Source organism: Vicia villosa, linkage group LG3, assembly GCF_029867415.1.
Source record: "Vicia villosa cultivar HV-30 ecotype Madison, WI linkage group LG3, Vvil1.0, whole genome shotgun sequence".
Taxonomy (NCBI): Eukaryota; Viridiplantae; Streptophyta; class Magnoliopsida; order Fabales; family Fabaceae; genus Vicia; species Vicia villosa.
The window spans coordinates 18,033,987-18,106,075 of NC_081182.1; the positions used below are offsets into that span (position 1 = coordinate 18,033,987).

The 72,089-nt window shown below is 32.6% G+C and overlaps 7 protein-coding genes and 2 long non-coding RNA genes across 14 annotated transcripts; 5 read left to right on the forward strand and 4 right to left on the reverse strand.

Annotated features, from left to right (window-relative positions):
• The first annotated feature begins 2,532 nt into the window (after nucleotides 1-2,532).
• LOC131655035 (endochitinase A2-like) lies at nucleotides 2,533-3,811 on the forward strand. Its single transcript, XM_058924945.1, has one exon. It carries the CDS (start codon nucleotides 2,569-2,571, stop codon nucleotides 3,658-3,660), a length of 1,092 nt encoding a protein of 363 aa, XP_058780928.1. The 5' UTR covers nucleotides 2,533-2,568; the 3' UTR covers nucleotides 3,661-3,811.
• A 5,821-nt stretch (nucleotides 3,812-9,632) lies between these two features.
• LOC131655036 (uncharacterized) lies at nucleotides 9,633-12,080 on the forward strand. 3 transcript variants are annotated; one of them, XR_009299632.1, is made up of 7 exons: nucleotides 9,633-9,789; nucleotides 10,057-10,093; nucleotides 10,406-10,581; nucleotides 10,735-10,985; nucleotides 11,093-11,231; nucleotides 11,337-11,497; nucleotides 11,636-12,080. It is a non-coding gene; the product is annotated as an uncharacterized LOC131655036 (long non-coding RNA). The 3 variants fall into 3 exon arrangements; XR_009299630.1 differs by having other exon boundaries at nucleotides 11,337-12,080; XR_009299631.1 differs by having other exon boundaries at nucleotides 11,093-11,226; nucleotides 11,337-12,080.
• A 1,311-nt stretch (nucleotides 12,081-13,391) lies between these two features.
• On the reverse strand, nucleotides 13,392-14,411 carry LOC131657653 (uncharacterized). Its single transcript, XM_058927024.1, has one exon. The coding sequence runs from the start codon at nucleotides 14,409-14,411 to the stop codon at nucleotides 13,392-13,394; it is 1,020 nt and encodes a 339-aa protein (XP_058783007.1).
• Nucleotides 14,412-16,508: 2,097 nt separating this feature from the next.
• On the reverse strand, nucleotides 16,509-17,276 carry LOC131655037 (mulatexin-like). The gene has a single exon (XM_058924946.1). The coding sequence runs from the start codon at nucleotides 17,247-17,249 to the stop codon at nucleotides 16,659-16,661; it is 591 nt and encodes a 196-aa protein (XP_058780929.1). The 5' UTR covers nucleotides 17,250-17,276; the 3' UTR covers nucleotides 16,509-16,658.
• A 1,431-nt stretch (nucleotides 17,277-18,707) lies between these two features.
• LOC131657654 (uncharacterized) lies at nucleotides 18,708-19,937 on the forward strand. Its single transcript, XM_058927025.1, has one exon. The coding sequence runs from the start codon at nucleotides 18,708-18,710 to the stop codon at nucleotides 19,935-19,937; it is 1,230 nt and encodes a 409-aa protein (XP_058783008.1).
• Nucleotides 19,938-24,717: 4,780 nt separating this feature from the next.
• On the forward strand, nucleotides 24,718-27,241 carry LOC131655038 (uncharacterized). 4 transcript variants are annotated; one of them, XR_009299635.1, is made up of 5 exons: nucleotides 24,718-25,184; nucleotides 25,602-25,675; nucleotides 25,880-25,971; nucleotides 26,124-26,197; nucleotides 26,691-27,240. It is a non-coding gene; the product is annotated as an uncharacterized LOC131655038 (long non-coding RNA). The 4 variants fall into 4 exon arrangements; XR_009299634.1 differs by having other exon boundaries at nucleotides 25,602-25,793; nucleotides 26,124-27,241; XR_009299633.1 differs by having other exon boundaries at nucleotides 26,124-27,240.
• Nucleotides 27,242-31,707: 4,466 nt separating this feature from the next.
• On the reverse strand, nucleotides 31,708-33,064 carry LOC131655039 (endochitinase-like). Its single transcript, XM_058924948.1, has one exon. It carries the CDS (start codon nucleotides 33,033-33,035, stop codon nucleotides 31,911-31,913), a length of 1,125 nt encoding a protein of 374 aa, XP_058780931.1. The 5' UTR covers nucleotides 33,036-33,064; the 3' UTR covers nucleotides 31,708-31,910.
• Nucleotides 33,065-47,144: 14,080 nt separating this feature from the next.
• Nucleotides 47,145-47,666, forward strand: LOC131657655 (uncharacterized). The gene has a single exon (XM_058927027.1). It carries the CDS (start codon nucleotides 47,145-47,147, stop codon nucleotides 47,664-47,666), a length of 522 nt encoding a protein of 173 aa, XP_058783010.1.
• A 15,307-nt stretch (nucleotides 47,667-62,973) lies between these two features.
• Nucleotides 62,974-66,885, reverse strand: LOC131655040 (beta-galactosidase 13-like). The gene is made up of 12 exons (XM_058924949.1): nucleotides 66,525-66,885; nucleotides 66,343-66,438; nucleotides 66,149-66,261; nucleotides 65,764-66,067; nucleotides 65,322-65,522; nucleotides 65,034-65,237; nucleotides 64,791-64,958; nucleotides 64,508-64,686; nucleotides 64,307-64,416; nucleotides 64,108-64,217; nucleotides 63,923-64,027; nucleotides 62,974-63,840 (listed from the first exon to the last, which is right to left on the reverse strand). Exons 1-12 carry the CDS (start codon nucleotides 66,741-66,743, stop codon nucleotides 63,121-63,123), a joined length of 2,529 nt encoding a protein of 842 aa, XP_058780932.1. The 5' UTR covers nucleotides 66,744-66,885; the 3' UTR covers nucleotides 62,974-63,120.
• Between the last annotated feature and the right edge of the window lie 5,204 nt (nucleotides 66,886-72,089).

The window sequence follows — 72,089 nt, forward strand, 5'->3', positions numbered from 1 at the left end:
ACAACTATATTTTTTTTCTTAAATTTAGTTCGAAAATGCATCTCCAAATTCATCCTAGAGTAAATGCGCAGATAGATCTCTGAATTCACCCTAGGGTAAATTCGCAGACAGATCTTCGAACTATGTGTGGAGTTAATTCGGAGATGCATCTTTGAATTATTGTGTGTTTTTTAGAACCAGTTTACTAAGATTGTGGTGTTTTCAATCCAAATTAATTTTGATTCGATTAAAATTGTCGTTATTTGTTTCAACAGTTAATAAAAATGTATTATAGAATTGAGTAATGCTTTAACACAATCGGATAATATAGAAACCAAATATAACAGTACAACAAGTATTCTCCGTGTTGATGAAAAATAAATAAAATACAATCAAAAGTATAGTCTATTGAGTATGGTTAATCCTAACATCCCGACTTCTCATCTGCCTACTATAACCTAAAGCATTTTGTGTCTCAGTAAGAATGGAACGTGTTAGGGCAACCGCTTCATTGACATCTCTCAAATAGCCCCAACGCTATGCCCTCACGTATAATCCGCATAATGTTCTGACAAATTTGCAAAACATTAGTGACATGATTATCTCCGCCTTACTTATTCTCTAGGACCTCCTCATGAGCAGGCCTAGGTGGACGTCCAGGAGCGTCTTGTGTCGAGTAAGGGTGTGACATGTTATAGAATTAAGTCATGTAACTCTCAACATAACTCCACTGAGATGTGACTTCATGACTCCGATACTCCAACGGTACTAGAGGACTCTCAAAATCTGCCAGAATGTCATCTAGCTCTCTACAGACAATATTGATAGGAGCAGCCTAGAGCGGAAACCTCAAAATGATCTGCGTGTACTCAAACTGCGACATGTTCCAGGTCAACTTAGAAAGAAATTAGATAAAAAGAAGAATTGATTATACATCTAGGTATCACTTCATTGGTGGTTACAAGCTGTATGATGCAACAAATAAAAGGACCGTGATTAGCCAAAACGTCGTTTTTAACGAAATTAAAGAGCTGCAGCATCCTATAACCGGTTACTAGAAAGATGATCCTTATGGTCACGCCAAAGGTCTTTAAATACAGAAAATAAAGAAACCCTAAGGAGCCTTATGCACCTTTAATCCAAAATAAAAATAAATAAATAAAACATAAATTGTTGAAATTGTGAAAAATAGTAAAATGTTATTTTCGGGCCTGGAACGAACTTGAATGGTTTAAAAGCCCATAGGTCACAAAAATGGATGTTGGACTCGCGGACCAATTCTCTTTTTGAAAAGTTATAATACGAGTCATTCAAACATTGGACACTAAACCTTAATTAATCTTGTTGAACCATTCCGACGTGCGGGTTCTTCTTTAATACACAAAGTCAGTCTTACATCAAAAAATTGTATTCATCAAACATTCGCAAGAAAATCCAATCTATAATTTACAACAACATCTACAAGTAAATCTGCTTCTATATCCGCAGGTATTCTGCATATTTAACAAAAGATAGCTCCATTATTAATTGAACTAAGTGGAGAAGTATTTTTTTGTCGAACTTTCCGCCCTATATCCGCAAGTATTGCCCGATATTATTATTTACTTTGAAAAACTTGCAGGAATATTAAAAAAATCTAGAACACTATTCTCTTGAATAAAAAATTCTATAACACTATTCAATACAAAAACAAAAAGTGTAGCAATAGCATATGTAAAAAGTCCGACAATAGCCATAGAAAATCCATAACCACAGCACTAAAAAGTCTAAAAATAGCTGTTAAAAGTTAATTTTCTAATTATTTTTACTTAGTTAAACTTATAATTTTTTAATAACATTATATAATAATTAACTGAGGTTAAAAGTAGTGCACTATTGAAATAGATTAATTTTATACTATAATCTAATAAAATTATAACATTTTATCATGACATATTAGTACTTTTAAATTAAATTAGTCGGAAATACAGCTATGATAGATTGACATTTGTACACGGTATGTGTATACACTTTTTTTCTCTAATTATAATATAATTTATCTTATATTTTTTAATAATTATTATAATATATAATTGGTTCAGTTTGGATTCCATGTTCACCGTAACCGAGTCACGTTAATATTTTAAAACTGAAACAAATAAATTAAATTAAAAAAAATGTTAAACAGATAAAAAATATATAATCAAAAAACACGAGAAGCACGAGGAGCAAGTCATTCCGGAGGTTCAAGTATTCAAAATGCATACATGTTTTATGGGGCGAATAGTTACATAAAACAAAATATTTTTGTTTAAACAGGAAACAAATTAATATTTAATAAACAGGATAAATCACGCAAATCTTCGGAACCAAATGGACAATATCAATAATAACAGTATTATTTTATAATAGTATTATTATTATTATCACGATGCATGCATGATAATAAACTATACATATATGTCTTTATCTCAGCATGGGCACTAGCTGCTGTTGGGATTTTGAAAATCTTTTCTTACATGACCTCACCTTATTATAATATAGTATTACTCCATCAGTCTGTATTTATAAGATTGAGAGGAGGGAGTTTGTATATGCAGTTTCACAAATATGAAGAGATTGGCAATCAATCAATTGTCAGCATTAGTAGTAGTGATACTAGTTGTGATAGGATCATCAAGATGGTGCTTAGCGGATAAAGCGCAATGCGGAACACAAGCTGGTGGTGCATTGTGTCCTAATCAGTTATGTTGCAGTGCATGGGGTTTTTGTGGATCAACCCCAATCTACTGCGGCGATGGTTGCCAGAGTCAATGTCCCGGAACCAGCCCTTCTCCACCTCCTCTACCTCCATCTCCTCCTCCACCTTCTCCTTCTCCTCCACCACCTCCTCCTCGTCCTCCTCTTCCAGAAGAGTATCTCATCTCTAGAAAAGATTTCAACGAGATGCTCAAGAATCGAGACGATAATAGATGTGAAGGAAGAGGATTTTACACATATGAAGCTTTTATTGAAGCTGCCATCTCTTTCCCCAAGTTCGGCAATGAAGGATATAGGGAAGATAGTAAAAAAAGAGAGATTGCTGCTTTCTTTGGTCAAACTTCATTTGAAACAATTGCTGATGTTGATCTAGACGACGAGACATACCCAGTCGAATGGGGATATTGTTTTGTGAGGCAAAAGAATCCCAGCAAGAACTATTGTGAATCAAGCTCTGAATTCCCATGTGCTTCTGGAAAGGACTACTACGGTAGAGGTCCTTTCCAGATACGTGGGAATGAAATATACGGAAAGTGTGGAAAAGAAATCGGTGTTGATTTGCTGAATAATCCAGATCTTGTAGCCAGTGAGGCTGTTATATCATTCAAGACCGCTATATGGTTTTGGATGACACCTCCTCTGCCATTGTATGGCCAATATTTACCATCTAGCCACGATGTTATGGCCATTATATGGACCCCTTCTAGTCTTGATCTTTCGCTAGGGAGGTTTCCAGGATATGGGATGACGACGTTTGTGGTGACTCATGCCCAACAAAGTTATGACGAATGCGGACTTGGGTACATCACTGTACCTGAGTATTGTCGGATTCTATTTTTTGGAAGATATTGTGACATACTTGGAGTTGATTATGGAGTTAGTCATGGAGATGAAGTTTCATGTATGACTTCCAAAACACAATCCCTCATTGGCTCCACCTAGCTTATCATGTTTTCAAGTACATCTCTTTCTTTACACATTTATTAATAATGTGGATCGTTTTCCTTAGTGTTATTTGGGTGTAGTACGTTTGTATTATCACATTTGTCTTAATTACTATCATCAATAAAAGTTACTCTCTTCATTTTCCTTCTATTTCTATCCTTTGTTGTCTTTGTTTTTTCTACTTATTTATTTAATATCTCTTCTCATCTAGTCTATTTTCCTTTTTAGGATAAATAATTAAAAATATTATGAACAATAAAACATAAAATAAAACAAGAAGAGAAATCCCAAAGAACAACAAAATGCACTAACAAGTCCAACAAACACAAAAATCAAAACAATAAATAAATTCTCCACCAACTAGGAACCTTATCATGAAGGGAAAGAAAGGTCACTAGGAAGAGCATCAAGAATAATCCAGAAAAAAATTAGACCTTCAGTCAGTCAACAGTAGAAAAGTACCAGAGTTACTTGTGAACCTTTCAAAGATACAATTATCGTTTAAATATAATTTATTGTTTTTGGTATCTTACTTGATAAACAAGTAAGAACTTGTTAGTGTAAAGTTATATTTCAATAAAATTTGTTTGGTTTAGTTACACCAAGAATTCTTTAAGTTATTTTATTGTAATAGATTGGTCCTTTAAATTTTTTTCGTAACAACATGGTCCTTTAAGTTACCAAACATGTGCGCCATTAACCTTTTTTTTAAAATTTTGTTTAAAAAATGAATATGCGGCATTAACGCGAGGGAGGTGTAAGTAACTCTGATGACATGGAATTTTATATTAAATTAGTAATAATAAACCTTTTGCAGAAATACCAACATCCCAAACTGAGAAGTGGTGAGTAAGGACGCATAAAATCCTAAACAAGGACAACCGCATAAGGAAGGAAAGGAACTTAGGAACGAAGGAGGATCGGTATGCAAGTATGAACAAATAAGGGAGAAGAAGGATTCACATATATATATTTAGGATTCAAACGATTGAATAACGAAGAATAACAAACCAGCGAAGGACTCGAACAATTGAGGTATGTTTTGTTTTCCCTAATTTTATGGTTCTCATTTTAGGAATTGAAGGCAAGTGTTCAGATTGTATGTGATGGAAGTTTCAAATTGGAAGTGTGATGTTGATAGATGGAGTTATTTTGAAATTTTAGTTGTTGTTAAAGAAATGGGGTATTCGGGGGTACTTGAGATGTGGTACGATTTTGCTGGTACATTAAAGTCGCTAGAAAATAATGGTGCAATAGAAATTTTAAATTAGCCCAAGACTAATGGAAGGTATATTTATACATAGTCCACCCTATTTCCCAACCTGATGTAATAGAAGTAGTTGAAATCCAACCAAATGAAATCCAACCAACTGAACAACAAATTGAGTCCCTTCTTGAGATACTTGAACAAAATGCCAAAACTGTCCAAGATGCCTAAATATTAACAAAAACCCAAACTGACCATAATGAACAAAGTGATGACAATGCATTAGGGTGCCAATTTGACGACTCAAATGATGAGGTATTAAATGATGGAATTGACGGGGTGTTTGTAGGAGTATGAGGGTTTGTTGTTGGCTAAAGTGATTAACCTAGGGATGAATTAGAAGTGGATGAAACACATAAAGACAAAAAAAAGGAAGGATGGTAGACTAAAGAAAAAGAAGGCAAAATGAAGTTCCAAGAAGAAAAAAGGAAGACCCAAAAAAGAAAGGATGGATGAAGGAATTTATGTAGATAAAGAACCATCAAGTGAGGAAGATACACTTGATTTTGGATTTGTGGAAAGGAATAAAGGTAAAATGATAGATACAGTTTGTCAGTTTTAGATTATAATTTTGAAGATATAGAAACTGGTGAGGATATGAATGATGATTATTCTGATAAGGGTACAAAGGTAAAATACCCATCATTTATAATGCCTAAGAAGTCTTTTGACTATAAATTAGAATTGGATATTATGTTCTCAATAAGAGAGGAGTTCAAAGAAGCAATTACAAATTATGTTGTTTATAATGGTAGATATTTACGCTTTGTAAAGAATGATAAGAGAAAGGTTAGAATGTATTGAAAGGAAGGGTATAGATGAGCTTCATTATGTTCCAAATTGCTAAGTGAGGACACATGGCAACTGATAAAATTAAATGACAATCACACATGCAATATGTAGTTTCATTTTAGGATGTTTAACACTAAGTGACTTGGGAAGAGGTTTTACTCAACGGTTAGAGTTAATCCAATTGTAAAACTTACTGCAATATGTGAGAAAGTGCACGAGGAATACAATACTGGCATGAGTAGGATGAAAACTTATAGGGCACGGAAGGCATCACTTAATTTTATTGAAGGGTCATTCAAGCATCAATATCTTAGATTGTATGACAACACACATGAGTTACTGAGATCAAATCCAAACAACACAATTAAGTTAAAAGTCCAACCAACTAAACAACAACCTGGGGAAAATGAACAACAACATGAAGACTATGTTACTAGACCATTATTGTTAAGTTTTCAGCAACTTTATATGTGCCTTGATAGTTGTAAGAGAAGTTTTTAAGTAAGTAGACCAATTATTGGACTTGATGAATGTTTTCTCAAGGGTCGTTATGGAGGGCAGATTCTTGCAGTAGTAGGTAGAGAACCTAATGATCAAATGATGACCATTGCATTGGTTGTGGTTGAAATTGAGACTAAAGACTCACGGGCTAGGTTCCTTGATATTCTAGTTCAAGATTTAAGGTCCCGGAGTTTCAAACAATTCACTTTCATATCATATTAGCAAAAGGTATTTTTCTCTTTATCATTTTTTGAGCCACTAGCATGAACTTTATATTTAACTTTATTTCTATGTCCAGGGGCTATTACCTGCAATGAAAAAGGTGTTACTTATAGTTGACCATAGATTATGTGTAAGACACTTGTACAACAACTTCAGAAAGAGGTTTGCTGGAAAGTTGTTAAAGGACGTTGAAGTAAGTGAGGTGGCCTACAAATACTTGTTGAAGATTCTCCTAGATTTTGAAGAAAGTCTATGTTCAAGTATAATACTAAATGTGATGTGTTGGTGAATAATATGTTAGAAACATTTAATAGTGTAATATTTGGACCATGACAAAAGCCAATTGTAACAATGTTAGAGGAGATAAGAGGGTACCTCATGGATAGATGAGAAACTAATAGAATCAAGACCGGAGATTATAGTTGTTCTGTACTTCCAAGAATTGAAAAGTGCTTGAAAGACAACAAGAAACCTCAATGTTCTTTATGGCTAGGTAATTCAATACCCGTTCCATTTAATTAACTCATAATTCTACTTTATTTCATTTATTATTATCAACTAAACCATTGCATTTTATTATTAGAAACTAACTCATTGCATTTTATTTGCTATCAAGGTTATCTGGTGAGATGATTTATGAAGTAAGGCACATAAATGTGACTAGAGATAAATACACAATTAATCTCAACCAGATGCAGTGCTCTTGTAGGAGTTGAATACTTATTTGAATTCTATGCTACCATACAATTACATGCATTCAAAGTAGAGTTGAAGACTCATCATATTACAGTCCTCCCTTCTATATGAAGGAGACTTACCAAGCTTACTATAGACCATTCATCTATCAAATCAATGGTGAAAACTTATGGGAAAAGACCATGTACCCCGACATATTGCCACCTCCTTCAAGAAGAGCACCAGAGAGGCCAAAAAGAAGAAGAAATAAAGATGTTGATGAAAAGAGAAAGGTTACAGTAATTGTAAGTAGGAAAACGCTGCCAAATAAATACTCAGTTTGTGGTAAATTTGACCACAACAGATGCTCATGTATGCCTAACTGCACCAAGACAACCTCACACACAATTTGAACAGGCCAAACACAACCAACACCGTCAACACAATCCCAAACACAACCAACCCAATCAACACGACCACAAATACAACCAACCCAAGAGTACATTCAAGGCAATCACAAACAAACCAAAACCAAATTGTACAAGCCCAAACACAATAAATCCCAAGAGTCAAAACATGGAAATCATGAAGAAGAACTCAAAACTAAATTGCTCAAGCCCAAACATAACCAGCCACAAGAGTCTAGACAAGGAAAACACCAAGAATAACCTAAAACAAAATTGCACAAGCCCAAACACAATCAACCCCAAGAGTCCAAACAAGGCTATCACCAAGAAGAACCAACTACAATAGTTCAATGACCAAGAAGAACTACACCTAAGCTACCCATAAGGATAAAATACTATTAGGATGTTGTTTGGTGTATTTTGCTGTATTAAGATTATGTATTTTGTATGGTGTTTATGTATTTAGGATGCTATGTTGCTAAATTAGGATTATGTATATTGAATGGTGTTTATGTATTTTGCTGAATTAGGATTATGTATTTTGGATGAATACTTAATACATTTTGACGCTATTTTATATATTTTGGGTGTTTGATTTAATGAAAGATGTTATGGCCTTATCATTGTTTTGGTTAATTTATGGCTTTTTATGTTTAATCGATGAATCTTATGATATTCTAGGCAATTTTCTGATAAATTGTTTTTACAGTTAACGTGTTTTAGTTACATCAGTATTCCACTTGTCATTTTAAAGTCTACCATATTGTAACACACATGTACTTTATGTTTTCTTTGGTGTAACAAACATATCCTTTATGTTTTCTTTAGTGTGATAAATATGTCCTCAAAGCAACATAAAATTGGACAAAATTTCACATTAACAAAGTCATTACCGCATAACAAAAACCTCATCATTATAAGGTGTAGGTGTCCATTTTAATGTTCAAATAACATTTTGATAATATTATTATAAAATTATACTGCTATAATTGATATTAGGTTTTTTCTTTACCCACCTCCCTATGGGGGTCACCTCCAGCGAAAACCCCACTTTACCCCTGCTTTGGAAATGCATTTCTGAAATATTTTTTTTTTCTAAATTTTTCCAGATTTCGGAAATGCACTTCCGAAAAAAATCCCAAAAATTGGGATTTTGATTAATTGGGAGATGCATCTCCGAAAAAACAAAAAAATTTAAAAATCCCAAAAATTAAAAATTTTAGGATATTAATTAATTCACATATCATAAATTTGATATAATTTATGAGTAATGAATAATAATAATTATATATTTTGATATAATTTATGAGTTATGAATAATAATTATTATATATTTCTATTCTGATTCATATTTTAAAATTTAAAATAATTTTAATTAAAAAAATTAAAATAATTTCACATACAAAATGAGTTATAATTTTTTATTTATATATTTATATATTTATATATTTATAATAATTATTATATATTTATATATTTACAAAAAAAATTTAAAAAATGAGTGTTTTAATTTATATATTTATATATTTATATAATAATTATAATAATTATTATATATTTATAAAAATTATTATATATTTATATATTTATATAATAATTATTATATATTAATTATAAATATATTTATATATTTATATAATAATTATAAAAACTAAAAAAATGAGTGTTTTAATTTATAATAATTATTATATATTTATATATTTATATAATAATTATTATATATTTATATATTATATATTTATATATTTCACTTACAAAATTAATAATTATTATTATATATTTATATATTTCTATTCTGATTCATAATTAAAAATGAGTTATAATTTTTTATTTAGTTTAAAAAAATTAAAAGAAAGATTTTGTCGAATAAATTTTTATATTTAATTATATATAATTCAAAATTTACTTATGAAATTACAATGTTTTTGATTTATATAAGTTAGTAAAATAATTTTTAACTTTAAAATTGTTTAGGAAATTTTGATTCACCTTGATTTTATTGATTCAACTTCATTTTATTGATTCACCTTGATTTTATACTTATTAATTGTATTGATTCACCTTGATTTTAATTTTTTAATAATTATTGAATTGTTTCGTCTTCTCTTCTTCTCCCATCCTCTCTCTCTTCCTTCTGTTTTCTCTTCTTCTCCTTTAACTTAATTCTATTGTTTTAATTTGTTGGAAATTTTGTATTACCAGTGTGCACGTCATGGATTCATAGGAGGAAATCTCACGCTCCATATCGAACAACACATCGAGGTATTATCCAATTTTCATTCGAATTAGTTATTGATATCAATTTCTAAATATTTAACCAACAAATTCTAGGATGATCTTGCAAATTTCCACTCAAATACCTAAATCTGTCATACACATACTTTATGGTTTGTATATTTGTTGTAAATCAATTATAAGTTGCCCAAGCAGTAGCACTTTTAGGTTTTAGTTTTCCTGAATAGTTTATTTTATCTTCATGAAATTAGTTTGTTTTTCTGAATGTTTCTGATTAATTGAAGTTTATTGCAGGATACCTATAATAGCTTGAAACATACAAGAAATACAGGTATTGTTCTTTTGGAACAGATTATTCATATTATTAGTGCCTCCGTTTAAATTAGCATGAGTGTAGATAACACTAATAATGAACTTGTGCATTGATAGGACCAAAACATAACTCACTGAGAATTGGATACTTCAACTTCATAAGTGATTTATCGTGTCTTCTATTTTTCCTATTACTTTAGAGCATGATTCAAATACTATTCCCTATTCGAGAACCTCTGATTGTGTAGTCTTATGCATAATTTTTCAACAATTTCTGTCAGCTGGTTTTATTGTTTTAATGAAACACTAATTTCTTTGTTTCTGAATGCAGTGAGAATATGCTTTCCATGGCTGATATTGTTACTCCAAATGTTAAAGAGGCGGTAGCTTTACTTGGTGATGGACCAATGAAGTCAGTTTCTGACTTGCGTACTACTGCATAATTGTTACATGACTTGGGCGCTAGGTTTGTTGCTACTCTGGAAACATAAATGGAGTCCCTTAAAGGTAAGTAACAATTAAGAAAATTGTCATGGTTTTATAATAAACTGAATATTTGGCTCTGTTTAACTTTTGTTATAAATGCACAAATTAGCAAAACACTTTTCATATTTTTTTTGTATTTCACGTGCATACAATGTTCTTCTGTTTCTGTTGTAGCTGGGAATCTTTGAAGGATATATTGGTTGGTGATTGGACAAATGGCATAGTGTGTAGTATTGAAATGCATGTTATCAAAGGTTTTGAGAGATACAATTCTCAGGTTTTGTATTTCAACAAAAAGATTATTATGATAAGACCCAACAGATGGATGTGCCAATGTTGTGGTAAATGGTGATGTTGTTACCCAGGGTTCCCAATTTTCTTTAAATGATGTTGAGGTTGTGGTTGCTCAGATGGATCTTGATATGGTATGCTCTATTTCCATATTTAAATGTATGCAATGAAATTTCAAGAACATTTTTCGGTTATACAATTAATTTATGATTCGTTCTTCAACTCATTTGACTACTGGCAGGTAACAAGCTTTAGAGGATCTCTAAGCAGCTTCTAGGAGCAAGCAAGTTGTTAAGTCAAGGTTCCTTCTATAGTTGTACCATACAGTCTATGTCTTCTTTTGATCTCAAAATACGCCTTTCGGTCCCACTTAAGGTTAGGTAAAAAATAATTAGCTTTAAAGATTCTATATTTATACCTTAATGTTTCTGCTAAAATTAATCAAACAGCCAAGTTTCTAAATTGAACATGTTTATATATTGCAGCTCAGCAAATATAAATCCTATTGGCAGCTTATGTAAGTAGGACATTCGAGCATTCCTGCAATGGGCAGCCATCCATCTTGGTCACTCATCTTTGGCAGATATAGAACAGCTCCAGCCACTACTGAACTTGAGCCTATATGTTCTGACTACATTCAGATAGTGTTATGTTATGTTACATTTTTCACTATTGAAGTATCTTCATTTTCTTATATCCGAGAACTAATTGTGTTTATATAAGTTGGGTTTTGAGATATTTATTTTCATTTTTCTTAAGTTTTGCTGAGTTGGTTTTGATACAGGTTGTATCATTGTCTAAATCGTAAGGCCGAGTAATACCATGAGCTTCTACTTGAGAAGATTGATAAGAACTTTTGTAAGAGGTTAGAACCGTGTTCAAGCATAACAGTGATTGGCCTCTATGTTTGATATGCACTACCTATCTTCTTTAGAGTGATATTGGCGCAAAAGCAATTTATTGCAGGGCCTTTCAACTTGGGTCGTTACAGAGTCTTCGTTGGTTGGATTGTTGTTATTTGGGTGTGGCAACAATCTCTATACTATTCTCATTATCTGTTTCATATCCAATAACCATTGAGACACTAAGCCTTACACCTGTTGTTGTTGGATGTTTGCTAATTATTGTACTTATTGGTTAATCAGTGGTAGGCATTGGCTTAAAGGCCCTATAACTAAAATACAAAATTGAACTTGAGTGTACAATTTAATCCATTGAATTATAACCATTGTTGGGAACTTACTTCCTCCATTTTTTAGAAGTCACTTTGGCATGCATGTTTTGCTTGGCTCTCAAGGTATATGGGAGATTAATGAGTCATGTTAAACATCATTAACTAATTCTGTTTATTAGCTTAGTTATAATTTATTGTTAGTTTAAATACGTGGTTAGTTATTTGTTTTAACTACCTTTATTTTTATGGATTTGTTATGATATTACCTATATAAATATAAGATCAAACTGGTGTAGTTTTAAAGTTGATTAATATTTTATTTTCATCTTCATTTTTATTCTATTCTTTCTTTTTGCATTATTAGCTTACATTAGTTTTATAATATTTTTTCAATGTAGTAATTAATAAATATATTTTTAATCATGTAAAAAGTATTGAATGAGTGATAATTTGTATTTAAAAATATTATATCATAGATTATAATAAAGTCAAAGAAGTTCTTTGGCAAGTTTGTCATTTGTCCCAATTTTAGAGTCTAAGCTATTTTAAAAATGTAAAATTTTATTAAATTATGATAATTAATTTTTTGTTTTGTTTTAAACATTGTGATATAAACTACATTATTTTAAATAAAATAATAAATATTTCAGAATTAACACAAATATATTGAAAAATCACTATAATTGAAAAAAATTAATAGAAAAAAATTAAATTATAAATAAATAAATATTAAATAAATCTTTTTTTTTTGCAATACACTTTATTTTTTATTTTTAAAATTTTGGAAGCTTGGAAGGATACACAAAATATCCAATGCGGTAATAACAATTGATTATCAAAATATAATAATAATTGACTACTAATGGCGTGCATTTAATAAAATTTTATAATAGAAGGAAAATAAATAAATATTAAACAATGAAGCATTAACTTAATGGTCATATAATAAAATTTTATCGATATCATTTTATTGAAAATGAACAAATCAATAATGATAATTTTTTTTTTTTTGATAATTAAATATAATAAACTAATATTGATAATTAAATTTAATCAATATTCGCTTTATTGAAAATGTTCAAATCAATAATGATATTAATAACAATTAACTACTAATAAAATAACACACCAATAATAATAAGAATAATGGTAATTGAATGTTAATTATTTTGTTATGTATATATTTTTATACGGAACAAATAATTGTGTTTTAAGTATGATAGTGTTTATAGTATTAAGATTTTTTTTTTTTTTTACTTTTTTTTTGAAAGCAAGAGATATATTGAAAGGAGAACAAAGGGTTCCCAACCCAATTACAAAACACACCATTCAAAGGTTACAAAAACAATATTACAACCAATTACACTTACGACATAAAATACAAAGGATCTTTGTAAAAATCGTAAAAACAACAATTGGAATATGTAATATTGTCATATGAAGACCACCTCCAAACCAAGAACTTGATACTCCAAACCATATTATTTATGTTCCACACTTCCTCCCTAAAACAAAAAGCATTCCTAGTTAACCAAACAATCCAAGCTGTGGCTAACCAAAGCACCCCCAATTTGCCGCTATTAAGCTTTTTACCACGACTCAAGGAATGCCAATCCACAAAAAAAGAGGTGTAATCTTCCTCCCTCCAACCCGCAAAACCCACCCACGAAGCAATTTCATTCCAAACCAAATTAATCACAATGCATTTAGAAAATAGATGATCCACCTCTTCCACATGAGCTTCACAAAAAATACAATTTAAATTATTATTTGTGAAAGCTAAACCTCTATGCGCCAATGAATCTTTGGTAGGTAACCTATTCAAAAAGAGCCTCCAACCAAACGCTTTAATCTTATACGGAACTTCCGTTTTCCACAATAAATTAAAGGCCTCCTCACCCTTAGTCGGAGGTCCATAAGGGATACGCCTAGAAGCATACAAACCATAACAAGAAGCAACCGTGTATCCTTTTTCCAAATCCAAAGACCAAACCACACAATCTTTGGAAGTATTTAAACTACCAAAAGAGTCCAATAAATTCTTCAACACCGAAAGAGAATCTAAAAAGACCGCGTCCCTACCCACCATCGAAATACCAAGATCCCCCCAATTCCAACTACCATTATTCCACCCACCCATAACCGCTACCGAAACTTTTTTCAAAGAAGAAGTCAAAAAAAGATCCGGAAAAGTCTCCTTTAAAGAGCAATTATTCAACCAACAAGATTCCCAAAAGGGGGTATTATAACCATTTCCAACAATGAAATTACAAGTCGAAACTATGGGATCAATATCTAAAGGATTAGAGGAAATACAACTAACCTTTAAAATATCTCTCCACCAAAAAGAAGAGGAAGCGAGTTTGAAAGCATCTCCATCGCACATAATTTGCAAGCACAAATCACCATACCGAGCCTTTAGCACATCTAACCATAATGACTTATGGCCTTGCACTATCCTCCACCTCCATTTGTTCAAAAGAGCCAAATTGAATTCGGCAATATTTTTTATCGCTAATCCGCCTTTCACGATGGGAAGAGTCACGCCTTTCCGACCCACCCAATGAATAATCCGTTTCTCTCCCCCACCTCCCCGTAAAAAATTGCTTTGAATCGCCGTTATCGCCTTTACCACACTAGCCCCACAATACCATGTAAATATCTTAATTGGATATTCTTTCGGCTTTTCATTTTTTATGGGGTTCTAATTTTTTATTGTAATGTTTGTTGGGTCAATTTTTTTTATTCATATTAAAAAAATATATATGTGGGTCAAAAGATTCAAGGAATCAGACTCTCATTCCCGTTTTTGTAGAATTGTTATTTATGGACAAAACTTAGATACAATTTTATAGGTGTGATTCTTACTATTTTTCAATGAAAATATGACAAGTATATTTAAATGATATTTAAATAATAACAAAATAATAATCAACCCTTTTAAAACCCTGAGCGCCATGTTCCTCTTTTGGATTTTAGTTAACCAATTTTTAACCCGTGCCTCGCACGGGTATAGACACTAGTAAAATAAAATAATGCTTACACGCGCGATGATGGTTGTGCGATGGCATGTGTGATAAAATCATGCGCGCGATGGTTGTGCAATGGCCAGTGTGATTTTATGACACGCGTGATGGCCTGCGTGATTATTCCAATAACGTTTGTGCTTTTGCTTGTTTTCTCTCAATTTTTATCAAGTTCCTATTTCTTCATATTTAGTGGGTGCTTGCAAATTTTTTTGGCCTTTATGCTTCACAATTTCTCATCTTTGATTTATTTTGCTCTGATTTCTTGACGAAATATATACAATGATAGGGTGTCATCAATAACTCATGTACTTTTTTGTTTTGCTTGAAAAATATATTCTTTGAAGGATTCAATAGTGATTTGACAGTCTAGGACCATGTTTTATTTTGGATGAAGTGTTCTTGATGTTCTTCTTTGCTATCTCTCTTTATCTTTATGAAGGTTCAATGAGGTCTAAGATATAGCTTTATTCCTCTTTAATGGGGGAATTTATTTTTTGTTTTAAGTTTTTTTTTTTTGTGTTTGTCAAGCAGGCTTGTTGCAATGTTTCGTAGCTCTCTAAGATTTCTCTTTTTGTTTTATTTTGTGTTTGTTCTGCTTTTATCTGAAATTTTTAATGTCTGCATTTTCTATAGTGAGAACTTATTGATTCTTTAATCCTTAAGTTCTATTACTTATTTTTTTTTTTAATCATTAGAGTGCGCTGATGTAATAATATTTGTTGCTTAAATTTAAAAGATGAAACTTCGTGAAACAATCTCAAAAGTGAAAAATTTAATATTATTTATTATTATTTTTTAACCAATTCAATTGAAAAATAACTATTAAATTATATTACAAATAAAATAATATAAATTAACGAGGTTAAATATATATTACTTATTTACTATTATCATTGAGTAAAAGTACTTAAAATTACTTAAAGATTAAGTAAATGTAACGTCGCAATTTGAATCCACAAATATGACAAAAACCAATAAAAACAATTCTACTATTAAAGTTGCTCTTATTGTTTGTACTTTGAGGGGCCTTTAGCAGTCATCTTTGATTTCTTATGCCATTTACACACAAAAATTAATTATGTCAAAATAGTTCCTTATCTTTTATCAAAATTGTCACTACTCCAATTATCTTTATGATAATATTTTTTTATCTTATACATTTTATTTAAATTATTTTCAACCTCATTTAATCAATTCAATAACAACAATTATAACAATTATTTTTTAATAAATAATATTAATCTCACTTATAAAATCAATTCAATCAATAATTTGATTACAAAAATGGGAACAATTTAAATACACACCCTCTCGTTTATTTATCATTTTCAAAATTCAACAAGCATTTATTATTGTTTTGTTCTTCATAACTATTTATAGTCAAAAGTAAAATAAACTAGATGAGAAGAGATAATAAATGAATATTGCAAGAAAAACAAAAATAATAATGGATAGAAATAAAATAAAACTAAAGAGAACGCCTTTTATTGATGATGGTAATTAAGACAAGAGGTATGTTGCAGGAAGCAACATACAAATAGTAGTAGTAATTTTATTGATAGATGATAGGCTAGGCATAGCCAATGAGGAAATGTGTTCTCTTCTTATATTAGAGCATCTAACAAATTCTCCTTATTCATCTCCAAGTATGTCACATCAGAAGAAGAAGAACGAGGAGGAGGAGGAGGACGAATAAATGGAGGTGGTAGTTGAGCAGGAGCAATGGGAGGGCTGCTTCCGGTACATTGGCTCTGGCAACCATCACCGCAGTAGATTGGGGTTGATCCACAAAACCCCCATGCACTGCAACATAATTGATCACGACACACTGCACCACCCGCCTGTCTTCCACATTGCTCTTGTGGTGGAGGAGGACATGGAGGGGGTGGTGGAGGTGAAGGAGGTGGTGGCGGTGGAGGAGAAGGAGGCGGTGGAGGAGGAGATGGAGGTGGAGGAGAAGGTGGTGGAGGGCTTAGTCCGGTACATTGACTCTGGCAACCAACGCCGCAGTAGACATCAGTTGATCCACAAAAACCCCATTGACTGCAACATAACCGATCACGGCACAATGCACCACCGGCTTGTCTTCCGCATTGCGGCGGATCTAGATCTGCCAAGCACCATCTTGATGATCCTATCACAACTAGTATCACTACTACTACTACTGAGAATTCATTGACTGCAAATCTCTTCATCTTTGAGAGAATGTTTGTTTGTGAAAGTGCACATACCAACTCTTCCTCCTCTATCTATTTATAGATAAGTTCTTATAAAAGATATTATAAACTAAAAAAGAAAGAAAAAAAAATCAATTTATTACAAACGTATTATTCATTTTAAAAAGATAATGCATGTTTGGTGTATATACTTCGTACAGATGTATACCAACTACACCTTATAAAGAGATAAAAGAAAAGTGTTAGGATCAATATGAAAAATTATTGAAATGGTAGAAAAAAAATATAAAATAAGTTGTTGAATATTAAAGAACATGAGGTGAGTTTTGGTGTCCGTTGAAAAAATAAATGTTAAAAATATTTTAAATTTGTATTTGGCTTTTTTTTATATATATTTTTATGTAACACTGTTGTAAAATTTAGTTAAATATTTGTATTTTGTAAGGGATGGTTGTGGATAGATCATGTCTGTTGTAATAAATTTTACCCCCAAAATAATTATTACATTTAGAGAAAAAAAAAAAAGTCCTAAAATACTTGCCACTTTAGATTATCAATACAATTTTAGATTTAATCATCCAATTGTATCTTTTAATAAATACTTTTATTTATTATTTTTTCACTTAATATTAATGTTAATTTGAGGATACCATAGTTAATTAAAATAATTTTATAAAATTATTATTCTCTTTTTCATTTATTATTATTTTTTAATCTATGTGAAATATTGTGATAAATAATATGAGATGGAGAAAATAGATAATATTATTCTGATTGTTATATTAGAATGTTATTTTTATTTCTTTCATTTTTTTTTTTGAAGTTTAACGTTATATCTGTATTGTGATTATGTTATAGTCACATATTTTATTGTGCAATTTGTGTAAGAGAAAATGGATGAAGGAATAACTTATGACATGTGAAATATTCAACTCGATGACATGTAAATACAATCATAATTGCACATGATATTGTTATTAATTACATGAGTGTTATTAACATTGATTCAAGGTGTATTGCAAGATTATGGGAGTAACTGTATTACTTCTAGATGGAAGTTGCACCATAGATATAATCAATCTTAAAAACATTATATTTACCATAAAAAGCTAAACATTAATTAATAAAGCAGGTTGAGGTCACGTGAAAAAAGATTTTTATAATCCAGGCAGGGCCAGCATCCATGAAGAGAAGATGATATCCCTATAATTATAAACTCTAACAAGTTATTTTTCTTTCTTTTTCTTATTTAATAACTTTAAAGGAAAATTACACTCCCCGTAAGTCTATTACTTCGAGGTATATTAAAATGTCACTTACACCTCGTGCAAACTGTATGCTTCAGTGTACATCACAAACGCTATGCATATAGAGAGAGAAGGTTAGACTTCTCTCTAAAAAGAGAGAAAAATAGGAGTGTCCTCAACTTAAACAAAAAACCTAAATCACAGCTGATTTGAACTCAACCATTGATCCATGGCAAGGAAGGGTGAGTCGGAATGGATAGAAGTTTCAAGAAGGAGGAAGTCTGGGGTAAACAGTTATCCTCGGTGGGATATGGCCAATGGAGGTCGAGGTGGAGGGAGGGGGATGGCGCCAACTACGACATTCTTTATCACAGAGTTTCCTGAAAAATATGGAGCAAAGGATTTATATAACATATTCAAAAAATTTGGGGATATTGATGAAGTCATATTACCATCCAGAAGAGATAAACGGGGCAAACGGTTTGGTTTTGCAAGGTTCTTTAATGTATCTGATGAGAGGGTGTTGGCGGTTAAGCTTGACAACATCATTATCGAGTCCAGAAAGTTACACGCAAATCTTCCGAGGTTCAACAGAGAGAGGGTGGGAGGTGTAGAGAGGGGTGCGATCCATCAGAATCAAGGGAGGATTGGGAGGACGATGGGGGGAAGAGGTGAGGTGAAAACAAGCATTCAAAATGGGCGTAGGAATATGGGAGAACTCAATAATCCAGGACCTCATGGTGGTGTCCTTAGGAAGTCTTACGTTCAAACTGTTAAAGTGGACCAAGGCAGACAGCTTGTGGTGGACGGTCAATTACATAGCAAGAAGATTCCATTTGCTCATTTGGAGTACAATGTGAAGGAAGAAGATCTGATTCGTTTCCAAAAAGCATACGTGGGAGTAATGGAGACTCCGGGAGAAACGTCTAATATGCAAGAAAGATTTAACAAGGAAGGATACTTTGGAGTTAGGGTTACTCCATTGGGGGCAAACTTTTGTTTACTGGAGGAAGGCGAAGAAGGTATTCTGAAGGATATCATTGCAGAAGCTCCAGTTTGGATCCATAAATGGTTCGATGAAATCAGACCTTGGCGACCCAACGAGGTTGATAATGAAAGAGTAACATGGTTGAGAGTCTATGGCTTGCCTTGCCATGCATGGCAGGATAAAGTTTTTGACTTCATTACAACGTCTGTTGGGGTCTTCATATGTGCAGACGATGATACGATAAAGCAAAGGAGCTTCGATGTAGCCAGGATTTTAATCAGAACTAAATATTGTTTGGTCTTGAACGAGACCTACAATATCTCCATTAATGATAACGTCTTTAGGATTAAGGTGGTAGAAGATAACCATGGTCCATTGCGAATTTCGTTGAATCATGGAGGGAAGTGTAGTGATTTGCCTGGTGAGTGTTCAGACGATGACATTGATAGCTGGAGCAATAAAGATTCATAAGAAAATATGCTATCTTTTGTCCAAGAGTCTGAAGATGAAACCTTTGGTACGGCGGCAGGGAGACGTGCCTTGAGAGAAACAACATTAAATGCATGTACGATGGGTCAAACTGGACGTGAGAACGAATTGATGTTTCAAAAAGCCATGGAAAGGGAGAAGCTACTGGCAGAAGAAAAAAGGTGGGTAACGCGCTTTAAGGAAAACAACGTCAAAAAGTCAAATACAATATCTGATGTGCAATTAGGGGTTTGGGAAAAGGTGGCATTCGTAGTGTGGGCCTGGGGTGCAAAAAGGCGTGTTCAGAAGGGGATCTTGCGGATTGGGCCAAGATCCAGAGGCCCAACGTTATGGCTCAATTTGTGGGGACAAAAAGGGCCCAAAGTGTGGATGGTGATTTCAGGGCTGAAAAGGCCCAGAGTCTAAACAAGGAATTGGGTAAAGGCAAGAGTACGGTTATCTCCAATTACCGGACACATGAGGCTAATTTTGAGATCTCAAAATCATATTTTTCAATTCTGGCTCGTCCAAGAACCTTACATATTGGGGAGTCGTCTAGAGGACAGGGTATGCAAGGCAGTTCATCACATTCATCAGATGGTTCTACTCTTTGCAGCAAATCTATGAATGACCAAATCTCATCTGGGGGTGTTGAGATACGGAAGGAGGGAGCGTCGCAGGATGTTGCAGAAAAGGTGTGGAAGGAAGTGTCAGCATTAGGAATTTCGGGGGGGCAAGAAAAGAATTATATGTGGAAGCAATAAGGGGGTTGGAAAGGAATGATGCTGAAAGATTGAAGGAAAGGCTGGCGAAAAAATCAGGTTCTCAATGAATATAAGGTCTTTTAATATTAGAGGGTGTGGCAGTAACATAAAGAAAAGATGTTTGAGGAAGCTGATTGGTATGGGGATGGCGAATATGATTTTTCTGCAAGAAACAAAGTACCAATCTCTGAATAATAATCTGGTTCGAGGTCTATGGGGGTCGGACGATTGCGAATGGTCCAGAAAAGACTCAGTTGGGGCTTCAGGGGGCTTAATTATTATGTGGAAGAAAGGCATCATTGTACCATTATTCAGTTTTAAAACAGAGGGAGCTGTTGGGATTGGAGCTGAATTTAAAGGACAGGTATGCTTTTTTGTAAATGTTTACTCTGCCTGTCATTTAGCTGGAAAAAGAAGGTTATGGGCTGAATTAGTGGAGCTGAAGAACAAATTCAATTCTGGATGGTGGTGTGTGGGTGGAGATTTTAATTCCATTAGAGACGGGAGTGAAAGGCATGGTAGAAGCTCAGGCTGTAGGATGAATGAAATCACTGAGTTTAATGAATTTATAGATTCGTTGGAATTGGTGGACATCCCATCTATTGGCAAACGATTTACATGGTCGAACAAGGAGGGTAATTCAAAGAGCAGATTGGACAGATTTCTCTTGTCAGCGGAGCTAATCGATGGCTGGAAGATTGTGGGTCAAAAGGTGGGCGATTGGGACATTTCAGACCATGCCCCAATTTGGTTAAAAGCTAATGATAAAGATTGGGGCCCCAAACCCTTTAGAGTGAATAACATTTGGTTCGAGCACGCAGAGTTCAAAAACTTCATAGAGGTTTCTTGGAATAGCATACAGGTGGAGGGTAATCGGGCGTACGTGCTGAAGGAAAAGTTCAAACGTATGAGAAGCCTTATGCGTTTGTGGAATAAAGAGACATTTGGTTGGATAGATTTGAATATTGATGAAGCTTCGAAGACGATTAATAGTAGGCATGTGTCAGTAGAGGAATGTTGTGAGGCAAAGGATGCATTATGGAAACATTTACATCTAAAGGAGAGTTTGTTACGCCAAAAGTCAAGACAAAAATGGTTGAAGGATGGTGACTCAAACTCGAAGTATTTCCATCACGTGATCAAAAACCAAAGGTGTCGTAATAACATTGTGTCTGTTCAAGCTGAAGACGACTCTGTTATTGAAGATGTGGTAGGGGTTCGAGATGAGGTTCTGAAAATGTTTGAGGGTAGGTTCAAGGAGCCAATGGCAAACAGGCCTGCTTTGGATAACAACAGTTTTTCTAGTCTGTCAGTGGCAGATAGAACCGGTTTATAAGCAGAATTTTCGAGGGAGGAGATTAGAGCGGCGGTTTGGGATTCAGATGGGGACAAAAGCCCGGGCCCTGACGGTTTTAATCTCAGGTTTATACAGGAATGTTGGAGTGTGTTACAAGAGGATATTTATAACTTTGTGCAGGAGTTTCATAAATCTGCTTCCCTTCCAAAGGCAATTACTGCGTCATTCATAGCATTGATTCCCAAAAATGTGAATCCTCAGGGACTCAATGAATATCGCCCCATATGTTTGATTGGTTGCCTGTATAAAATCATTTCGAAGGTATTGGCAAACAGGATCAAGAAAGTGCTGAAGAATATTATTTCTCCTTCCCAATCAGCTTTTGTTCCAGGCCGACAAATTCTAGACGGGGTGTTGGCACTAAATGAAATTATAGATCATGCGAAAAAAACTAAGAAGGAATGCTTCATTTTTAAGGTTGATTTTCAGCAAGCCTACGACTGCGTAAGCTGGCAATTCTTGAGATTTCTGTTCCGAAAATACAATTTTGGAGTCATCTGGTGCAAATGGATGGAGGCATGTATTTTCAATAGTTCCTTGTCAGTTTTGGTTAATGGGAGTCCAACGAAAGATTTTACGGTGGAAAGAGGATTGCGACAAGGCGATCCATTGTCACCATTTCTATTCACTTTGGTCGCTGAAGGGCTGGCAGTTTTAGTTAATTCTGCAATAGAAGCTGGTAACTTTGTTGGTTATAATCTAAGTAGCGAGGTGGACATCAAGCTGTTACAATTTGCAGATGACACAGTTATCGTTGGAAAAGGATGTTGGCAGAATTTGTGGAGCATTAAAGCCATTTTCAGAGGTTTCGAATTGATTTCCGGCTTAAAAGTGAATTTCCACAAGAGTCGGGTGGTTGGTGTGAATCTGGCGGAGAGCTTTATGGAGGAAGCATCACAATTTTTGTGCTGCAACAGGGAGAAATTACCTTTCAAATTTTTGGGAATTCAAGTCGGGATTAATCCAAGACGTGGTGACGCATGGAATTCTGTTCCAAACAGCTTGAAATCCAAGTTATCTCTGTGGAAATCAAGGCTATTATCTATAGGTGGAAGAGTTACTCTTCTTAATGCTATTTTGTCAAGTTTGCCAATTTACACGATGTCTTTTTATAAAGCTCCGCAAAAAATTATTAAAGACATTATTCGCATTCAAAGCTGTTTCTTGTGGTGTGGTAAAGAAGAGAAAAGGTGTATTAGTTGGGTCAGTTGGTCCGACATTTGCAGACCTAAAAAGGATGGTGGTTTGGGTGTTAAGCACATTGGGCGCTTTAACAATTCCCTACTGACCAAATGGAAGTGGAGGCTGCTGAATGAAGAAGATTCAATTTGGAAGAACATATTGGAAGCGAGATATGGGGAGGTTCAAAAAGCTGTGATTATGGGGGATGAGTTTAAGTTGAAAAAGCATGATTCTGTGTGGTGGAAAGATGTGATGGCAGCAAGTATATCAAAAACTAACAATGCTGATTGTTTTGCAGGTCACATAAGTTGCGGTCTTGGAGCGGGTAACAAAATCTTATTCTGGTTTGGCAGGTGGCACGGTGGGACTCCTTTCAAGGATCTCTTTCCCCTTCTTTTCAATCTGTCAGCTAATCAATTGGGCAGCATTGGGGAAATGGGCAATCGTAGCGGACAGCAGTGGCAGTGGGATTTCCATGTACCAACGGATGCTCTATTGGAATTTCCCGGAGCAATACAGGAAGCGGTGGAGTTAATAGAATTACTGGGCGGTATTTTTCCTGTTGCAGGAGCCAAAGATGTGATCAAATGGTGGCCAAATACAGACGGCAAGTTTTCGGTCAAAAGTTGTTATGCTTTATCTAGAGACATCCAATCGGAGGAGGTGGTTGAGCATGATAAGCTAACAGCTATCAACTGGTTTTGGGCAACTGATGTTCCTTCAAAAATAAAGATATTTGGGTGGAGGGTGATGCTTAACAGACTACCAACAAAAGATCAACTCGCAAAAAGAAATATAATTCATAGGGAGGAGGATAAAAAATGTGCTTTGTGTTTAATAGCTGCTGAAGATTTGGATCATCTGTTTTTTAATTGTTCATTTTCACTCAGAGTGTGAGAAAATATTTGCACATGGCTGGATGTGGGCATGGGGGGTACGGGGACAGCTTCTTCGCATTTTTCTGGTTTCATTCAGCAGCTGATTGGAAAGTTTAAAAAGAAGAAACGGTGCCTGATTTGGTTATCAACAATTTGGTCGATTTGGAACGCAAGAAAAAATTTCATCTTCAACAATACAGCTATTGTTTTAGATGACGTTATTGCCGGTATTAAGCTTGTTTCTTGGCTATGGTTTTCAATTGGAATGAAAAAATGCAGGTTCATTCCTTTTTTCTCTTGGTTTCAAGCTCCGGTGGAGGCCATAAAACATTGTTAACATGGTTATGAATTCTGTTTATGTATTTGTATTGGGTTGTGAGTACCCCTAGTACCACTACAAGAAACCTGCCATATACCAACGGACACCTTTAGCAACTGTAAAAAAAGCGTTGGTATAAAGAGTATTTAGAGACTGGAATTATAAGTCAACCGTTGGTATATGATTTGGAAAAAAAGCCGCTCAATTTTCACCAAAGGCGCTCAATTTTCACCTCTTTAATTTTTTTAATTAAAAAAAGAAAATAAAATTAGAAAATCACTGTCTCACAAGCACGATGGAATGGAACCTCAAACTCTTCAACTCGTCTCCGAATGCTTCCTCAACACTCTCTCTCAAGCACCCGAGCCTCGCCACCGCGCCGAATCCTCCCTAGTTGAAGCAGCCGATCTTCCAAACTTCTACCTCGTCTTACTCCGTCTTGTCCTCGAACAAGCTGTTGGTGAGCAGATCCATTAATCCACCGTCGTCAACTTAAAAAACCACCTCCGTCTCCGATGGGTGTTAAAAGACAGTTCGATCCTTGATTTCAAGATGGAACAGATCAAAATCCCAATCGTCTCTCTAATGCTCTCCGCTACTCCCAAAATCCAATCTCAGTTTAGTGAAACCCTAGCTATCGTTGACAACCATGATTTCTCCAAATCATGGCCATCGCTCTACCTGAACTCGTCGTCTATCTCCAAAATGCATCTCAAGTTAACAAATACGCTTCCATTAATGGTATTCTAGGTACTGCTAATTCGATTTTCAGTAAATTTCGTAAACAATATAAATCCTCCGATCTCTGGATTAATTTAAAGTATTGTCTCGATAATTTTGCTGCTCCCTTTGCTTGAAATTTTTCTTAAGTCTGCATCGTTAATTGTCCTTGCTGCAACTGTGGTACCATCACCACCTGCGGCAAATCTGGTTTAGTCGCATAAATTGTGTTGTAGTTTATTTATGTCATTGAATTTTCAAGAGCTCCCTGAGTTCTTTGAGGATCACATGAAGGAATGGATGACCGAGTTCCAAAAATACCTCACTACTAGGATCACATGAAGGAATGTTGATTTATTGATCTGGTCTGATGATAACATGTAATGATATTTTCCAAATTTTTTGTTAAAGCTCGTTTGATGTTTGATTCTTACATATGAAATTTAGGTACGAGACAAACCTTCGCATAAAAGCTGAGTCTCATGCTGCCTCAGTTGAAGAGAAAGAAGCATCTTTAGAAGGTAGGTTAGGCCAGCTTTCAGAGAGCATAGAGAGAGTGAATAAAATAGAGTTCAGGATGATAATTCACAACTAAAAAGTGACTCAGAGTTTTCTATTTCTAAATAAATGCAAATGCAGGTTGCCATATTTGTTGCTAGTGTTCAAACTAATGGTCGTTTACATCTATGAATAATTCTTTAAATTGTATAATTTTGTTATTGTAGCTTGAACAAGTGGAATGCAAGCTAATAATGCAGAGATAGAAGTAGAGCTGCTAAAAGAGCAACTGGAACATCTTAAGGACCAATTCAATGAGGTATTTCACCCTTTGCTCATTACAAATTTCATAATATCTATTTTGAATGTTTGAAATTTAGATTGCTTTATGTGATTCACAGTTTTTCTGCCCTGCCATGTATACACTTCTTTTCTTTTCTCATTATCTCTCCCTTATTGCTATTCTTTAAGCTTTGCGTGTGTTGGTTCTATTTGGTGGTGCTACAAAATGGATCCTTCCATGCAGACACTTCAGAGGATTTTAGGTGAATGACATTTTTACATTTCTTCGCATTTTATCACCTAATGGCTGGTCAAACTCTGAAAACATTGCTAATATTGACTCCTACGTAAAGGGTTTGTTAGTTGAATGATCAAATTTGGTTTGAATTGAGTTTGTATGTATTAGTATGATGATGGTTAAGGTGAAAATGTAAAATGCAATTTATCATTCTTGTATATTGTCAATTTTATTTTTCCTTATAGCTGATTGTGTACAGTTCTATTGATCCTTATGCAGTTTATAATTCAAATTATTGTCAATAATATTTACAATTGTGCTTGTAGATTCTTATATATCATGTGCTAATGGAAGTGCTATCATGAATGCATGACAATTGACACTTAGTATTTGCTCTTATTTGAAACCTGTGTTTGTATATGGGAGTTAATTGAATTGTAGATCATACACATAGTTGTTGGATGTGTGTCCATTAAAAAGTCTTTTTTTAATTCATGTTTTCATGCTCATTTCAATAGGATATGGATGCTTCTAATGTTCCAAACGAGAAAAAATTTCGAAGTTCATGTCCGGATGAAGATTGAAGAGAGGAAGATTAAAGGCTTCTTTTATCTTAGATATGCGTTTTTTTTTATTTTAAATTTTTTGTAACATCTATTTTGGTGCTTTTATCTTTTAGACAAAATCTCGTTTTTTTCGTTATTTTGATACATTTGTAAGGCTTACTATTTTGACAATATAATTGAAAATTTATTTGACGTTACTTTAAATTTTGTGTGATGCATATAGAAAATATTGCCAAATTTTGATTATTAAAAAATATAAATTATAGGAATTAAATAATTGTAAAAAAACAGAGACATATATACCAACACTTAATTTCACCTATACCAACGGAAATACATGGTGGATAAAACTATTAAATAGTGTAATTGACCGTTGCTATAGCCTTAAAATTTTGACCAACGCCACAAAATCGCCGTTGGTATAAGATATTGGGACGGTAATTTTCCGACGGTATAGGAAATTATAGTTGACGGAAACAAACGTCCGTTGGTATAGGTTTTCTGACTTTTACCAACGGAACGTCCGTTGGTATAGGTTTTCTGACTTTTACCAACGGTTTTTGGACCTTTACCAACTGATTTTTATCGTTGGTAAATGTCAAATGTCAAATGTCAAAAAAAAAACATCCATGAAGAGATAAAGACATCTTTTATACTCTTTTCCGTTCCAAATTATTTGTCCTAATAGCTCACTTCATACCGATTAAGAAACAACAATAAATAAAAGAGAAAATTGTGACATTACTAAGTTTACCTGATTAACTATTAATGTATTTGAAATAACATTAATATTAAGTGAGAAAAAAATAAATTAAAAATATTTATTGAAGAATACAATTGGAAGATTAAATATAAAATTCAGTGACCTATTATCTATTTCAGTGTATTTGGATAGTAAAAATAATTGTTATTCAAGGATAGAATTAAGGATATAGTTTAAAATAAGTGTTATTCAAGGGTAAAAGAAATTTATTTAATTGAAATAATTATTAAAGTATGAGTATTTCTAATATTCATTTCAATTAATAAAACTTTTTTTATATAAAAAAAAACTATCCTGCGTGCATCAGATAATATTAATTATTTTAATTATATATATATATATATATATATATATATATATATATATATATATATATATATATATATATATATATATATATATATATATATATATATTTCTCTTAAACTATAGTACGTTTATAAATCACGTTATAATTTCAATACAACATTAATACATCTTTTTCTAATACACATTATATCATTTATCACTCTTCTTTTAATTTGGTTTTCTTATATAATTATTGAAGGATATTTTATAAAGCTATACTACAATCATTTTATTTTTTTATAGAGTAATAATTATATTTTGTAATTAGTATGAAACACTAGCGGAGTCAAAAATTTTAAAAAGTTTAGACAAAAATTTTATATCGTTGATTATTCATCTATTTTAATTTTCACTCCTATTTTTATAATTTTACCCATAATTTTACTTCTGATTTTGTCTAAAAATCGACTATTAAATTGAAGGAATATAAAAAAAATAAGGGTTGAGTTCGGACGCGTACTCTAGATCACTTGGCCTTGGAACCGTCTCGGTATGAAATACCAAAAATATCTTATAATTTGAGAGGAAGATAGTATATTAGAATGAGTAGTCGTGATTCTGGTGTTTTAATCTCATCGTGTGGTCCTGTTCATTCATGGACCATCAGAATTCAAGTTTCCTTAATTGCATGGCCTATGTAATATCACGTCCCACCTGATGTTGATGTTGCTTGCCTACCCGTCTGATTATTACCAGGCGTGTTCAATTTTATGGTCACGTGTTTTAATCCTCCATCGTACAATAGCATGTGCAACTGATCCAGCACTAACAAGTGGATCTGAGTTTTTCTAAAAAACAAACAAAAATTTTAAATCTGGGTATGAAAAAATTGGATGAAGATAAGAAAAATAAAAATATAACTTTAAGTAATTTTTTACTCAAAATTTATGTGATGGAATTTTAATGTTCTTCAACAAAAAGAGAACAAGTATTTTGATGAGATTTTAATTTTCTTCTCACTTTGTATACTGAAAACAACCAAATTACCTGGTATTTTAAGTAAAAAAAAGACGACTTTTCCATGACAGAAAAAAAACCACCTTGTTCAAATTATTAAAGTTTTTCAATCGAATTTTTATTAATTCTAGTATCTTAATTTAATGACCAACTAGAGTATACCTGTGCGAGACACGAGTTTAAATTTAGTATGATTAGTTTTGATTAATATGACTATACGAAATTCAAAATAATTATATAATGATTAAGGATATACTCACGGCCTTGGACCGTCTTCATGCGAGGCACGAGATAAAAGGATTAAAGAGAATTTTATACATAATAAAAATATTTTCTCTCATTTAAAATGTTTCAATAAAAAAATTTGATAATTCATTTATTTTTTTAAAAAATATTGACTTTTGAGATAGAATTTTGTAAATATTAAAAATAATTTTTATTTATTGAGTCAAGTTTTAAAATTAAGAATTATTTTTTACAAACATACATAAGTGAAAATTCTAGTAACTCACACGCGATGTCGTACTGGATGTTATGACATCAACAATTACACAGTACAAAATGTTAAAACGGAAACGCATAAAAACAGTAAAGAACACATCAAATTGTTCACCCAGTTCGGTATACAGCAATACCTACTCTGGGGGCTACCAAGCCAGAGAGGGAATCCAATATAAGCAGAATTAATTCAGAGTTAAACTTCCCCGTTTACAACTCCTCACTTAAGACCTACCCAATGTAATTCCAATACAATCATCAAAAGACAATTGCTTGGAGTACAAGAGACTAAACACACAGCTACAGAACTACGGTTCTTCACAATTAACAAATTTTCTCTCTGCGTTCCAAATTAGGATTTATAGTCTTCTTATATGCAGCTCTTGGGCCTTGGGCTTCTCAAGAGTTAAATTAGGGTTAACCAAGTTAACCTAATTTACACGTCATCTGGTTGTTACAGAATATGCTGTCAGCCAAATCTTCTAGACAAAATATTCAGCACACAATAAAAGGTTTCCTAAATTGTAGATTGAGAGAAATCAGGAAACACAATAATAAAACATAGCAGCTTCTGCTGTCAGACAAGGATGTCATGACATCGGTCATGACATTCACTAACAGAACCTCTATTAGCTTAACACATATGCAACCTACATAACACAATATAAATCATGTCATGACATCAGTCAAGACATTTAAACACCTAGATATGTTTTGCCACAAATGCAACCATATCTAGGTGGTTGGATTTTAGGAGGAGATAAGGGTTTGGGTTTGTAGAGAAATTGGGTTTTTGAGTTTGCAGAGTAACTTTCGTGAATGGTGGTGGGGGGAAAGTGAAATGGCTGGATTAATAGACAATGTAGCGACGTGGAATGCACATCGCTAGTTGCCACGTGACATACACGTCGCAATATGGCAACGGTCACATACACGCCTGCAAAGCTGCCACTGTGTCACATCAATGGAACGTTGTTTTTGATTTTTAAATGTAGCGACGTGATAATAACGTCACAACCAAATTTTTCATAAATTTGAATACTCCCCCCATTTGAACGTTATGGGGTGTGGAATTAATTTATGTAATTAATGTAGCGACGTGTATCCCACGTCGCAACTATTTTTCACATTACCCCATGTCTGACTTCTAGTCACTTTAAAGCTGTAAAGTGATTTATTATTAAAATATAGGTGGGGGTGTTAAAGTCACGTCGCAACAAGAATTTTCTAGCCACGTGTTGTCCACGTCGCTAATTATGTCGCTGGGGAGGAGTTTTTTTGTAGTGTTCATCGTCGAAATGGTGTGAAGTCATTAATGCTAGATTTTCACATTCTTTGCTTTTGGAATCGGAAGATGAACTTATTTCATTATCTTCTCATGCTACATATGCTTTCTTTGAATTTTTATCTTTCTTTCTCTTGAAGTATTTATTATTCTTTTCAAGTGTAAGGCATTCACTTTTAAAATGTCTTTTTTCTCCATATTCAAAGCATGTAACCTTCATTGTTGGTGCTTCTTTTTTAATGATCTCTTTTTTTCTTTATTTTCTTAGAAACTTTTCAAACTTCTTGATAAGAACATCATCTTCTTCACTAGTGGACTCATCCTCTTGATTGCTATCATGATGTTTGAATCTCGTCTTTAAGGCAATCTTTTAAATCTTTTACTTGAATTTTATGTTTTCAAGTCTTCCGATTTCGTTTCATATTCTTGAAGTTTTCCAAACAATGTTGTAGAAGTCATTCTCGATAGAATTTTCTTCTCGGATATTGCCGCCACTTTTGGTTGTCATATTCCATGGTTAAGTATCTAAGCACTTTAAGATTGAGTTCCTCGATAGTTAGAGTCTTACCAAGTGCTTTCAAATTATTTACTAAGTGCATGAATCTTTTCTGCATGTTGAAGATGGATTCTCTGGGGTGCATTTTGAATAACTCGTATTCTTGACTCAACGTGTTTAATCGAGATCATCTTTACCTTTCTTATTACTATTAGATTTGCCTTTATCAAAACATATTCATCATGGATCATGGAGAAGCTTGTCTTCACAATATTTTAATTAATTGAATGTTATCTAATTTTATTATTTTAATAACTATTATTAATACATTCATTTTAATAAATGATATAATTTTTATTTTTAACATCAATTCAATTAATTATTTGCTTAAAATTATGAATAATTAATCTACACCATCCATTCCTTATTACTTATCGAGAATCATTTTGTTTCTATTTATTTAACATTTTTAAAATTAAATACAAAAATTGATTTATATATATTGTTTTGTTCCTAATTCCCTTAATTATTTATTATAGTGAACAAGATATAAAATATTATAAATGAATAGAAGTATTGTAGGAAAAACTAAATAATAAAATTTTAAAATTGTGGAAAAGCATTTATAAGAAAATCATAAAGTAGTAACATATTTATTGGAATGTGTCTTACTTAACATACAACATACACACTTACCACATATGGTACTTAACATACACACTTACCACATCTAAATGATAGAAATGTGATATATGATACACACTTACCACATCCAAGTAGTAGTTATTATAGGTTTGTAACCCAAATAATATTTGGATTAATATTTTAAAAGTAATACGAAGAACCATAAGCTCGGGGGAATCCCGGTGTGGTATAATTAAAACAGCGAAGATTATCTCCGTATTCAACTCCAAGTATATCACAATATCTCATATAATATCCAACGCGATTACTCTCATTTACAGTTGTGACCTTCAATCCACAGATGATGTATGATCTGATAACGGCCGCCAACACGTACGTCGTCATCCCATATCCTGGAAACCTCCGTTCATCAATATCATAACTAGCTGGGACCCATGTTCCCACCATAACATCGTGCCCGGGTGGCAGATACTCACGGTTGAACTGCGGAGGAGGTGTCATCCAAAACCATATAGCGGACTTGAAGGATATAACAGGGTCAGTGGCTACAAGTTCTGGATTATTCAGCAAATCAACACCTATGGCTTTTCCACATTTTCCGTATAATTCATTCCCGCGTAGGTGAAATGGACCCCTACCGTAGTAATTCTTTGCGGGAGCACATGGGAATTCAGAGCTTGGTTCGCAGTAGTTGTTGCTCGGATTTCTTTGCGTCACATTACAATATCCCCATTCAAATGGTCCTAGAAATTCCCTTGGTCTACCGCTCGTTTCGTGAGAACTTTGACCAAAGAAAGCAGCAATGTCTCTTTTTTTATCATCTTCACTGTTTCCTTCATTACCGAACTTGGGGAATGTCTTGGCAGCTTCCACGAATGCTTCATATGTGTAAAATCCTCTCCCCTCGCATCTATTATCGTCCCGATTCTTGAGCATCTCGTTGAAATCTTTTCTGGAGATGAGATACTCTTCTATAGGAGATGGAGGAGACGGAGGAGGAGATGGAGGTGGTGGAGGAGGAGAAGGAGGTGGTGGTGGAGGAGGACGAAAAGATGGAGGTAATAAAGGAGGAGCAAGAGGAGGGCTGGTTCCGGGACATTGACTCTGGCAACCGTCGCCGCAGTAGATTGGGGTTGATCCACAAAAACCCCATGCACTGCAACATAACTGATCACGGCACAATGCACCACCAGCTTGAATTCCGCATTGCGGCGGATCTAGATCTGCCAGACACCATCTTGATGATCCTATAGCAAGTAGTATCACTACTACTACAGAGAATGGATTGGTTTTCAATATCATCATGATTGTTTGTGAATTTGTATATGCTAACTCCCTCCTCTATCTACTATTTATATGCTTCAAAACTCTATCTTTAATGATTAAATATGGTAATAGTTAAGGTTTTTTTTTTTTATGCTAATACTAGTTAAGTTTACCTGGATAGAACTGTGGGTAAATTACCCAATCTCACGTGGCACCAATTGAAAATTTAATTTATCAATATTTATATATATTTTAGAGAAAAAATATATGTACTGACGGTCAAGAATTCACCAAAATGTTTATACAAAATCTGTAAAAAAATAAATAAATCATTTGAAACACACATTGTTTGTTTTAACTAGTGCCTACTCAAATGAGTAATCTACCCAAAAATATTATAAAGGAAACGTAGAAAAAAACTAAATCTTTTGCTTACTAAAAAAACAAGTTAACAATCATGCATTCATCTTGATAGTATTAATAATACTACAACATAATTATAACAATAAGTTAAAGAAAGTAAAGTATGCATTATGAATACACAGCAACTGCATAATAAATGAGGGAAAATTCCTACCTAAACACAGCAACTGCATAATAAATTCTTTTACATACAATTAATCATAAAATTTTAATTAATTAAAAAATAAATAAACCATTTTTTTTCTCATTCATAATCACAACCACCCCATGAATCCAATTAAAAAAAAATTAAAGTTTAGACAAATTAAAAAATTTCTCTCTTCTAATTAGCTGTTCATAAAAATGTGAATTTAGGGTTGTTTCCATGCAAGAATTTTTCATAAATGAGTAGCCGTTTGTGTTTCTCGTGTTTTAATCTCAATGTGTGGTCCTTAATTTGCATGGTTGATGTAATATAACGTCCCACCTGAAGTTGATTTAACAGTGTTAATTTGCATGGCCAATTTTTGTTAGAAAAATGTTATTCATACATCAAATGTTACACCTACACCATAGACACTGTAATTGGTTTTTATCGGATGTTGTCAGATTATACTAGATGTTGTAGGTGCATATACCTTTGCAAAAAGTTGTGACTAACGCTTTCACATACATCAAAGTTTTTGTTAGAAAAATGTTATTTATACATCAAATGTTACACCTGCTCTGAAAGCGTGTTTGCGGGAGTTCATATAATCTGACTACATTGCCAGGTGGTTTTTACACCCCAATGTTATCAGATTATATGCACTCCGGCAAACACACTTTCTAAGACTTGTAGATAACATACATTCCATGTGAAATAGCTTGTTCAGAGAAGGTGGCACAATTGGTTCAGAGCAGGCGTAGCAGTATATTCAGTGACTTGTTGGGTGAATTTTACCTAGAAAAGTTTGAATATTCAAAACTTGCAGGGTGAAATTTAACTGACAAATATCTGATAATTTGAGTAGTTGCTCATGATTCTCGTGTTTTAATGTCTAACATGTGGTCCTGTTCATATATGGACCATCAGAATTCATGTTTCCTTAATTTGCATGGTTGATGTAATATAAGGTCCCACCTGAAGTTGATGTAACAGTATTAATTTGCATGGCCAATTTTTGTTAGAAAAATGTTATTCATATATCAAATGTTACACCTACACCGTAGACACTAACTTGTACCGTAGATCACAATATCCAAACTCGCACTTAAAATCACCATTCGAATTCGAACTCGAATCTAAAGACTATTCTAATGGCAAAATAACACTCACACTCATATCCGTTGAATTCGGGTTTTTTCACCCAAACCCGTAACAAAATATATAAAATATATTTTTCCTACAATTTTTCTACAACTTTCCAATATATATAAGCGAGTGTGAGTTCGGGTTTCGGACGCGGGTTTCACACTACCCAAACCCGCACCCAAAATATCGGGTGGCACCCAAACCCAGTCAACTCGGGTTCGGGTGCGGGTGGGCTCCACGGGTTTGGGTCTGCTTGTCATCCCTAATCCAAACAGTTGTCGAAATTATACCAAAACTATAGAGTATTCCAAATCAATCTTGATGAACAAGATTCAATTAATCGGTCGATATTCGCCTCTTGTTCTTCACTCTTTATTCGAGTGAATCAACCAACATTGATTGCAAGATGATTCTGATGCGCAATTGTTAATGGAAAAAGAAAGAAAAGATGAATTGGAGAAGAGAGAAAATTAGGGTTTGAACAAAAGGAAGAAGAGAATATTTCTGCAGAGTTTCTCTCTAACCACAAACTGTGATTTTATTCTCTATTATGCAACTGCATTAAGTGTTTACAACAATAGGGTAAGTTGAGAATATTTTCTGACGAATCCTCCAAATACAAGTTATTTGCATTAAATTTTGTTGGGCTAACAAGACTATGGTTTAATGGACTGTCGGACGGGAGCATTGAATCATGGGTAGATTTCTGCGAACGATTCTCTATGCACTTTACTTCTCCAAAATATCGATGATTGTAACTGCTTTGAGCAGGATTATTCTAGGGAAGAAGTAAAGCATGCAGTCCTATATCGACCGATTTACGCAAGTTACAGTTGAAACCGAGGGAGCCGAAGAAAGCCTTGAGTGTTTGATCAATAAAAATGGCCTTTTGTGGAACATCCCTTCAGTGGTGATTGACGCTGAATTTGGTAGGGAGGACCACTGTTTGATCCCCCGCAACTACGATCGGGAGGAGGCTGGAACCACTTTATGTCAGAACTGACCCCCGAACCAGACTAAATCGGTGGTTATAAACCAAAAAAAAAAAGTACGAACCACTTAGAAGATGCTGAGCATGGCTTAGTCTTGCAAGATCCTAGAAGAAATTTTGAATGTCTTATCTGACAATCCAACTTTCGCCAAGACAAAGTCTAGTCGCCCGACCAAGAATAAGTCTCACCGGCGGAGGGATGATAAAGAAAAGTGTTTGGTGTATATACTTCGTACAAGTGTATACCAACTACACCTTATAAAAGAGATAAAAGGAAAGTGTTAGGATAAATATGAAAAAATTAATGAAGTAATAGAAAAAAAATATAAACTAAATTGTTGAATATTAGAGAACATGAGGTGAGTTTTGGTGTCCGCTGAAAAAATAAATGTTAAAATTTTTTCGATTAGGTTACTTTTGTAAATCTATCATATAAGAAAATTAAATGCTGTGGAAAATACTTATATGCCGTGCTGCTTCTTTATGCTGCCACGTGGATAGCTCCTATAATTTACTTTCTTTTATTTTATTTTTTTCACTAATTTATCAAGTTGTTCACGTGTTATTGATTTGAAAAGTCAAATTTTATCAACTTTTTGACATAAACTTTTTTATCTAATTATTAAACTATTTGTCTTCTTCCATCACACTTCTTTCTCTCTCCTCTTTTCTCTTATTCTCTCACCTCTCTTTTCATTTTCTCCTATTATTTTATGTTCTCATCTACGTATTTTTTTATAATTTTTGTTTTGATCATTTTTGTTTTTATTTTTGTAGATATTTCACAAGATCTCAACATGCAATTAAGATTCATGCAAGTTTGTCAAAGGATTTTTTCTTTGTTAAACAAGGTAAAATCTCTCTAAATTTCTATTATGTTTCTTCCATTTCAAATTCTAAGCATATTTTTCTTGGTTCTCTTCTTTAAGCTATATATTGATATTTACTTTATATTTTAAATCCAGATCTATAAAAATAATTTGTTATAAACGTGCAGATTTTAATTTGAAAATGAATTTAAAGAGAGACCAAATATATTTTTGTAATTGTATTTCCTCTTGCTGTGAGTCTCAACAATTTGTTGCAGAAGTTTTATTCGTTCCAGAAGTTTTATTTGTTGAAGTTTTTTACTCCAACAATAAATATCATCAACTCTTTCTTAGTCTTCTTTTTTTCTTCAAATCTAAAAAACATTGTTGATCTACTATTTTCTTCTTCGAATATAAAAAAAAAATTACATTTTGGATCTGGAACTAATAACTGAAGTGTTGTATCTTTAAACATTATTGATATTATATTTGATTTCATGGAGAGTTACAAAAAATAAAACTCTGATTTTGATGCAGGACTAATTTATATGTTCATCATCTTTATTATAGCACATATTTATCTGATGATTTCATTCTATTGTATGCCTTGAAAAAAATAAAACTCTGGTTTTGATGTAGGACTAAATGAATAAAGTTGTTCTGAGGAATAAAAAAATATAAAAGAGTCAAGCCATATTATTTTGAATACCCCTTTATTTTATTTTTATCATTTATTTATAACATGTCTTTGATTGATTTCTATAATTTTTTTATGAAATTAAATATACTTAAATATCATTAATTTGTCATTATTTTATTTTGCTTTATTATTGAATTTATTTTGATTATGAATATATAAATATGTTTATGTCATATAAAATATATTTAATGATGAATTAAAATATGTAAATATGACATTGAAGTAAAATATTGAGATGAGTATCAAAGACACATTGGTTATAAATTGTGTGTCTCAAGACAAAAGTAATTATAAAATATATTATAGAGTAAAGATCTACTAGAATGTGTTGGAGTATGCTACACATGTACAATAATATGTTAAGATATTCATATTAATAATAAATGATAATATTAATAATATTAAATTAATTATTCAAAATCTATATTTATTTGAATTTTTTTGTTAAGTCAAATAATTCGTACTACTATTCTCTTAATATTTCTAGTAGATGTTATCATTTGCGTGTCTCACACGTTTTTCTATAATTAAATTAGCATTGCAAATGATTTTTAATAAATGCATAATAAATTAGACTATCATTTATCATCTTTATATAATTTTTTTCTATAAATAAATATGTATTATACATATTTTTAATATAAATTTATGATTTGATATTGTCAAATTGTAGAATTTAAATCAATTAATTAATTAGAGAATATAATTTTCTCCCATTAAGGAAAAGATATTAGACAATAATAAAAATAATTATATTTATTATTTTTTTATAAAATAATTATCATAATTAATTTAAATGAGAGAGTAATACACCATATAATGGGTCATGTATCTTAAGATATATGTTATGCCCTATGACTTATACTATTGTGTATCATGATTTAATTTTCTCATCCTTTTTACTGCTATGAGATGACAACACTTCTACATCTCCTCAAAAGTAACAATTCTTTGCATTTTAATATATTAGTTTTTCAAATTGCACAGTTATCAATCTCTAACTCTATGGATATCTACATATTGCTATACTATACCAATCTCTAACTCTATAGTGTTTATTATTCAAGACATGAGGCTTTTTAAAAACAAAAGAAAACAATTTTTTTCACTTTGTCTCTACAACTATTGTTTTTATAAATCAGCTTAAAAATTGTTTTTAAATATTTAAAAAATATTATATTTTAATTTTGTTGTTTAGATTAAAAAATTAACACAAAAATTAAATATTATTTTTACTAATTTTTTTACAACAAAGAAAAATAGTTTGAATAAACTTTTAATTTAAGATATAATATTTTTGTAAGATATAATAACATTATGTCTACATCATTTCAAATAATATTATTCTACTTTACTTATTCCTTATTTATTACTATCACATATATGCTTCTACTTTAAGTTTGTCGTTCTTTAGGTTTGTGAATTCTTGATAGGGTTTTGGTCTGGTCCCCCTATCCTTTTTGTATCTGTTTTCTTTTCTCTTAATATATCAGTTAAAAAAAACTTTTATCTCATGTCCCAACACAATAGGTTCATAATTTGATTACCTATTTGATTAAATAGGTTCATAATTATCCTATATCAATATAAATTTTAGATTAAATTTTTTTTAGTAATAGCCGGAACAAGTGTTATAACAGTTATAAATTTTAATAATTTTAAGTGTTATATATATATATATATATGGAGCATATCAAGTGAGAGCATTTTATAATGAGAGATGAGAGGAACAAATATCAACCATTGAATTTACCAAGAGAGAGAAGTTAATAGCCACATTAAATTATTAACATTCTCTCTATTAATAGCCACATTAAATTAATAGCCACATTATATATATAAAAGTTTTATAATAGTCAAATTTTAGTTTTTTTTTAATATATAGTTATTTGATGTTTTTTTTAAAATATTATATGATGTACATTTACAAATAAGGTAACAAATGTATTATTTATGTAAATGTTTTTATATAGGAAAAAAATATTGTTTATCCGGATTTTTTTAAACAATGTTATTTTTATAAATGAGAAATAAATATATTTTTAATTAATGCTAAAATAAATAATATTTATGTACGAGAAAAAATATATTAACTATTCAAATATTTTTATATGCAAAAAATATAAAGGCATGTGTTTTTAAATCAAACAAATACGCGTTCAAAACTATAGTGAGTCAGTAAAATTTTAATAAAATGGAACAACTTAACTATTGATCCACATTTATTACGAGCAAAATGAATATTAATATTTACAAATATTTTTTAACGGGACATGAAGTTACTTAATGTTGATTAATAACGGGACATGGAGTTACTGATCAAAATATTTTTTATTAACGGAACATAAAGTTACTGATCAAAATAATTTTTTAATGGGACATGAAGTTACTTAATGTTGATTATTTATTTCCCAAATAATTTTAAAAAAGAATGTACATTGAAACAGGACATGAAGTTATTAATCAAAATATTGATTATTAACGGGACATGAAGTTACTGATCAAAATATTTTTTATTAATTATATATTTAATTATTATTTTTCACGGGTAACCAAATACTTTTTATTAAAAAAATATATATATTTGAAACAAATGCGCGTCCCGTACCAGAACCCGTGCGAACGCACGGGTTTGTTACTAGTTATAGAAGAGTTTAATGCTATATAATATATTTAAGTTTTTTATTATAAAATACATTTATGAAAAATATTTTAAATTTGTATTTGACTTTTTTTCTTATATTTTTATATAAAAGTATGGTAAGATTTAGTTAAATATCTATCATATAAGAAATATAGATGTTCTTGAAATACCATTTTTGCCCTTTTTCCCAATACTCATCAATGAAGCTGTTCACGTGGACACCCTCTACTTTCTTCTTTTCCATTTCCATAACTTTACACAACTTGCCTTTTCCCAAAACCATTTGTTACTTCTATCATTTGCATGTTTAGCATGGATTAATATTTTATTCTCATTTTTTTCCATCCACTTTTCTTTCTCTCTTCTCTCTCTCTTTGTTTACTGCATCTTTCTTTTTTATCTCAACATTCTCTCTTCTTTCTTCCCTAACCTCTTGCTTAAAGATTCAATCTTTATGTTGTGTTTCATCTCAAACATGGTTTTTTAGAAAATATTTTCTTCATATCTCTTCTTCTCTTTCTAATCTCTATATTTTCCATTCACTTTTATGATTTTTAAGTTACTATCTTTTTTGTGTTGTTACTTTGAAGATTCAACCATTATATTTATTACTTTTTTGAAAAGATTTTTTTTTTTGCATTTCATTAATATTTTGGGTGCTAATTTTTGTAGATGTGGACTATAATGAGATGGAACAAAAATTTTCAGATATGAAATTATACCATATAAAATTATACCATATCTTTGGATTGAGTTGAGACAAAATAGTGACAATGATGGAACCGAACAATGATGTTTTCTTTTTCTTTACACTTTCTTTTCTCTTTTCAACCTAGGAATGCTATGATTTGACATATACAATGTAATCTCATAAGTGTATCTTATATCAATTTTTTTACACATTCAATTAAGTTTTATCTTTATACTCTATCATATATATTTTATTAATTATATATGCGTCATGTTTTTTATTAAATATGTTGAGGATTATATTTTATTTTTTATTAAATATTTCATTTTATATTAAATAATAGACTTAATGTTTATAAAATTATTGAAACTCGAAATATTTTATTACCAATTTTAATATATGTTTTTCTTACAAAAGTTGATAGTAGATATTTTAAATAACTTTTTATGACATGATTAAATGTTAAAATATTATTAAAAGTATAATTTTAATATTTAACTATTAATTAATTTAAATTAATAAATTTTAAAAAAATATAAAAAATAAATATTTAATTTATTTTTTTAAGTCTATGATTGTTTATTTGATGTTTCTTTTTCTAAAATACAATATATTAACTACGAGGGCATATCATATGAGAATGCCATATTTATATGAGAATGTGAGAATGAATCTGAACCATTGTATTTTAAAATAAATGGTGGAGATTATAGCTGGATCTTTTTTTTCTCTCTCCTACTTCATTTATTTCAAAATGTATGAGAGAAAAAAAAAATATTCACCTATAATCTCCACCATTTATTTTAAAACCCAATGGTTCAGATTCATTCTCACATTCTCATATAAATAAATAAGTCATTCTCATATGATATGTCCTCTATTAACTACAATGACTAATACTAACACATATTAAAATATAATTAATAATAATATTATTATTTTTGTATAAAACTATTTTGGTATAAAAATATATTAAATTTAAATATATGGCAAATTGGTACTATTATTTTGTATATTTTTTACTATAGGATTATGATTATAAATTTATGTCTAATTGATACATATTTTTCAGAGAACTTTATTACATTATAATGTACAATATATTAATTTTTTATTAAATTTTAAATTTGTTTAGTTACTATTACTTTTTAAAAAGATAATAAATATTATAAAATATTAAATATAATTTTTGTTTATTTCTACTGCCGTAACATTAGGGTTTCTACTGCCGTAACAATAGGGGTTTGATATAAGGTTTGTCATTAAAGTAGAGTAAATAGGGGTAGTTGGTTTGTCTTATTTCTCTAAAGTTTTAGAAACAAGTATACGATGGTTCATTGTATTTATATTTTCTTCAGACATTTCTTAAACCTACTATTTAATATAATTTTTCTTTGCTTTCGCCTTTAAAAAAAATTAATTGAATTAACTTTAATTACTATATAACAAAATTATGATTATTATTATATAAGAAAATAACAAAATTTTGACTATTATTATTAGAAAAAATGCAGAATTAACACGAAGATAGTTCATAAAACCTTCATTTTATTTCTCAACTTTTGCATAGAGAAAAATGTTGAAGAGTGATAGAGCAATAAGATAAAATACAAGGGAGTTTAACGCAGAACCCCATGAGTTGTCCAAAGCTGTAGATGAAGGCAACATGATACTATCAAGTGCAGTCCTTACATTGTCACGTCACTATCCAACAGTGCTATTGGTACCATCAATGATAAATTTATTTTTCTTCAAGACAAAATATTCTATCTTATCAAAACTTTATTAAGTGTTTTAACATAATATTTTATTAAGTGGTGCAGTGTGTATTTGGTTTGTGAGTCTGAAGGACAGACAAACAAGTACAATTAGCTTATTTATAAGATAATATGACATGTAATTACAAAATCTATATTAGCAAAAATATAGTGTTGTTTACTTAAATAAAAATTATGTTAATAGAAATATTAGATATTATAAGAAAAATGCTGTATAATTGCGGTTAGTTAGAAATAATAGATAATAGAAGTGTAAGATGAATATGTAATAGTATGTAATAATGACATTGTCAAGTCACTCAGTTTGCTTTTTGTATAATCACATCAATACTTTATTTTTAAGATCTTCTTTTCATTCTCACCCAAGAAAGATATATTCCCTTTTCCCCATACTATATTTTGATTAAAATGTAATACTATAACATTTTAATTTTATTTTGAATTATAATTATAAAAGTCTAATACCTCTCAATATTATTATGTTATTAAAAATATTGCATCTTAAATTAAAAATAATATTAAGTTATTTTTTCTGTTATAAAATTCAATTGGTGTAATAAATACAATTAAGTTAACTTTTAAAAATTAAATATTATTTTAAATGTAAATTAAGAATCATTTAAAATGATTAAAATAGACTTTCTCTTTATAATAAAAATAATTTTTTTATTGTTTTTTCTTAATATACAAATTATATGAAACAGGAAAATTAAGCCATTGATATAGAATTGAATAATAATGAAAACAAACTTAATTGTAAATTAAAAATATGCGGGAAAAATCATACTATTTAATTTAAATATTTTTATGTCACATTGATAAATCAATACATGTAAAGAGAAATAATACTATTGTCATAATGTTGATAACAAATAGGAGTATAATATATTCTGATAATTATTTTGTATCTATATTCCTTATCAATATCATTGTATAGGTGCACAACATAAATTTTTATGCATTTAATGGAAGCAATTTTACATATTTAAATCCATTACAAAATCAAATGATACTTAATGACCATTATTACAAAATTAAACACTAACTAATAATCACTATTATTATATTATGTTCTCTATTTCTTATTTTATATACAAATCTCTTTTTTATATTTTATTTTATAGTATTTATTTATGATAGTGAGAAACACATCATTCATCATTCAATAATAGTTATTTCAAATTGATAGTATTTCTAAATCTAAATTAATACAATTATTGATAATTTTTTAATATATAGAATAATCTTCATAATGTTAACAATTTTTGTTCTAGATATGATTGTAAATATATGAAAGTAAAAATGTTAAATATTTATATATGATGGTTGAATTTGATAATTTTTTCAAAATTAAAATAGTTAATACAAATTTTCTTAACAAAGACTCTTAACTTAACAAATCAATCATATGAGAAAAATCATATACAATTGTACATAATTAATAAATAAAAATATGTTTCAGATTTGTAATAAATAATAAGAATATAAAATTGTAATATCCTAAACTAAATATATTTAAAATTAATGTATCAATCCAAACACAGAATAAATTTTGTTGTTTTTATAATTATTTATATTACTAAATTTTTTAGTATTTATTTTTGGATATATTACCATAGTCTTATTGATCTAAATATTTTTACGGGTACTAGACATTTTTCTTAACATTTGATTATTATTTTTCACGGGTACCATACATTTTCCTATACATTCAATTATTATTTTTTTACGGGTACCAGATTTTTTTCTATACATTTAAATTTTTTTTTTACGGGTACCAGACATTTTCTATTAAAAAATATACATTTAAAACAAATGCGCGTCCCATACCAGAACCCGTGTGAACGCACGGGTTTGTTACTAGGTTGTATTTTATAAGGGGTGGTTGTGGATGTATTATGTGTAATATGACGACATCTGTTGTTTTTTCTTCAGTTTTTGAAGTTTAACATTATTGTGTGATTGTGTTGTAATCACAAATTCCATTATACAGTTTGTGTAAGAGAAAATTGATGGAGAAATAGTTATTGACATTTGCAATATTCAAGTCAATGACATTTTTTTTTGAATTTGCAATATTCAAGTCAATGACATTTTTTTTTGACCGAAAGTCAATGACATCTAAATACAATCATAATTGCACAAAATATTGGTTACTACAAGAGTATTATTATTAACATTGATTGATTCAAGGTGTATTGCAAGATTATGGGAGTAAAACTTATTACGAAGATGGAAGTTGCACCATACATATAATCAATCTTAAAAATATTTATCAAAAAAGTTAAATATTAATTAATAAAGTAGGTTAAGGTCACGTGAAAAAAAAAATAATCCTAGCATGGATCAGCATTCATGTAGAGATAAAGACATATTTTAAAGTTAATATTACGAGGGATTTCAGTGACTTATTATCTATTTCAATGTGTAGTAAGGATATTTTGCATTTCTTAAAAAAGAGAAATAGAAATATCCATTACTATAATTTTGGTGTAAATAAAAAAATATATTTTCACACATTTTTAAAAATATAACATATTAATTACAAATCTATACACAAAAATTATAATAATGGATATCTCCATTTCTTTTGAGAAATGGAAAGAATCCTTCCTCATTGGTTGATTTGGTGTATAGTAAAAATAAGTGTTATTCAAAGATAAAATTAAGGATATAATTAGAGCACTTAATTAATCTCATCTTGTATATGCCGGATTAAGTATTTCTAATATTCATTCCAATTAATAAATATTTTTTGCTTATAAAAAAATAACTATCGGATAATATTAATTACTTCTTCCGTCCTATAATAATGAGTAATTCATTTGAAATAAAATGATGTCTCAAAATGAATGACCCATTTCAGTTTTCAATACACTTTTACAATTTTATCTTATAATTAATAAAAAAATTCATCATTCTCAATAAATAATAAGGGTAAGGGTACTATAGTAAATATACTATTCTCTTTATTATTTTTGAAAAATTCTTTGCCCACCTCCCAACCTTCTAGGTCACCTCTGGTGAAAAACCACATATACCCCTGACTTCAGAAATGCATTTCCGAAATGCAAGAAAAAGGTGTTTTCGGAGATGCATCTCCGAAAGCGCTTTTTTTTTAATTTGACTTATTTCGGAAATGCATTTCCGAAAACACCATTTCGGAAGTTCATTTCCGAAATATTGCGCGTTTTGTAGATTAAGCAAAACAGTCTCCTCCCCCATTCATTTACCCTAATTCAACATCAAACACAACCCCAGAGAAAATTTGTGCAAACACTTCCAAGGCTACATCAAAGGCTCCAATAAGCTTCCTATACTACATTCAAAAGCCCTCCAATCTCTTCAATCGGTAAGCATTTCAATTTTAAGATCTATGATTAAAATTCATATTAGGGTGTTTACAAATAGCAAAAAATGTATTAGGTTAGGTTTGTACTGATATTTAGGTTGTTTAGAATGTGTAAACATAGTTTTGAAGTTTGTTTTTGGGGTCTGCCATGGAAGTTGCAGAAAACTTCCTCGCAGGGGTGTTTCGGAAGTTCATTTCCGAAAACACCTCCATTCCCAGTTTCGGAAATGAACTTCTGAATTGTATCAGAAGTGCAATTTTTTTTAGTTTTTCCTATTGTCTCGCATATTAATCGATTTCAATTGTTTTCAGGAACATGTCAGGCAACCAAGCACGCATCAGACAGGGTAGAGAGACCCAGACTGCGTCGGCTAGACGCGAGCGAGCGGCGGCGCAGCTGGCGTCGACACAGGGACGGGGGCAGGGTCGGGGACGATGTGTGCGAGTTCCCGTGGAGATGGACGAGGGTACCTCTACATCTGGATCGAGGAGTCGGATGGCTCGGGTATCTTCTTCCCGCCAGCGAGAGGAGGAGGAGGAGGAGGCAGTGCCATACCACGAGGCGGAGGAGGTACCAGATGTTGACCCTCCACTCGGGGAGGAGGATGAGCAGGAGGACGGCTACCCGGGAGGGCCCAGTGACACTTCCGTGCTGCTTACCTACCACGAGCACGTTGCTCGACGTATCTGGGAGGGAAAGGTATTTTTTATAATTTGCCCGACTACATTATTTAACCGTTTATAATTTAGACGTTTATTCAATATTTTCTTAGCGGTCTATTTAACATACTTTTTATTTGTTTTTTTTGTAACAGGAGAGAGAGCCGTTGAAAATGGTGAACCACGCCCGGAAGATTTTCAGTCTGTTTAAACCGAATGCTGAGTGGTTTAACGACGCTGTGAGAGCTTCAGGGCTTAGTGGGCTCTGCATGACGGGGTATTCCACCATCAGCCACGACATGCAGGGGGCCTTTGTGGAGCGGTGGCACAAGGAGACGTCTTCTTTCCACTTGCCGGTTGGGGAGATGACGATCACCTTGCATGATGTGCAGTGTCTTATCCACCTGCCGATTAGGGGGCACTATTGACCCACTCCCGGATCCAGAGGATCGAAGCCAGTGAGTGGATGGCGCTCTATTTGGGTATGAAGCCCGAAGTTGCTGACTACGAGTGCATCACGACATCTGGGCCTCATATCCGGTTCACCACACTGAGCCGCTATATATTTCGAGCACCACCTGGACGCAGCGGTCGATGCCGAGCAGGCGGGTGACGAGCTATTTACACAGTATCACCGTGGCTGCGTTCTCCGGTGTTGGTACATGCATGTGGTAGGCGCTGCAGTCTTTGTGGACAAGAGTGCAAGGTACGTTCCAACAGTTCCTGGATCATGAAAGCTATATTTGAGAGAAGAAGTGATGTCCATGAGTACCAGCAAACCTGGCAGATGATGCAGACCATAGGTAAATTCTCCATGAAAAGAATGTATGAGTTTGGTCCCTGTTGTTCCTACTGTGAGCTGGAGTAGCCTTATTCAGCACAATCAAGCGAGGCCTAGAGCTGTAATGTGCTTATGGTTGGCTTGTCAGGATCGCTTGGCCACCAAAGTTAGACTCAAAAGAATCGGGATTCTGCAAAGTGAGTTTTGTAGTTTTTGCAATGAGGCCCCTGAAGATTTTAATCACCTCTTAATTGATTGTAGAATCTGTTCTGTTGTTTGGAAGAATGTGCTTCAATGGCTTCAAGTGAGGCATACACCTTGTAACTGGCTGGAAGAAATCACATGGTTAACTAGTAATACTCGTGGGAAGGGTTTTATGCAGAACATGCTTAAGCTCTCTATTGCTGAAACTGTATATGGTTTGTGGATATACAGAAATACCAATATATTTGATAGGGAAAATGTTGATAATACTGATAGTGTTGCTAGGAAAATAGTTGATATGATAGTTCAAAGAGGGTGGATGAAACCCAAACATAGGAACAAACTTGCTTTGCTCATGTTATAGTTTGTTTTAGGAGGGGCAGGATCTTCTTGATCGCCTAGTTGTAATTGTTTTTGAAATATATTATATACTCTTTTATTTCAAAAAAAAAAAAATAAAGAGTGCAAGGTACGTCGACGTGACCTACATCCGCTACTTCATGGACCTGACTACCGTTCACCAGTTGAACTGGGGGGCAGTTACTCTGGCATACCTATACTAGAAGCTGAATGAGGCCTCCAACTGGAGGACGAGGCAGTTGACCGGATCCTGCACACTACTTACGGTACGTTTCATTTTAATTGTTTCGTATTTATTTATGTTTCGTATTTATTTTTAATACATTATCGTGTTTGTGTTTCAGAGTTGGATCATCTCTTACTTCTCCCGCGTCCACGGCTTCCACATTGATCCTGAGTACGTTGACGCCATGCCCAGGGCCGCCAGTAGGGGTGTAAGCAGATAAGAAAAAACCAATTAAACCGACGATCCAAACCAAACCAAACCAAAATAAAACCGATTGTTTATGGTTTGGTTCTAAAACCGAACTGAACCAATAAAAACCGATGTGGTTTGGTTTGGTTCTCGGTTTTAGTTTTTAGGAACCGCCGAACCGATGAACCGAACCAATAGAAGTAATTACGCTCTAAATTCTTTATTCCACCCTTCATTAAGCTCAAATTTTGTACCTTTCCAACCATTCTCCATCTCAAATAGTGCTCTCACTATCGCCACTATGATATGTTATGGTATCCTTCTTCGAGTTCAAATTCTCTTCGTTAATTTTCATATTGTTTTAACCTTTCTGATTTCTTCTTCAATAAAACTCCTTCTAGTCTTGTTACACAATAATTTTTTTTGTGTATTTAAGGCGGAAACATGTTAATTAATGTGTGTTTTTCTGTGTTCTATTTGTTAAACTTTCAAATCTATCTCCAACATTCCGATGTCAAGATTCAACTTTTATAGTGAATTTTTTTCATTATTCAATGAAAGTATGTCATTGTTTCATATATGAATTTAAGCACAACTTGTAAGTTGTTTGAAAAATTAGAGCATGAAATAAACGACATGAAATGTATTATTTAAAAAAATAATAGTATAAAATATACCGAAAAATGCAATATTGGAAAATACATTGATGAATATAATGTTTGAAAAAAATATTAAAAACCGATCAACCGAACCAACCCAAACCGAACCAAACCGATTAGTTTGGTTCGGTTCCATTTTTGAAAAATGTTAAAAACCGAACCAAACCAAACCGATGAAGATATTATTGGTTCGGACCTTTTTTTTTACCAAAAACCGGTCCAAACCGATCCGATTACACCCCTAGCCTCCAGATACTTTCTCCAGAGGGGGAACAATGCGGTGGGACCATACCGTGGGTACCTGGACCGCACGATGCACGATGACGTCACTTGGAGGCCATTCAGCGACTACACTCAGATTGTCCCCTTTGACGGCATATCTTTATATTCTGGCTGGTTGGCATGCGGGACCAGCACCATGGTCCGGTATCTCCCTGAGCGGTGCATGAGGCAGTTCGGATTTGTGCAGATGATACCCAGGTCACCTTTTGAGGCTGCTCCCGACACAGTGACCCGAGTGCAGCTCACTGCCATATTTGAGGATTGGGAGCATCATGTGGTACCGGAGGAGTATCGTCGCATTCGGGTCACCCAAGACTGACACAGTGTGGAGGGATACGTCACATGGTTCTATCGGGTGTCACATCCTCTGCTGACACCCGACGCTCCCGGCGCTCCTAGGCCAGCACACGAGGAGATCCTGGAGAACCAGCAGGCCGAGGATGACCACGCCATTGATCTCCTGCCGATCTGCCAGCGGATAGAGATGCTTGGGCGGGACGCGTTGGATCGAGGTGTCGTTCATCAGGGCGGTCCAGAGGCAGTCTCCGTGATGGAGATGGTCGTCACTGATGCGGGCCGTGCGGCGACATACAGGCGACAGAGGAGGTCCCAGGGAGAGAGAGTTAGGCATATCCAGTAGTGGTCGGGTTTATTTTTTTTGTTTTCGGATTGTATCTTTCGCACACTATTATTATTTGGATTTGGATCGGCTTGTATATATTACTATTTTTATCATATTAGTATTTTCTGTTTATATGTCGCTTATTTTATTTGTCGTCTTCCTTTAATTAAAAATACGATACTGTTTCCAAAAACATAAAAAAAAAACACAGTTTCTGCATAATTCGGAAGTTCATTTCCGAAACCCCCCAAAATCTGAAAAAAAGGTGTTTTCGGAAGTGCATCTCCGAAAACACCCCCCATGAGGTGTTTTCGGAGATGCACTTCCGAAGTCTGAATTTTTTTTTAAAAAGAAAATACTTCGGAAATGCATTTCCGAAGCAGGGGTAAAGTGGGGTTTTCGCTGGAGGTGACCTCCATAGGGAGGTGGGTAAATTTTTTTTCTTATATTTATTCATTTTGTGTGAAATAGTGGCCTGAATCACTCACCGTGGGATGAAGGAAATAATATAATCTTATATACTATATATGTTCTAAATTATAAGATATTTTAAACGCGAAATTAAAAAAATATAAAAAATAATAAAAAATAAATGATAAAAGGTATATTAAAAAAAACTATATTAAGATTTTAATGTAAAATGACTTACTCCCTTCATTTTTTTTTAAGTGTCACTTTTTGATTTATCATAATACATAATTAAGGGTAATGTTGATAAAAATACAGTTAATAAAAAACAAAAAATTATAAAAAAAAAAATGACGTTTAAAAAGGAACCAAGGGAGTATAATTTAGGACAACTTTTTTTTCCAAAATATATCTGGTAATTTGAGACGGAGGAAATATATTGGAATGAGTAGTTGCCCGTGATTCTCGTGTTTTAATGTCAACATGTGGTCCTGTTCATATATGGACCATTAGAATTCATGTTTCCTTAATTTGCATGGTTCATGTAATATCATGTCCCACCTCATGTTGACGTTGCTTGCCTACCCGTTTGAGGCGTGTTCAATTTTATGGTTGACTTTAGCCTGTGCAAGTGCTACTGATCCACCACCATCAAGTGGATATAAGTTTTTTCAACATTTATGTGATGGAATTTTAGTGTTGTTCAACAAAAGAGAAGAAGAAATATGAGGTTAAAGGTAGTGCACTGACAGTGTAAAAAAGTTTTACACTGTCATCCAATAGAAACAAATCGTTTTGCCATGTCATATAAGTTTTTTTAAACTTACAGTCTGACTTGTCCTGATTCATGGTTGTGATTGGTTGACAGTGTAAAACTTTTTTACACTGTCAGTGCATCACCCATTTTCTCAAGAAATATTTTGCTGGGTTGTGTTTTTGAAATAAATAAAACATTGAGTTTGGTTATCACATTATTAGAAATATTCAAATTTCTTGAATATCTACAAGAACACTTGCGGATTTTTCTGCAATAGTATTAAATAAAAAATAAATTCTCCTATGAAATATGGTTTTGTAAAACATTTGGCATAGATATCTATGAATTTTGCTGTGAAAATTATATTTTTGAACAAAAATCCAATCTACATCCGCACGTAATTATATTTTTGAATAATATATTTTGAAACATTTCTACGGATTCTAGTGCAGATTTCTTCTTGTATTATGTTTTTTTAGCTGTGTAATTAGCGCAAAAGTTTGGTACAAGTTGGTTGTTTGGCTTGGTTTGGAGGATGTGAGGTTCCTTCACAGTCTCAAGTCTAAGTTCTCTAATCTGTGGTGGATTACAGTGTGCTGGACCATTTGGTTTTGTAGAAATAACATCCTCTTATTGCAATATATTATAGGTCTGATTGATAAGATAGATTTTTGAATTTATAATTTATAGTTTATAAGCTCAAATAATAATTTAGATCTGTTTGGTAATGTTTTTTCTTCACGAGCTTATAGTTTATTTTGTTAGTTTATAGTTTATAGTTTATTTTAAATAGCGTTTTAACTTATAACTTATAGCTTATCATTTTTTCTTCTCTTTTTATTCTTATTATTTTAACAAAAATTCAATTTTATCCTTTTTAATTTATTATAATTTAAAATGAAATTATTATGTATTAAATATTTTTTGTGTCGTTTTACATTTATAAATTAGTTGAACCGTAAATTTTACCAAACACTTCAATTAGTTTATCAGCTATCAGTCTCAAGCATCAATAAACTATCAATCATCGGCCACAAGATATCAACTATCAGTTAACTTTTTAATCAACCGCTATTTTATAGGACATTTATATTTAATAATCTCTCTATCACCCATTTTATCCGGTGATCAAATCTACTTGTACCTTAATTAACAATTCAATGTATACTCAAATAGGTTGACAGAAGAACAGTGCACACCATCTGGTTTTTCGAAAAATTAACAGAAATTACCTTAGTTTTTTTGTTTTGTTTTATTTTATGAAATTATAAGAATAGAAGCAACTTGCAAATTTGACCAACCAAATGTGGTTATTAAGCTCCTCGAATTTTTTTATTCATATCAACAAATGAAATTGAACTTGGTTGGGAATCAAACGTTTTATAAATTTTTTAATATTTGAGAAGCTTAGGGTTTCAATTCATATTTTGTCTACAGGTTTATTTGAGCAAATATCTGAATTAGGGTCCTTTAAATATGTTAGGTTTCGGGTCTCCACAATATGTGGTTTCTGATTTGAATTCAGATTCATATTTCACAAAATGTGGAATTGGTTAATATTTTTGAAAGAGAACACACAAAAATCGATGTATGAAGCAAAAATAGGAATGTCAGTTTGACACATCCTGATATTAATAAATTTATAGAATAATTAACATAAATTGATTTCTTGCTCTATAAAATTGATTTTTATTTATAAAAACATGTTCTACTTTATCTTAAAGCCTTTTGATTTCTGTACCGGTAAGTTAACGAGTTTTTTATTTTGATTTATATTTAATTTTTTGTTTGAGTTTCTATAACTCATGTTCTTGTTGGCGTAAGTTGCTAACGTTAAAATTATTTTACAAAAATGCCTACAAGACTAACGTGGCAAACATTTTATTTTTTTATTTTAATTAAATTTTACCTAGGCTACCGTTGTTGACGCGGCAAGCATATATCTTTTTATTTTTATAAAATTCTACGTAAACTGGAAACTATTTTATTATTATCTAATTATAAAAATGTTAAATGATTCAATTTTTAAAAATTGGTCCCAAAGAGTGTTGAAATTTGAACCCTAACCCTTTTAGTCATAGCATTAATATCTTTCCGTTAAGCCACTTCAGATTTTTGTTTAATAATTGCATTGCATATCTATATATTACATAAACATAAACATGATATTTTAGTGGATCAGAGTCAACCACATGGGTCGACTGTGCAATGGATGAATTCAGAATCATAGTTTAGTGGATCAGAGTAAACGACATGGGTCGACTGTGCAATGGATGTACTCGGAATCATATTTTAATGGATCAGATTCTACGACATGGGTCGACTGTGCAATGGATGTAATCGGAATCATATTTTAGTGGATCAGAGTCCACGACATGGGTCGATGTACTCGAAATCATATTTTGGTGGATCAGAGTCTACGACATGGGTCAATTATGCAATGGATGTACTTTTAATCATATTTTAGTGGTTCAAAGTAAACCACATGGGTCGACTGTGCAATGGATGTACTCAGATCAAATTTTAGTGGATTAGAGTCAACGACATGGGTCGATTGTGCAATGAATGTACTCTGAATCATATTTTAGTGGATTAGAGTCAACTACATGGGTTGATTGTGCAATGGATGTACTCTAAATCATAATTTAGTGAATCAAAGTCAACCACATGGGTCGACTGTACAATGAATGTACTCTGAATCTTAGTTTAGTGGATAAGAGTCAACGACATGGGTCGACTGTGTAATGGATGTACTCGGAATCATATTTTAGTGGATCAGAGTTTACGACATGGGTCGACTGTGCAATAGATGTACTCTCAATCATAGTTTAGTGGATCAGAGTCAACGACATGGGTCGATTGTGCATTGGATATACTCAGAATCATATTTTAGTGGATCAGAGTCAACGACATGGGTCGACTGTGCAATGGATGTACTCGGAATCATATAATAGTGGATCAGCTTCTACGACATGGGACGACTGTGCAATGGATGTACTTGGAATCATATTTTAGTGGATCAGAGTCAACGACATGGGTCGACTGTGCAATGGATGTACTCTGAATCAAAACTTAGTGGATCAAAGTCTACGACATGGGTCGATTGCGCAATGGATGTACTCTGAATCATATTTTAGTGGATCAGAGTCTACGACATGGGTCGACTGTGCAATGGATGTACTCTGAATCATAGTTTAGTTGATTAGAGTCAATGACATGGGTCGATTGTGTAATGGATGTACTTGAAATCATATTTTAGTGGATCAGAGTCTACGACATGGGTCGACTGTGCAATTGATGTAATATGAATCATAGTTTAGTGGATCAGAGTCTACGACATGAGTCGAGTGTGCAATGGATGTACTCTGAATCATATTTTAATGGATCTGAGTCTACAATATAGGTCGATGTACTTGGAGTCATATTTTAGTGGATTAGAGTCAACGACATGGGTCGACTGTGCAATGGATGTACTCTGAATCATATTTTAGTGGTTCAGAGTTAATGACATGGGTCGAATGTGCAATGGATACACTTTGAATAATAATTTAGTGAAGGAGAACTTTAATTTTGGGAAGGAGAACTTCAGTTGATCAGGTTGGCTTTTGCCTCAGAGGGCCAATCTTACGTTCATATATCATTCTAATATGCAATCAACACTGGATTATCCAAGATTGTGGTCTGATTCCTTACAAATAATTTCAATCCCGATCTTCTCAAATATCTAATAACATTATCGCACTTTTTTTGCCACATACATCTTCCCTGATATTCTATAGTTTCTACTCTCTTATATTCTCTCTTTTTCACCTTCTCATCTTTTTATAAATGTTATGTATTTCAGTTTTGTTTTTATCGCACATCTTCTTCTCTAATCTCTAAACTTTTTTTTCTTTTTCACCTTCACTAATCTCCTGTCTCTTCTATTTTTTTGTTTCATTTTAATAATTTTTATATTGTTTTATGCTATTATTTTTTGTTTAATATTCCACTTTTGTCTAAATTAATTTTTACATATTAAATAGAAAATTATTGTCAAAATATGACGAGTTTTTTTGTTGTTAGATAGTGTATGAATGTCTAACTACAAAATATACGTGTAGGTATGGCTTAGTATCGCACATCTTTTTATGTTGTCATCTATACGTGTAGGTATGGCTTAGTAAAATATTTATAAAAAACCGAACCAACCGAACCGAACCAAACCGCATTAGTTTGGTTTGGTTGGTTCGGATTTTTTTTGAAAGCCAACCGTGGAGACTATGGACCACGCCAGCGTGTCCTTTGCGGACGTGGCGCTCGAGGTCTTGGAGGTCGCAACCTAGGTGTTGGCCGTGGTGGATATATCAACCAAGGGTTGGGTATTAGGATAGGTCTCTAAAAATCTTATCTTGTCGATTTCCCCCTTTCCCCTCCCAATAATGCCCTTAACGATGTCATCAATGTGCGTACAATGCTATCTGTCATTTTTCAGAGGCGATGGAAACCGCTAACTTTTATGTGTAACACTTTGTAGCTTTAATTTTTGGGAGGAGACCTTTAGTTGGTCAGGTTGGCTTTTACCTCGGAGGGCCAATCTTGCGTTCATATATCATTCTAATATATAACCAACACTAGATTATCCAAGATTGTGCTCCGATTCCTTACACATAATTTCAATCCCAATCTTCTCAAATATCTAATAACATTATCGTACTTTTTTTCCCACATACATCTTCCCTGTTCTTCTATAATTTTTACTCTCTTATATTCTCTCTTTTTCACCTTCTCATTTTTATATAAATGTTCCGTATTTCAGTTGTTTTTATCGCACATCTTCTTCTCTAATCTCTAAAAAAAATATTTTTCATCTTCATTAATCTCCCGTCTCTTATATTTTTTTGTTTCATTATAATAATTTTTATATTGTTTTATGATATTATTTTTTGTTTAATATTCCACTTTTGTCTAATTTAATTTTTACATATTAAATAGAAATTTGTTGTCAAAATATGACGAGTTTTGTTGTTATTTGATAGTATATGAATGTCTAAATGCAAAATCATGTTGTCATCTATATGTGTATTTATGGCTCAATAAAATATTTGTAAAAACTGAACCAACCAAACCGAAGCAAACCGCATTACTTTGATTCAGATTTTTTTTAAAAGCCAACCGATCCAAACCAAACCGCACCATTTTCCTCTTGCGGTTCAGATGGTTTTTTTTCCGTCAAAACTGCCCAAACAGCACCTCGAAACACCCTTAATCCTTACACATAATTTCAATCCGATCTTCTCAAATATATAAGAACATTATCGCACTTTTTTTGCCACATACATCTTTCCTGTTCTTCAATAATTTCTACTCTCTTTTTCACCTTCTCATTTTTATATAAATGTTACGTATTTCAGTTTTGTTTTTATCACACATCTTCTTCTCTAAACTCTCAGCTTTTTTTCTTCTTTTTCACCTTCACTAATCTCCCATCTCTTCTATTTTTTGGTTTCATCATAATAATTTTTATATTGTTTTATGTTATTATTTTTTGTTTAATATTCCATTTTTGTCTAATTTAATTTTTACATATTAAATAGAAAATTGTTGTCAAAATATGACGAATTTTGTTGTTATTTGATAGTGTATGAATGTCTAAATACAAAAATATTGTTGTCATCTATATGTGTATGTATGGCTTAATAAAATAATTGTAAAAAACCAAACCATCCGAACGGATCCAAACAACTTTAGTTTGGTTTGGTTTGGTTCGGATTTTTTTTAAAAGCCAACCATGGAGATTATGGACTACGCCAGCGTGTCCCTTGCGGACGTGGCGCTTGAGGTCTTGGAAGTCGCAATCTAGGTGTTGCCGTGGTGGACTTATCAACCAAGGGTTGGGTATTAGGATAGGTCTCCAAAACTCTTATCCGGTAGAGTTATCCCCTTTTCCCTCCCAATAATGCCCCCAACAGTGACATCAATGTGCGTATAGTGATATCCGTCATTTTTCTAGAGGCGATAGAAGCCGCTAACTTTTATGCGCAACACTTTGAAGCTTTTGCCTCAGAGGGCCAATCTTGTGTTCATATATCATTCTAATATACAATCAACACTGGATTATCCAAGATTGTACCTTGATTAGGGGTGTTGAATACCAAATCAACCCAATAGAAAACCGCAAACCAAACCAAGCCAAACCGAAACCGCAAAAAACCGCATTTGGTTTGATTAGTTTGGGCCATCTTTTAACTAAACAGCACGGTTCGGTTTCGTTTGTATTTTGTAAATTTAATCAAGCCGCATTATGTTACAACCTAACTTTTACTTAACTCTCATCCAACCAAAACTTAAACCTATAATACAATAGCCTTATGATTACAAACAGTTTTCTCATCCTTACACATAATTTCAATTCTGATCCTCTCCAATATCTAATAACATTATCACACTTTTTTTGCCACATACATCTCTCCTGTTTTTCTACAGTTTCTTCAATCTTATATTCTCTCTTTTTCACCTTCTCATCTTTTTATAAATGTTCCGTATTTCAGTTTTGTTTTTATCGCACATCTTCTTCTCTAATCTCCAAATCTTTTTTTTTCTTTTTCACCTTCACCAATCTCCCGTCTCCTCTATTTTGTTGTTTCATTATAATAATTTTTATATTGTTTTATGCTATTATTTTTCGTATAATATTCCACTTTTGTCTAATTTAATTTTTACATATTAAATAGAAAATTGTTGTCAAAATATGACGAGTTTTGTTGTTGTTAGATAGTGTATGAATGTCTAAATACAAAATTATGTTGTCATCTATATGTGTATGTATAGCTTAGTAAAATATTTATAAAAAACCGAACCAACCGAACCGAACTAAACCGCATTAGTTTGGTTTGGTTGGTTTGGATTTTTTTTTGGAAAGCCAACCGTGGAGACTATGGACCACGCCAGCGTGTCCCTTGCGGACGTGGCGCTCGAGGTCTTGGAGGTCGCAACCTAGGTGCTGGCCGTGGTGGATATATCAAACAAGAGCTGGGTATTAGGATAGGTCTCCAAAACACTTATCTTGTCGATTTTCCCCCATTTCCCCTCCCAATAATGCCCCTAACAATGTCATCAATGTGCGTACAGTGCTATTCATCGTTTTTCAAGAGGCGATGGAAGCCGCTAACTTTTATGCGCAACACTTTGTAGCTTTAATTTTTGGAAGGAAACCTTTAGTTTGTCGGGTTGGCTTTCACCTCGGAGGGTCATTTTTGCGTTCATATATCATTCTAATATACAATCAACACTAGATTATCCAAGATTGTGCTTCGATTCCTTATACATAATTTCAATCCCGATCTTCCCAAATATCTGATAACATTATCGCAATTTTTTTCCCACATACATCTTCCCCGTTCTTCTATAATTTCTACTCTCTTATATTCTCTCTTTATCACCTTCTCATTTTTATATAAATGTTCTGTATTTCAGTTTTGTTTTAACCGCACATCTTCTTCTCTAATCTCTAAAAAAAAAAATCATCTCCACTAATCTCATGACTCTTATATTTCTTTGTTTCATTATAATAATTTTTATATTGTTTTATGCTATTATTTTTTATTTAATATTCCTCTTTTGTCTAATTTAATTTTTACATATTAAATAGAAAATTGATGTCAAAATATGACGAGTTTTGTTGTTATTTGATAGTATATGAATGTCTAAATACAAAATCATATTGTCATCTATATGTGTATGTATGGCTGAATAAAATATTTGTAAAAAACCGAACCGAAGTAAACCGCATTAGTTTGGTTCAGTTTTTTTTAAAAGCAAACCGAACCAAACCAAACCGCACGATTTTCCTCTTGTGGTTCGAATGGTTTTTTTGTCAAATCCGCCCAAACCGCACCGCGAACACCCCTAATCCTTACATATAATTTCAATCCGATCTTCTCAAATATATAATAAAATTATCGCACTTTTTTTGCCACATACATCTTTCTTGTTCTTCTATAATATCTACTCTCTCTTTCACCTTCTCATTTTTATATAAATGTTCCGTATTTCAGTTTTTTTATCGCACATCTTCTTCTCTAATCTCTTAACTTTTTTTTTCTTTTTCACCTTCACTAATCTCCCGTATCTTCTATCTTTTGTTTCATTATAATAATTTTTATATTGTTTTATGCTATTATTTTTTGTTTAATATTCCACTTTTGTCTAAAGTAATTTTTACATATTAAATAGAAAATTGTTGTCAAAATATGATGAGTTTTGTTTTTATTTGATAGTATATGAATGTCTAAATACAAAATCATGTTGTCATCTATATGTGTATGTATGGCTCAACAAAATATTTGTAAAAATTGAACCAACCAAACTCAAGCAAACCGCATTAGTTTGGTTCAGATGTTTTTTAAAAGTCAACCAATCCAAACCAAACCGCACGATTTTCCTCTTGCAGATCGGATGGTTTTTTTCCGTCAAAACTGTCCAAACAGCACCGCGAAACACCCTTAATCCTTACCCATAATTTCAATCCGATCATCTCAAATATCTAATAACATTATCGCACTTTTTTTGCCACATACATCTTTTATGTTCTTCAATAATTTCTACTCTCTTTTTCACCTTCTCATTTTTATATAAATGTTCCGTATTTCAGTTTTGTTTTTATCGCACATCTTTTTCTCTAAACTCTCAACTTTTTTTCTTCTTTTTCACCTTCACTAATCTCTCATCTCTTCTATTTTTTTGTTTCATCATAATAATGTTTATATTGTTTTATGTTATTATTTTTTGTTTAATATTCCATTTTTGTCTAATTTAATTTTTACATATTAAATAGAAATTTTTTGTCAAAATATGACGAGTTTTATTGTTGTTAGATAGTGTATGAATGTCTAAATACAAAATTATGTTGTCATCTATATGTGTATGTATGGCTTAGTAAAATATTTGTAAAAAACCGAACCAACCGAACCGAACCAAACCGCATTAGTTTGGTTTAGTTGGTTCGAATTTTTTTAAAAGCCATCCGTGGAGACTATGGACCACGCCATCGTGTCTCTTGCGGACATGGCGCTCGAGGTCTTGGAGGTCGCAACCTAGGTGCTGGCCGTGGTGGATATATCAACCAAGGGTTGGGTATTAGGATAGATATCCAAAACTCTTATCTTGTCGATTTACCCCCTTTTCCCCCTCCCAATAATGCCCCTAACGATGTCATCAATGTGCGTACAGTGCTATCCGTCATTTTTCCAGAGGCGATGGAAGCCACTAACTTTTATTCGCAACACTTTGTAGCTTTAATTTAGGAAGGAAACCTTCAGTTGGTCAGGTTGGCTTTTGCCTCGGAGGGCCAATCTTGCGTTCATATATCATTCTAATATACTATCAACACTGGATTATCCAAGATTGTGCTCCGATTCCTTACACATAATTTCAATCCCTATCACACTTTTTTGCCACATACATCTTCCCTGATCTTCTATAGTTTCTATTCTCTTATATTCTCTTTTTTTCACTTTCTCATCTTTTTATAAATGTTCCGTATTTCAGTTTTGTTTTTATCGCACATCTTCTTCTCTAATCTCTAAAAAAAATTCTTTTTCATCTTCATTAGTCTCCCGTCTCTTCTATTTTTTTGTTTCATTATAATAAATTTTAGGGTTAAATATACAAACCCCATGTAATATTAGCGAAATTCGGTTTAAGCCCCTGTAAAAGATTTTTTTTTAAAACCACCCTCATAATTTCTAGATTCCGTTGATATAGCCCTCGTGCAGCCTAGATTCCATTTTTTATTCCTCTCACATTTCTTTTAGTTCGTAAGTGCATAGGGTTGATTGATATATAAACATTAGTTTTGTTCTTTTATCAAACGATGTGGGACTAAAAGTATAATAGCTGTTGCTATTACTGAAGCAACAAAATAGCTAGTTGTCTGCTTCAACTACTTCACTACACAACAACAACACCTCTATCACTGTCAAACCCACTAGTGCATTAGTGATGGTTAAATCTCTGTTGAAGCTCACACAATTCCTTGAATCACACACACACACTTAAAAACATTGAGAATCCTCTCAATTTTTTTTAACTAAAACAACAAAAAAAAGTTTTTTGAGCCTAGCTTTTTTATTAGGGGATTGTCTGCTTAATCAAAAAAATATTATTTTTAAGTTATCTAATCGATTGGATTTATAGGCTAAATAATTATATGATGCATAATTAATTCTATAATTGATTATTATAGTCTATTATAGTCTCTTAATGATTGGTAACTGGTCACTATCCAAATATTCTATTTTTACACAAATAATTGATTATTTGCACCGCATATTTGATTAGCTAATCAATTAGGCCAATTAATTGGTGTTGGATGAGAATATGGAAAACAAAGGTCTAGAAAAAGGGTCGAATATACCCTTTTTCCAATTAGACTTTTTTAGAAAATAATTTTAGGTTCTATGTACGAAATCAGAGATTTTAAAAAGTGCAAAAGCAAAACACAAAATACGAGAGCTTGAAATCGTCTCAATGAAATAATACATATGAAATGGTACATGATGTTATATATGCATTTGATTACTTCGAATGCACGTTAATCACAAGACCACACAATTAGCCTTTCAACAAAGTTATTCAAAACACATAGTTTATACATTATATAAAACATGATTTAAGTCATGATACTTCAATAAGATTGATACACCACAGACCTAAGCTTATGCAATAAATTGCTATAAAAAATTCCAACTTATGTGGTATACAATCAATGCAAACATGCAACAACAAGGTAGTTAATGCTTGAAAAGTAAAAGAGGTAAGGGAAGAAGAAAAGATACACAACGATATATAGTGGTTCGACTGTCGTCCTTACATTTTCTACTCCAGCCTTTAATGGCGCTAAAACCATTGAGAAATAATCATGATATTTGATTATTTTGATAAGTGTTTTGTTAACAACATGATGTTAAACAATAAACCACAATATTGATGCTGACACTTTAAACTGCTAACAAAACAAGATCTCAAAAAACCTTGATCAAATGATTCTTCACATGCACAATAATTCTACTCCAAGTATTCGTGTGTAGCCATCAACCCTTTGATCCGACTAATTTTTTGTTCTGAGCGATTGTAATGGCTAAGCATTCATTGAACAACTCTCAACTTTGTCTACGAACAAACTTTCTCGCAACTTCGAGTAAGCTCAACAGAAACCCTAACTTGTAATTTAGCTTTTAAACTTATTTCAAGATATTAAATAGTTACAATACTACAAATAAAATGGTCAAAATAAAATTTAATAATTAAAACGTTATAAATGATTGTTGAGTCTGTATCTACTAAGATGAAATAGAATCATCTATAAAGGCTTAATACTCTTTTTAGTCCCGTACTAATACCTTTGGGTTTATTTTGGTCCTATATCTTTTAAAACGTTCAAGTTAGTCCCATACATTGTCAAACAGTATCAAACTAATCCTTTCTATCAAATATTGCCAAACGTGTTCGTTGAGGTGGTTGTCCTTTTCATCACCTCCTTCTTCGTTGATGCTGATGTGGCATACAGGTCATCATGAATCCAAACAAAATTTCGAAAAATTTGCCTTAGCCTAGAATTGAAGGCGGATTTTTTTGAATTTTATTTAAATTTTTTATGACCTGTATGCCACGTCAGCATCAATAAAGAAAGAGGTGATGAAAAGGACAACCGCCTCATCTGAGTGATCTGACATATCATTTCCACTAACATCATCGTCTATAAATAAATATGATAAACACATTAAGCTGTAAGCAAAACAGGAGAGAAAAGCATAATAGTCAAGGAAGATAGACACACATCTTGTTTCCATCATAAATATGGAAAATATGATAATAATATGCCAACTGATGATATGAATGACACATATGCTAACTAGTATTTGAGATCCTAAAAGAGATAAAAGAGAAAAACTAGCTGTGTCCTTCTTAAAGTCTGCTAAGGGTTATTTTTTTACTATTTGTGAATGGAATAATTGATATATAATATATGTAATATAAATAAGTGAACAGAAATTAGATAATGGTATATTCATATTTGTTTGGAAAATAAGTTTTCATATTCTGATACTATATAAGTAACAAAATTGAGAGATATTGATGTGAGTCTCACACACACACACAAACAAGATCATACAAAACAAAACTAAATTTCTGTAAACTTCTTGTATATTTATATATATTTAATTAAATGAAGTTATAAGAAGCTGTGAAAAGCATAAAAGATACATTGATTTGCTACAATGACATTTTAAAGCTTCTCTCCGCTCTTATGATCAAATCGAACCGAACCCTTCTCTAGTAAGAACACTTTGCTTGTATAGCAAGATTCTTCACCAAATCCGGGCAAGCATCACCACCTTTCATGTTGAAGTTTGCACGGTTCACTGCAACCAAACATGCTTCTTTCCCCAAGCATTCCTTCTCAACGACGCTTTTAGCAGAAGCGTCGTTACAGGTTCCGAGGTTAAACATTCCACAAACACCAGAAGGGTTACCAAAGCTTGCGAATTCGATAGCCACAATCTTTTTGCCCGTGGCACATTTGAGTGAAGCCTGTGGCCCTGAAGTTTTGGTGACTGCACGGAACTGTCCGTGTCTAGATACCCACGAATTGACATTGGCAGGATCGTTCTCTCGGATGTTACTGCAGATAGTGTCTCTGTCAACATTCATTATCTCAATATTTTCGGGAGAGGCCTTTTCGTCTTCCAATATAACAAGCAAATTGTCTTTGGCGTTAAGGTAAGATCTCGGGATATGGTACTCTGATTGAGTTGGTATACCGAGAGGAGAAAGGAAGCTCATCCAGTGACGGCCGATGCTCTTACCGTTCACCCAAATCATGCCTTTTCCCATACCTGTCATCCTGATAGCAACTGGACTTTTTCCTTCTGGTGTGGCGAATCTCGTCTTAAACCAGGAGACAGGGCGCGCAGGCCCTGCTACTGGAGTCCACTTAACGTTCTTTGATCCTTCCTCGGTGAAAACTCGAAGTTCCTCACCTTTGAGACCAACCTGAAAATCAAATTTTGTATATTATGACACTGCCTTCACTTGAATGTATAGCAAAAATGAATAAATTCGGCTTCGATTTTACCTTATGGCCCCAACCGTTGTTTGATAGATCAATTGTTCTGGCGAGACCAATGATGAATATGGTATCGGGTCCTGCACTCCTAGCTTCCATGTAAGATCCACTGTCCTGTATTATTTCAAGCAATAAAACATTAACAATAGTTTGTTTAGTCGTGGTCGTTAGTTAAAAAGGGAAAAGTGTCTTACTGGTAGTCCAACAGTGGTAGCCAAGAGGGATACGTAGTTGGTTCCAACCTTAAAGTTTGCAGGTTTCTCAAATAGAAAAGATTTCTTTTCATGGGAACCATGTCCAAAGCCTATTTAAAACCGAAAGTTAAAATCATATCAAATTTCTTACCTCTTACAGAAATAGCCATTTATTCAGTACTAAAGTTTGTGTGCTTACCAATGTATTGTCCATTAACAAATGCGGATAGTGTGTGTCCAAGTGTCTCAATGCTAAGAACCGGAGTTGCTCCACCCTTATTTGGCATGTCTGCTTGAGTCAAATTAAAGCTGCAGAAGAAAATACATTATTTCACATATATATACGATATAGCGAAGCAACGAGCGAGCCAATTTTACGGTTGAATGAATGAATCCTCACCTAGTGGTGAACCATCCGTAATCAGAGGTGTCTTTAAGCATGGTGTAAAGCTCAACTGGTTTTAACTCAGTTGGTGGGACTTTCTTGGCATTTACAATTGGCTCAGAAAACACCTCCCATTTGAAGTTGTTTGCGACAGCAGACTTCACAAAGTTCCTTGAATTATGTTGGGATACAATCTGTTTGATCATTATATGACGAACGAAACAATCAATTATCATCGTAGTTCGATGGTTGGAAATAATGTACAATAAACACATAAGTTAGATAGGTAGATGATTACGCTTTGTGTGTTGAAAACAACAGTCTTGCAATCGGGGAGGACGCTGATGGAATGTGCAGGCAAGAAGTAGTTAGAACCTCTGAAACTGATGGTAGCTGCTTGAGTAGTGTGGTTGTTAGTGATAAAAGCAGCACAGATATTTCCTTCTTTCTTCTCAAATAATCTAACCTGCACAATGTGTTACGTTTCAAAGTTATTACGATGAAGATTCCTGCGTATTGCATATGCATAACTTTACTATACCTCGTGGAAGGCGTTGATCTTCTCGACAGTGGGAACACCTCCAAGAATAGCCTTTCTGCAAAGGAGCATAGCCTTATGTGCATCCCTAAGATGACTCCATTTTGGTTCCCTCTCAAGACCATATTCATCGAGAGGAGCCTGGTCGTAGTATTGAGTTGTTGTAAAGGCGGAGCTGGTTCTTCCAAAGTTTGTTCCACCATGGTACTACAATTCAATCACTCATTCAAGTTAAGTTGAGTCACCATTTGCATTACATTACAATTATATAGTAATAATAATAATAATTACCATATAGTAGTTGACCAAATTTCCATTCTTGGAGAAAAATCGGGCAACTGAGAAGGCAAGATCTTCTGCAGATCTCTTAGATATAGAATCACCAAAAGATCGGTATTGGGCAGTCCAATTTTCAGTCCATAGAGCTGGCTTGTATGGCTTATTTGGTCCGGTAAAGGTATCACCACAATGTCTTCCATTGCATGCATTGATCTGCCAAATAAATTATTAGTCTTAGCACTTTCTTTCGTGCATAAATTGTATATATAAAGTGTCGTTAAGACAGTTCAGTTGGTAACTGTGCAGGAATATCTGATTGCAGGGGAGGCGAGTTTGAATCTGCGACATCTCTGTTATTCACCCTTAAGTGGTGAAATTTCTTCCACTAGGCTATTAGACCTAGAAGAAATTGTATATATAAAATAATGAAAAACATTTCAATCAATTAACTTACGACGGGATCAGGAGCGTCAGTTTGCTTGCACATGATCCACGGAACACCAACATCGAAAGCTACTGCCATATTTGCAGCCCATTGGACATATCTTTTTCCGAACTCTTTATAGGCACGTTGGACATGGTTGTACTCATTTTCAATCTGTGCCAAGATGATGGGTCCTCCTTGGGGAGCAAAGAGTTTCTCATCTTTCATCATTTGTATAACTTTTCCTACAAATGCTTGCATGTGTTTCTTATATGGTTCATTATCAGTACGAAATACCATCCCCTTAACCTCTCTTAGCCAATATGGAAGACCTCTGATATACAAAATTGTTTCTCGAGTTAAAAGAATCATCATAATAATATTAAACAATGTATAAACATACATACACACATACCCGTGATTCCATTCGGCTTGAATGAAAGGTCCAACCCTGAGAGTCACATACATGCCTTTCTCTTGAACCAACTTAATGAACTTCACCAAATCACAGTTGCCTTCAAAGTTGAACTGCAAAATAATGCAAGTTTACGACCACATTCACATCACATAAACAAATTGCATACATTCGTGGTTTTATAAATTATATACCTTGCCTTCTTCTGGCTCATGAGCATTCCAAAACACATAAGTTTGAATAACATTCAAACCCCCATGTCTTGCTCTTTCAAGAATGACTGGCCACATCTGCACACAACATCATAATCCATTATTCATTGTTATTATAACAATAATCAATGATGAATATAATAAAGAAAGACGAGATTATATACATCAGGAGTGCTGCGAGTGTAATGGATGGAACCGGAGAAGAGAAGCTCGCGTCTTCCATTAACAAAGAGTGACTTGCCATCATAAGTAACATTGTGAATATTAGCTACGCGGTTATGTTGTGCCTTTCCCTTACCAGCATTGCCACCTTTTGCGGCGACAATGGCAGGTAAGAGTACTAATAATATGGAAAGGAATGCGATGGTGCGAAGGCGGGTCATGTTTGTTTGAATCAAACAAACGTGACACGCGATCGTTGATGATTAAGGTGGTTCGAAACTAGAGGAGTATGAGCCTACACCTGGCCTGGATCCTTCTTCTCAATTCGAGGGAGAAGGTGCCAGAAGCAGCTGGTTCTCAATGTTCAATGAGGACATTTAAATAGAGGTGTGAGAGGGACAACAGACATAGTATAAGGCTTGGAGAAAACCTCGTATCTCCACTGAAAATTATTAGCCGAAATTGTTTTGTCTTGATCCTATAACTGAGTTCCACATACTATTTTTGGTCATAACATTAAACAAGCAATCTTTAAATTCATATTTAGAATTACTCTTTTATTTTGCATGTAAATCAATCATAGTTTCATAGTCCTTATAATATATCAATTCTTAAATTTTATTTTATACAAACATCAATCCAATTATACTTCATGACCAGCTTGTCCTAATAACTTGTTTTACACTCAATCATCATAACATAATGTTAGCATTTCACATAAAAAAAATTGTAAACAACTGAATGATAATTGTGTACATAAGTAATATATATATATATATATATATATATATATATATATATATATATATATATATATATATATATATATATATATATATATATATATATATATATATATATATATATATATATATATAGATATAGGACCGGTCCAACATATATGGAGGCCAAGGCCAATTTTATTATAAAGTAATTTAAGTTATTAAGAATAAAAAAATATTCTTTATTTAAACTTTTAATTAATAAATTATTAGTTTTTAATTGATAAATTACTTATTAAAATTTTCATAATTATTTAAATTTTAAACTTTTTTTTATAATTTTATATTTTTGAATTTTTCTAATAATAAATTTTTATTTTTATTTTTTCTTTATTAGATGTTGCACTTTTAATTTATTTATTCAATGACACTAAACTTTACGGTTAAACTAGCTTCTTTTTTTTTTGTCATTCAATTAAAATTTCAACGACTTGTTTTTGTTTTGAGTAGTGAAAATTCAAATATTTGGTTGACAGCACTTTAAATAAAATAAAATAAATCCTTAATATATTAAGACAAAATACAAGATTTCCCTCCTATCTTTTCATTAAATCCATCAATATCCCACTTAATTGCATTTAATTATTCATATCCTTCAATACTAAAAACTCTTCATATTCTTAATTAATTGTTAATTTCAAAAACTCCACTCCACTAATTTATTATTATTTTTATATTCATAACATATAAACATATAAATATTTTTACATTCATATTTTTTTGTTATAAAAATCAAATATTTATTCTTAATTTTTTCTGGGCATCGCACAGGTAAAAATACTAGTTTACAATAATGACAAATAAGAAAACAATAATTTTAAAATGAAAAAATTAAACAAAATGCATATTTTATATTAGAACTAGATAAAAGAAAGTTAATATATAAATAAAATATATATTAATCCTTTTACTAGAATTGAGAGGACACACTCTAACACGACAATATCAATTAATAAAGACTTTTAATTTCTAAAAAAATCCAGTCACGAATACTCTCGCATCTTTCAATTAAAAATATAAAAATATTCATATATAAATAGTTTTGTAGTTTTTATATTTAACGCAAAGTTAATCTTTTTATTAAAAAAAACAAGATAGTAATGGTGATTATAATATTTAAATACTATAAAATATTGTTTGGAGAAGATGTTAATTTAAATATAGCACTAATTGGAAAAGAGTTTGGAGGCCTTAGGCCATTGCCTTGCTCGGCTACCCCTTAGTTCGGCAATATATATATATATATATATATATATATATATATATATATATATATATATATATATATATATATTAGAGCATATCAAGTGAGAGCATTTTTAAATGAGAGATGAGAGGAAGAAATATCAACCATTGGATTTATCAAGAGAGAGAATGTTAATACATTAATGAGGCTATTAATTTCTCTCTCTTGATGAATCCAATGATTGTTATTTCTTCCTCTCATCTCTCATTTAAAAATGCTCTCACTTGATATGCTCCCATATATATATATATATATATATATATATATATATATATAATATTTCATAAATTCTTTTTGTAGTGAAGCTACATTGACCCCATAGCTTCACACTTTCTTTGGTCTCGTTGTAGTGTTTAGTAGATCTTTTTTATTTCTTTCGAGGTCACCATTAATTGTGACCAGCTCGCCGTGGTGAAGGTTGTGGAATTTGAATTTTAGGTGGATCAGTTAAGTCACAACATCAAGGGCCTTCAAAAAAAGGTCTACCGAGAATGTAGTTGTAGATAGGGATGTAAATGGATATCCATGGGGACGGATAGTAGATGCTCTTAAAGTGAACTACAACGAACTGGGAGTCGACGATCTTGACATCCATTCCTTCTCTCACATATATCATTAATTCAATGTATCCCAGGGGTGAGTAGTCGTGTTGCTAAACGCTTGCAAATCCGACCCTTCATAAGGCTAAAAATTTTATTTCTTGAGGCCTATATTTTCAAATAACTTTGAATACATTATGTCGGAGCTTCTACCATCAATGAGTATCTGCATCAGGTTAAAATGGCCGACCTTGGCAATTATGACTAGAGGTAATATATCATTTAGGGTTCCTGACTTTCTCATTATCTTGGAATTCGAGCATTGGCCTATCTAGGGTCTTGGCGAAGGCGTTTTCGTGTTTCTTACACACGACCATCAGTTTCGTATTCTTCCTCTTTATTGTCCAATTTGATAGGGGTGTTCGCCTAAGGAGCTCCCCTGGTAATGGTCGCAATGTGTTGAAGCTTCCCCTTACTTGCTCTTTTATATTCGCCACTAGTCCCCTCGCCATTATTGACGACCTCCATAATCTTCAATGGGGACTTGTTATCCGAAGAAGCTTTTTATCTCTCTTTATACGTTTAGTATACTCGAACAAGCGTACCCCCTTTATTAAACCCTAAATGGGATCTTTTTATAGGATGCAGTCATTTATGGTGTGCCCATGGCCTATGTGAAAGTGACAATATTTCGTCTTATCAATTTTGCAAGATTTTATGACAAGTAATGGATTTCTAATCCCGACCTTCCAGAATTCTATGTTGACTCACTCCTGGCATATCTACTCATGAGAAGTGTTCATAAGGGTATATTTTTAGTACCAACCATAAGTTCTACAATCGAATTCCTGTCTTTGTCAGTTGGAACTTTCTCGGATAACCTTCTGGACCATGCATCCTTTATGACATAGTTGTCAACTCATGAGGTTAAGTTTCTCCTCCAGGTTAATGAAGGCTTGTGCTTTGTTCAATAGTTCTTTCACGTTACAGATCTCCATGCCCTCCGATTTCTGCCTGAAAAAGCTATCTTGTATTAGCCCATCCTCAAATATCCAACACTTGAGGTCCTCTCCAGCTCCTTATACTTCCACCACTACTTGCGTGAAACAGTCGATGTACGACCGAAAACTCTTTTTCTTCCCATTTCCGCCAAGAGTATATATTGTCATTGGTTTCCTTTTTCGAGGCTGATAAATGAGCAGCGAAGCTCTCACATGGATCGATTCACGACCTAATGCTATCGTCTAGTAGAGCTTTCAACCAGATTCTAGCAGACCCTCGTTAATGTTAGTGTAGGTAATTTACCCTTTGCTGCCTCATCAATGTGGAAGTAGTTAAAATATTGGTTTCCTTTTTCGAGCTGATAAATAAGCAGCGAAGCTCTCACATTGATCGATTCACGACCTAATGCTATCGTCTAGTAGAGCTTTCAACCAGATTTTAGCAGACCCTCGTTAATGTTAGTGTAGGTAATTTACACTTTGCTGCCTCATCAATGTGGAAGTAGTTAAAATATTCGTCAACGAGTTTTACATGCTCGTCGGGATCTCCCTTCCCATCGTAGTCTTTTAGCTTTAGAGGTTTTTCTAACAACTCGGGTATTCAACTATCCAGGATGTGGGTTCAAATGTGATGCTTCTAATGATTCCTCACTGGCGGTTTCTCTACTTGTTATCGAGGAGGAACGTGACTACCTCGATCTCCCCTGAGACTTTGAGGAAGAGTTTGACGTCCCTTTCTTTTTTGGTGATTTGGATATTCCAGAGTTGCGTTTCTCCGCGACGCGACCGACTCAGGGACAATAGTTTGGTTTCTCCTAGTAACGGCTTCCTACACTGTGTTCCCATTCAGAGGTATGTTATGTAAGATTTCTTTCAGAGAAAACAATATTTCTTCTATCACTTGAGAGTTTTACTGCCAAGCTATGATATACACAATGTTCGACATCTCGTTCACGCCTTGTATCCCGAGGCTAACTTGTAACAACAGGATGCCAGGTACAAATTTCAGTCTCGAGGTTGACGATAGTGCTGGAGGTATGAGCAAAGGCTCACATAATTGGAACCGCGGAGCAAATCCTACGATTAGAGGAGGTTAGAGAAGATCTAGATGTAATATAGTGTTTACGATAGTTTGATCCACACTGCCTTGAGGAGGAGGCCGTTGATTTTTTTGCGGCTTGAGCAATATCAACAATGGAAGCAGCTTCGCGCAAAATGACTGTGTGAGTGGCTTTAGATCAAACCATTATCAAAAGATCTTGAAACTAGAGATTTAGGAATTATGAAAATCGGAGTTGTTTTACTACCGAAATAGATAAAAATGACAAATATGAGGTTCGATTTCAGGATTTCCAATTGGCTAGGTTGAGAAAGCTTTGAATTAGTGAATGAAAGTAGAAGTATTCAATGGTGGAAAATGCAAAAAACCAAAAGTTAATTTTCACAGACGATGCCACTGTACCGTTATAGAACAAGAACTAATAGGAGAACATAGGTTACAAGTTGCAACAATAGACTTGAACTTTCGATGCGCTAAAGGAAAATCTGACCTACATGGTTAGCATTCTAACGATCAAGTTAGTATGCGAGTGAGATAAGTGATTGAAGTTTGAATTTAAAAACCGTCGATCTAAAAAATAGCATACTTTCATTCATAGTTGAACTTGTGTAACCACATGTTATTTTTATTTTTATAGTGGAACAATGAATAATGTATATATGCTGCAAATATCTAGAAAAATTATTGCTTTCTCTAGATCGCAACCGTTGCCTTTTGTGACATGCAAAATAATTATTAGTGATTTTTTATTTTGAGAAAATAAGAGATTCACCGACGATGTATATCAATTTTACATAGTCAATCAATGAATATGAATATTATGTATTTTGCTAAATCCTATTTATATTTCAAAATTATTTAAATGATATAATATGTTAGTGATTAAGTTCTTGTTTTTTTACTCATAATAATAATAATAATAATAATAATAATAATAAT

Bases quoted from the DNA above. Each gene is read 5' to 3' on its own strand.
- LOC131655035 (XM_058924945.1), top strand. From the start codon at position 2,569: ATGAAGAGATTGGCAATCAATCAATTGTCAGCATTAGTAGTAGTGATA.
- LOC131657653 (XM_058927024.1), bottom strand. From the start codon at position 14,411: ATGTGCGATGGAGATGCTTTCAAACTCGCTTCCTCTTCTTTTTGGTGG.
- LOC131655037 (XM_058924946.1), bottom strand. From the start codon at position 17,249: ATGAAGAGATTTGCAGTCAATGAATTCTCAGTAGTAGTAGTAGTGATA.
- LOC131657654 (XM_058927025.1), top strand. From the start codon at position 18,708: ATGGCAAGGAAGGGTGAGTCGGAATGGATAGAAGTTTCAAGAAGGAGG.
- LOC131655039 (XM_058924948.1), bottom strand. From the start codon at position 33,035: ATGATGATATTGAAAACCAATCCATTCTCTGTAGTAGTAGTGATACTA.
- LOC131657655 (XM_058927027.1), top strand. From the start codon at position 47,145: ATGAGTTTGGTCCCTGTTGTTCCTACTGTGAGCTGGAGTAGCCTTATT.
- LOC131655040 (XM_058924949.1), bottom strand. From the start codon at position 66,743: ATGACCCGCCTTCGCACCATCGCATTCCTTTCCATATTATTAGTACTC. The intron at 64,218-64,306 runs GTAAGCACACAA...GGTTTTAAATAG, and splicing joins TGTTAATGGACAATACATTG to GCTTTGGACATGGTTCCCAT. The intron at 64,028-64,107 runs GTAAGACACTTT...GAAATAATACAG, and splicing joins CTACCACTGTTGGACTACCA to GACAGTGGATCTTACATGGA.